General features: G+C 42.2%; 5 protein-coding genes across 6 annotated transcripts in view; 1 reads left to right on the forward strand and 4 right to left on the reverse strand.

The window, feature by feature from the left end:
- Positions 1-4205: 4205 nt before the first annotated feature.
- snap47 (synaptosome associated protein 47) lies at positions 4206-18031 on the reverse strand. Of its 2 annotated transcripts, none has more exons than XM_055228517.1 (5): positions 17782-18031; positions 16421-16927; positions 13336-13838; positions 12113-12237; positions 4206-6545 (listed from the first exon to the last, which is right to left on the reverse strand). In XM_055228517.1, exons 2-5 carry the CDS (start codon positions 16915-16917, stop codon positions 6399-6401), a joined length of 1272 nt encoding a protein of 423 aa, XP_055084492.1. In that variant the 5' UTR covers positions 16918-16927; positions 17782-18031; the 3' UTR covers positions 4206-6398. The 2 variants fall into 2 exon arrangements, with proteins under 2 accessions (XP_055084492.1, XP_033838410.1); XM_033982519.2 differs by having other exon boundaries at positions 5714-6545; positions 17930-18013.
- Positions 18032-18056: 25 nt separating this feature from the next.
- jmjd4 (jumonji domain containing 4) lies at positions 18057-22506 on the forward strand. Its single transcript, XM_033982457.2, has 6 exons — positions 18057-18724; positions 18801-18966; positions 19059-19184; positions 19858-20125; positions 20196-20342; positions 21250-22506. The coding sequence occupies exons 1-6, from the start codon at positions 18472-18474 to the stop codon at positions 21583-21585; spliced, it is 1296 nt and encodes a 431-aa protein (XP_033838348.1). The 5' UTR covers positions 18057-18471; the 3' UTR covers positions 21586-22506.
- A 1504-nt stretch (positions 22507-24010) lies between these two features.
- iba57 (iron-sulfur cluster assembly factor IBA57) lies at positions 24011-32929 on the reverse strand. The gene is given in 4 exon segments (XM_033983025.2): positions 24011-24646; positions 24649-24891; positions 29496-29824; positions 32536-32929. Coding segments are annotated over 4 exon segments (1050 nt in total). The 5' UTR covers positions 32862-32929; the 3' UTR covers positions 24011-24494.
- Positions 32930-40121: 7192 nt separating this feature from the next.
- gjc2 (gap junction protein gamma 2) lies at positions 40122-41363 on the reverse strand. The gene has a single exon (XM_033983024.2). The coding sequence runs from the start codon at positions 41361-41363 to the stop codon at positions 40122-40124; it is 1242 nt and encodes a 413-aa protein (XP_033838915.1).
- Positions 41364-70745: 29382 nt separating this feature from the next.
- Positions 70746-72089, reverse strand: part of LOC117385691 (7-alpha-hydroxycholest-4-en-3-one 12-alpha-hydroxylase-like) — a 2371-nt gene continuing 1027 nt past the window's right edge. Inside the window, exon 1 of the mRNA XM_033983000.2 lies at positions 70746-72089. This exon is cut by the window's right edge and continues 1027 nt beyond it. Coding sequence (XP_033838891.1) covers positions 71539-72089 — 551 coding nt within the window. The 3' untranslated portion in view covers positions 70746-71538.

The following is a 72089-nucleotide window of genomic DNA, read 5'->3' on the forward strand; positions in this document are numbered from 1 at the left end:
GGTTTAGTCCTGCTTTAGCCTTGGTTTAGTCCTGATTTAGCCCCGGCCTCCTGCTGGTCCCAGAGTCAGGTCTAAACATGGGGAATCAGCGTTTGAGTTTTGTGCAGCTAAAACCTTGAACAGTCTTCCTGAAGATGTGAGATAGGCCTCTTCTTTGACAATGTTTAAATTCAGGCTTAAATGATTCTGTTTAGCTGTGCATATGACTGAAAGGGTTTTATTCTGCCTCTTACTTTTTAATGTTAATTTTATGATGATTATTTATGTTTTGATATGTTGTATTGTGATTTGTGTTTTTCTTCTTCTGTGAAGCACTTTGAATTACTTTATATAAGGCTTGTGCCATACAAATAAACTTGCCTTGCCTTTGTGTTTTTACTGTTACATATCTGATTCCATTATACATTATTTTTCTTTTGGCTGCTCTTCTGTGGAAACTTTTTGTTTTGAATCTATGTAGGAAAAAGTACAATATATCACACTGACAGTGAAATTTACAGATTAAGACTTGTCTGTTTTCAGTTTTCAGGACATTCATTGACTCTGTCTGCGCCCGCACCAGCCTTTGAACGCCACAGCCTCTGAGCACCACAGCCTCTGAGCGCCACAGCCTTTGAAAGCCACAGCTTTGGTGCCAGGGCCAAGCAGGAGTTGACTGATTAACCATCACTGTAGACACGCTACTTAAAAGACGGCGCAAACCACAAACCCTGATCACGTAAACACTGTTTGAAGCCAAGGCCAGCAGAATCCCCCCTGTCTCCATACCATCCGCAGTTAGGCAGAGTCGGCTCTCATGTATCTGTGGTTGGACACCACTGCCGCCACTTCCTCCTTGTGCAAGGCTGCTTGAAAACCACGCCACTGTGAGCTGTTTCCTCAACTTTTTTTTTTCGTTTTTGAGCGACTGGAATTCACATAACCCTGTGGTTTTGCTGCCGGAGTTTGGGATTTCCATAATCTCAATGTTTATCACTTAAATCAACAAAAATAAGTCCGGTGGAAGCAGAGGCGTGCGTGCCATGTCAAAAGTAGACGCCTCCTTGGTGTGGGTTTTACCAGTGTGGCACAAGTTATGTTAGAATTACATAGCAATCCCATTCAAAGTAAACTTAAGCAACTGAGGTGTTTTTACATCAAAAGGGTGAAAAGATGCTGTAAATATGAGGAAGACATACACTGTATATATAAATGGACATAGCTAACCTGCTAGCCACCATCGACTTTCTATTGAAAAACAGTGTCGCCTCTCTCTGTAACTGCTGCTGTCAGACTCGTCATTTTGGTCTTAAAATGTTTGTATTAACCCGCTCTACATGATCCTGGGGTTTTTATTTCACTATTATGTCTGTAAATCAAGATATGAACATTAATAACAGACAAATCAGGCGCCTTCTTTCCCCGAGGTCACTCCCGCTACTGTTAGCAACAGGCTTTGGTTGCTATGATATTTGAGATCTGAATTCCAAATATGGAACTGGGCAACAGATTAGCCGCTATAACTGCTAGCCTTGATGAGATTCATTTGACTGGAGCCGAATACCGTGGGTGACATCACTCTCACTTAGTCCACTTCTTTATACAGATTATGAGGAACAGATTTTTTAAGTTTTCTACACGACGGCGGGTGCTCCTCCTGAACAGGAGAGAACCTTATGGTTTGGTTGCTTCAGTAACTGTTATGGCCATAACATCTGATCATTACCCGATTTCTGGAGTTAACAGATTATTCAAATGTCATGTAAACTGTTACAGGGAGAACAGTGACTCATTTGGTAGAGCCACTGATCGGTTCGAATCCTGCTCTCAATATAAACATCATAGTTGAGCAGTCAGATACACTCAGACAGATGAATACTGTCGTTGTGTCCTTGGGCAAGACACTTATTCACCTCACCCCCAGTGTCTGTGTACACTGGTGTATGAATGTGTCTGTGAATGTGTGTGTGAATTGGTGAGTGGTTCCTCGATGTAAAGTGCTTTGAGCCTCGAAGGTGAAAAGGTGCTGTATAAAAATGTGATAATTTGCATCTAATGTGATTTAAAACATTATTTTAAAATAAACTGCCTGGTCAAAAAAACAGTCGGCACCAAAAAAAGGTAACATTAATATTTGATTGGACCACCTTTAGCTTTGATTATCCACTGATTATCCACATTATCCACTGGCCAGGCAGTGTACATTTCCTAATGCAACAGTTATTCTAAAGATGAACTGATTTACAGACACCAGATGTTTTGATTATCTCAGTGACACAGCTAAAGCTTTTGTGTTTTTCATGCACATTTACCAGGTGTCTCATGAGGACGGTCACGTACTTGTGGCAGAGTTCTGTTCCTGTGCAATGTGGTGGTGTCGTTAAAGAGATGTTTATTGTTCTTTATTTTGTTTAACATTCCTAATAGGCGCCCCAATTTACCTTCTTTGTGATAAGCCCTGGCCCACACTGACTGAGGAAAAGAAAGTGGCCCACTTTAATCCACCAAGGCCCCTCCCACAACTCAATCAACACAAAAATACAGGTTTTGAGGTGTGCTTTATTTTCAACACACATTCACTTTTTACAATATCTGAGCAATGACCTCTGAATGATCTGGTCAAACTTCCTTATTTACTATCAGGGACTCACACAGGCCAAATAAATGGAATCATGTTTTATATTGACGTAACCAGAGTTGACAGGGAGGTTAGCTGATGCCAAAGGGCAAAGTGCCAAAACTGATGTAAATAGACCGCTTCAAAATACGCCAAGCACAACACAGTGACCACCAGCATGGGACAACTAGCATCCATTTCCAGTTAGCGCATTTTCATTAGCTTCTTTTTGCTTCTTGCTAACTACGGTGATTGGTATAACACATCTGCCTTACACCCATGTTATAATTTAAGCTTAAAATTTGGCTCCTTTTTACTCCTACAGACGAATGCTTTATTTCCTTTGCACTCAATAACTTTTGTTGGTTTTTGGATTTAATTGTCGGTAGATGCCAAGACGCTACTGATCCCACAGCTGAAGCGTTTGCCCATTATAATTTCAAAACATACAATAAAACTGTGGAAGCGTTACAAACCTTTTTCGAGTGATAATTTTTCTATAAAACACAGACCGAAGTGAGGCTGAGATGAAGCAGCAGATCTTGGTTCTTGCGTCAGACTGGGTGGGCAGAGCAGAGAACAAATGTGAAAGGTCCTGTGCGTTATTCAAGCTTTTGGAACTACTTTTTGTGTGACTTGGCATCATTTTTTTATTTTTTATTTCACATTCCTGAACTTAAAACAATGCATAATTAGCAGTTTTGCCACCTGCCGCCATATTAGTTCCAGCTGCTAATGTAAACAAATGTAAAGGCCTGCAATAACTGACCAAAAGTGGGACAAAACACTAAAACTCCAACAAAAAACACATTTCAAATAGAGTAGGTAAACTTGGCAGGGTCTGGACAGTGAAGAGGCAAGGGGCGGGGTCTGGAGGACTAGAGGGGAGAGTGAGGAGGCAGGAGGGATGGGGTCTGGAGGATTAAAGAGAAGAGTGAGGAGGTGGGGGGGCGGAGTCTGGAAGACTAAAAGGGAGAGTGAGGAGGCAGGGGGGCAGGGTCTGGAGGACTAAAGGGGAGAGTGAGGGGGCGGAGTCTAGAGGACTGAAGGGAAGAGTGAGAAAGCAGGGGTGGCGTGCCTGGACATGGAAGCAACAGTGTGATTTGTCTAACAGATATCCACGCTTCAAGCTAAATGGTCATGGTCACATTTTTATACAGCGCTTTACAACAAGGAACCATTGACACATTCATACACCAGTGTACACAGATGAGACAGACAGGGCGAGGTGGATTAAGTCTTGCCCAAGGACACAACATCATTTATCTACCAATGATGTTTAGGTTGACCCTGCAGCCAAGGGTTTGCAATCAGAAACACCTGACTTTAATTAGGACAGTACAGTGTGATGTCACATAGTGCTTGAAATCACAAAAGCCACTGGAGACAGCACACACTCAGATTTTGTTATTTTTAACCAGACAGCTGCAAATTTACATAGTTTGCACAAAAATGGCCCATAAGGGACTAGTAATTTGGAACAGTAGAGAATGTTATTAAAACATCAGATCTGCAGTTCAGATGCAAAAAAAAAAAAAAAAAAACTCACGCTAAAACAGCTCAGTAAATGTAAATAAGAAAAAAAAAAAAAAAAAAAAAAACAATATATAAACGCTATTTATTTATTTTATTTGTATGTACAGGCAAAAAACAGTGAAGTAAACAACCAAAACATCCAACACATAGATAAATGCAGTTAGCACGAGTTAATTTATCATTATAAGCATGTGGCACACGGTGAATGGCATCGCACATGAACAACATGAAAACCTTCTTTGGATGTGACTTGGTATCAAATGTAAGGTGCTGTAAGCCTAGAGACAATACACAAGGCTTGTATAGTATTTCCGCTTAACAGAATTTCAATATTTGACAGTATTGCAAAGTGAAATGTGGACAGGCAAACGATTCAGGTGACGACCCGGAAACAGTTATGAGACAGTATGATTGTTCCTTATTTACAGAACAGAAATGTATAAAAAATGCAATTTTGACAAATATTTGGGGGCTTGGGGCAAGAAACCTCACATGGACCCCTCCTCCAATACAAATGAATAGGAAGAGGGTCTAATTCTGAGCCCCTAAGACCCTGGGGCCTGGGACAACAGACCCCTTTGTCCCCCCTGTCGTCTCCCCTGCGAACACAAACCGTCAAATTCAACCCGATCAAAAGTGCACAGGTAATCTCTCCGGCTTTAGTCAAACCAAAAGCTTTTTTTTCTGATATTGAAATCAAATTAAATAAATATAAAAAGTTGAAAAAGGGATTTTTTTCTGTTTTAAATGTCAGCAGCATGTGCTCAGAGGGGCGCTCAGATCAGACCACAGCTTTATGAAATGATTACCTGGATGCTATTGTGACTTCATGATTGACTTGAACGAAAAACCTGGCGTATAAATGACAATATCGTGTCTATATATATTAATCATATAAAAAAGCAAGTGCATACAGAGTCCTCATTTCTGTTGTAATCATGATCCGAAGGCAGATTATCAGCCGTTGTCTCTGAACATGGAGGGAGATCCAAACAAATTTTGTTTATTCTAAGTCAGAGTACTGAGTTTAAGTTTAAATATATAAAACTATTTTTTTTAAAAAACAGCAAAAATTAAATAAACTTAGTCAATTTTTTTTTTATGTGATACTGGAACCTCAACCAAGACTTTTACAGGTTTTGGTCAATATTGCCCCCCTCTCCCAATAAGGCAGTTCATCTTTGACCCAGACAAAGAAATAGAATCATACCTAGTCTAATCAACCCATTAAGATGCAATATGTGACTGATACTGGGCCCTCCACCTGCTTCTCTCCATGTTAATTCAATGGCATTATCTGTGATATTCCACAGTATGACATTAAACTTATCTGTCTCGGTGGATATAAGCAGGTGATGTCCCGAGGCTGAGTTACAGATCAGAGCTGTACAAAGGTGACTTCGATTACAGTGAGAATGCATGTTTTCAAGATACTTTTGAGAAACAAAATATCTCTAATTGGAAAAATAAATAAATAAATGTTAAACGTTTAAAGTTTAAAGAACAACAACAACAACAACAGAATTAGCATTGTTGTTGAGCTTGCTCTTGAGTACATTTGCTTTGGTATCTCACATTTTAAAACTTAAAATAATGGCTTTGGAATGAGGCATTATTTTCCAGCTTTGGCCTCCCCATACTCAAATCAGGTGTAGCGCTCCATCTACTGGCAGTAGAGAGAATGACCCTGTGGAAAACAATCTTTTCTAATGATAAAAATGGCCGACATGTCGATGTAAGCACACAAAGGTGAGGAGCGCCATTTGATTTATGGACCCTGGACTGCACGGGGTCTCTACGTCTGATATAACAATACTGGGAAATTAGTTTTGTGAGGAAACAAGGCTATAACATTATTAAAAGCTCAATTTTGTGTTAATAATATGTATTAAGATCATACTCTCGAACATTTTAGGCAATGGGAAAACATCTGTTGAGACGAGCAGGCGGCAGACACTCCACCAGAAAATGTAGATAGTGCCCCTTTAATTATTATATTTTATTTTACTTACTTACTAAATAGACATGTGGTTGTTAAATTGTAGGCTTTAAGCAAGATCCAGAAATCTTTGCCTTTCTAACCCACAAAGTCCCTTAATCCTTCACATATGGACGAGTAAACACCTCTACACTAGGACAGCATATCCGGGGTTCGTTCAGAGCGTTTCCGGGTTTAGTTCAGAGAGTTTCCGGGCTTGGTTCAGAGAGTTTCCGGGCTTGGTTCAGAGAGTTTCTGGGTTTGTTTCAGAGAGTTTCTGGGCTTGGTTCAGAGCAGTCTCTTGATGCGGCTGGTGTGCTTGCCTATCTGCATGGTGGTCCTGTCTGCTGAGTTGGTCAGAACATCCAGGACCTCATCCTGCCTCTCCAGCTCCGTCTCCGCCTCCAGGACCAGACTTTTCAACTGCTGCAGCATCTGGCAAAATAAACAGTACACACTTGTGTTTACATTTGTGCTCTCTGACCCAATTAGACCCAGCAACCGCAACGCAACTGAACAAAATGTACACATTCTTGACAATTGAAAGCTTTGGCATCAGGCTCCCAGTTCAAATTACACATATAGTAAAGAACAGAAGATGGAACAATTAGAGTCTCCTCAAGTTGCTGTAATGAAAATATTTCTGTTCATATATAATATTTTAAGAAAATACAGATAGTGATTTTTGGCAGCCATTTTGATGATAGTTCTCGGTTAATATTAATTTTGTTTTGGCTTAAAATTTTGACTGTTGCCCTTAATTTACCTTATACGGGGTGATAACACTGATGAGCAAAGGGCATCTGAGGTTTAACAGGAAACAAAAGGTGTAGAGACAAAGGAGAAAATGAGAACAAACTGAGGCCCATCCATCCATTTTCTTCCTTTTACGTGGCCCCCAGACGCTTCCTCCAGCTTCCCCAGTGGGACCCCAAACCGAAAGATATTGTCCTTCTAACATGTCCTGGGTCTATCCTCGCGACCTCCTCCCCGTGGGACAAGAACATCTCTGCAGGGAGGCGTCCAGGAGGCATCTGGAACAGATCCCCAAGCCACCTCACCTGCTCTGCTCTGCGTGGAGGAGCAGTGGCTTTACTCTGAGCTCCTCTGACTGACTGACAAACTGAGGTCTAAATATATATAAAATGTTTTTAGCAAGTGGCATGAAAAACACCTAACTGAATTGATGCAAGATATAAGTCTAATCCCATACTGTGGAACATTCCAGGCAAAAACACATCAGTGGCTAGAATGTGAATCTGTAATTTGTATTTTTAACTTGGGGTCATCAACACAGAAATGTTCCAATTCTATACTTTTATTTTATTTATTTTTTTGGAAGATGGAGACAAAAGTTCAGAATCAAACTCTGACACAAATTGACCTAAATGAACCCAAGGCCAACAAACTGGAAATAATATTCTTTTTTCTGGCTCCATGGACTAGTTTGTTTTGTTTTTAAACAAAATCTTTTTGTTGTAGAATAAACATCAGTACAGGACTGGACACATGGACTCTCATTATAATAGTGTTGTCCAGTCCAGTCTGAGTATAAATGCTTCTATTGTAGGGAGTAATATACCTCTGACGATGCAGGCTAAGATAACAATGACTGCGCTGGCAGTGAATGCCTCAGTACAACACTGAAATGGAACGGCCAAAATGGTAAATGGCTTTTTCTACCTTCAAAGCTCTCAAAGCACTTAACACCATTTCTCTAACACTTTTAAATTCAGAAAAAAAAGTCCTCAAAACATTGCAAATAACAGGACACTGACGCCCATGAACAGATGCTGTCGCTCCCAAACTACTGTATATGTTATGGTTGATGGACTGCCCCAAATGTATTCTAATGTGCCAAACTGTAGCCGACCATCACGGCTTCAAAAATAATATTGTGTTCTGCTTCACACACACGTACGGTACACAGTATGGACGTGAGGTCAGCTGCAGCAGTCAGTGTTATGTTATGGTTTAATTTGCCCTGCGATGACGTCAACACACCTTCATGAATATTTTTAGCTTTTGCTTATAAATCAATCGCTAAAGAACTCCAAGAAAGTGGCTAACGCAAACATTTAGGCTGGAGGAAAAAATGTATAAAAACATGTTCTTATTTGCCAAGTTTAGTTTAAAGTTTAGGGCATAAATAAAACCTAAAAGTGCCTCGTCATCCATTGGAGTGACCCCGTTTGCACTGGTTAAAGGGAATGATACCAAACGTACTAGAGAGCTTGAAAAGTGAATATTTGCCAGAGCACTTAAGCCTCCACGGCGGTCTGTAGATGGTAATCTGGACATGAATTATATTAAGAGCAGGGCGTGTTCGCAGCTGTAGCATTAGGGCCCGACCAGACCACTTTGAAGTCAGGAGCCATTATCACGTCCTCACAGTGCGCCATTTATAAGCACAATAGACAAGGCAGAAACATGGCTGACTCAGTGTTGTCGTAGAGAAGAGTGTTTAAGATGTGAGGCAGTGACCCGAGGTGGCTCACATTAACATCATACCATTATCTGTGGAGATTTAATAAAACAGCTAATTAAATGTCAAAGGGTTACAAGAGATACAGGGCCCTTGCTAAGGCACTGGTTTTATGTTGCAATGGGAAAGAAGGAAACGGTGTGGTTCTCAAACTAGAGTATGAAAAATTGTTAAACACAGACTGTATAAAGATGAACTAAGTGAGTGTGACGTCACCCACAGCGTTTGGCTCCAGTCAAATGAAGCTCATTGAGGCTAGCAGTTATAGGGGCCAATTTGGGTTCCATATTTGGAATTCCAATCAAGAGTATCATAGAAACCAAAGAGCCAATCTGGAGCGAAAATATTGAAGACCCCTTCCCATCTGCACCACTGGGCAGATGGGAAGGGGCCTCGATGGAGCTGTAAATGCACCCATGAGCACTTACAGTTTGGAATGCAGCGGCTAGCAGGTTAGCTACGTCCATTTATATATGCAGTCTACAGTCTATTATAAAGCATGAGTACACTGACCAGAACTGAAGAAGCTTCTTGGAGGAGCAGCCAAACATCTTCACTTTTAAAGTTTTTGTCCAGTTACAGAATTGAATTTTTCTTGTGGCTTGGCTCAAACCTGGATGACTGAGGGACACAGACATGTTCTTTTATTGCCTCAAAACACACGTAAACATGAGTGAACTCACTTCTCCACAGATGTGACCTGTAATTTGACCCAATAGTTTTACCTGCTTGCCTCCATGGTGATAGACAGGCTGTATGTCATACCGTGGAAGAAGTATCACCATCTCCATGGAGAGAAACAGGTGACGCTCCACCAGGAAAGTTACAGAGTGTGACATTAAGATGACTGCTCCAACGACAAAACCTGCGGCTATCACTTTCACACCAAGCACCACTAAATAAAAGAGCTGGCTTTCTGAGTACCACCAGGTCTAAACCAGGTCTATAACAGACTATTTCCAGGTCTAATGTAGGACTAAACCAGGTCTATAACAGGACTTATTCCAGGTCTAATCTAGGACTAAACCAGATCTACACCAGGTCTATAACAAGACTATTCCAGGTCTAATTTAGGGATAAACCAGAGCTAAACCAGGTCTATACCAGGCCTATAACAGGACTATCAAGGTCTAATCTAAGGCTAAACCAGGTCTAAATCAGGTCTATAATGGGACTAATTTAGGGCTAACCTGATCTAAACCAGGCCTATAGCAGGACTATTCCTAATTTAGGGATAAACCAGGTCTACAATAGGATTATTCCGGGTCTAATTTAGGGATAAACCAGATCTAAACCAGGTCTATAAGAGGACTATTCCAGGTCTAATTTAGGGCTAAACCAGATCTAAACCAGGTCTACAACAGGACTATTCCAGGTCTAATGTAGGACTAAACCAGGTCTATTTTAGGGCTAATTTAGGGCTAATCCAGGTCTAACCAGGTCTAAACCAGGTCTATAACCAGGTCTAAACCAAGTCTAAACCAAGTCTAAACCAGGTCCTATAACAGGATTTTTCCAGGTCTAATCTAGGACTAAACCAAGACTAAAAATGGACATCATTTCCATTTTAGTTCTAAAGAAGGTTATAAATGTGCATAAAATGCACTGTAAATGAGACACGCCCACATTCTGAGGAGCTGTGCGAGTGCCACCTGAAGCTCACGTCCTAGAGTTTGAGAAACACTGTACTAAATCATTAGTGCTGCATAACATGCCACTGGCTTTACACTGCTCATCTCCACCACATCCACCCAAGTGCAGTGTAGTGAAACGGTGAATGGAAAGACACTGGTGAGTTTGTCCAAACAACTGACCAAGCCTCTTTTCCTGTCGTAAAATGTGCACGGCCTTCGGTTTGAGGTCTCACCAACATGTATTTAACAGAGACCGGATCAAATATAGTCAAGTCAAAATCATATTAACAGTTGGTTTGGGAAAAAATGATCAAAATACATGTTGCTAGAGCAGTGGTCAGACATGAGGCAGCTTATTTCCAATGTAAAAAGATTCAATAATAAATCAGATTTTTTCCACATTTACAATGCTTTTGGCGGCTCCGCCCATGTTTATGCACAAGTGCTCCCGGGAATCACTATTACCATTTATTTAGTGCATTATTTTATTACGGTTTTAAAGATGGTTTGGATGTTTGGACGATATTTGGACTTTTTAGGGTATCTGGTATCGGCCTTAAATCTGCAGCACAGGCTGATATTTTGCCAAGAAACAATAAAAGAAAAATTTTATCCACTTCATCCGATTCCTGATGGACACTGCCTTATACGTGTCTGACCAGAACTGAAGAAGCGGATGAGCTGCGAAACGTCTTCACTCTAAAATTTTTTGTCCAGTTACAGAATTAAATTTTTCTCTCACTATGGAGCGCACCTGGAGCGACTGAGAAATTACACAGACTGCTAAAATCCACAGCTTTATATTAACACTTTAATACAAAAACATCGCTGCACAAACATGACTACAGCTCTCTTATAGGTTTGTAATTTTTTTTTTAAATGGGCTCAGGGGGAGTTTGTACTAAGTTTATTTCATATCATGCGAGGAAAATAACCAAATCGGCCCCTGCTGTGGATTCTAAACAATCATGAAAAATCACATATCGCTCAATCTCTGCAAGTTATATAGACGGTTTTGGTCATATTGTGATTTGGTGTGTTATGTCGACCTCTCCTGTTGCAACTGACCTCATAATGTGTCTGGAGAGGACAATAACTTAACCCTTCTAAACCTGATGCCAGTTTGAACCCACTGAGGATCCACTCCGTTTTGAATATTATATTTAAGTATTATGACTATTACTACTATTACTATTACTACTACTACTGCTAATACTACTACTACTACTAGTACTACCACTAGTACTACTAGTACAAGTATTACTACTACTGCCACTAATAAACAGGTCACTGAAGCAGCAAAACATTTAAAATTCGCCTTGTCCAGAGTCGGTGTGCTCTGATACTATCCCATTGAGTGTTATTCACACCACACATTAACAAATAATAAAATACAAAACACTAAATAACATGTACATGTAATGTTTAAAGAAGCACTGACCTTTCTGTTTGGGAGACCTGTTCCTGCTCATCTCCATGAAGATGTTATTTCTTTAATTTGAATTTCAGTATGGCATTACTTCTACTGGCATTAAACTACTTCACTTTGGGTGAAAACATGCATTTTTATAAGAGGGCTTGCCTCTCCACTGATCTGACCTGTAACCTGTAAAAATGTATTCCAATTTTCATCCTTCCTATCGATCAGTTGTGTTCGTTTATTAAAACCAAATTTTAAAAAATCAGTATTAATATGCTGATAAACAATGCAGACTGTTAGTCGCCGGAGCTGTAGAGCTCTAGATTATAAACACCTGAGTATAGAACTGTTAAATACACATCCATTTTAAATGACACAAACTCTCATCAGAGTCGTACTGTCTCCACACCGCTCCCCTCCAAGTCTGTCCAGTAGGGGGCCACTGTGAGTCCCTGTGGCTCACCTGTTTGAGCTCCTGCGCCTCCTCCTGGCTCACACTTTGGTGCTGGACATGCACCTGCAGCTGGGACAGTCCTCCTCCAGCGGGGACCTCCCCAGGCAACTCCGAACCCTGGCCCCGGAGTGGACCTGGTGGGAAAGGCCAGAGGGCGAAGGGCAGTGGGTGAAGGGCACATGGCAAAGGGCACGGGTTGGGAGTTGTTCATGAGGAGAGCAGACCCCACCCTCACACACACGCATATGTTTCAGAGGAACAAATACAAATGTGCAAAAGAACATTTAGTTCAGCCACAGCTTTGCTCTGGAAAATATTGCTAATTTTGTTCTGCTGCCACACTCTGGACAAATGTATCAATGGCAGGCAGATGTAAACTTTAAGTGTATTAGTTCTAAAGTAGGTGTAGGTGTTTTTGTACAATAAATGTATAAGATCAACAATCACTTTATGTTCATGTGTAACAGACTATACATACAGACACTTTTCAGACTTTGATTTAAAAATTATTCTATCTTAAAAATGTAGCTCAAACTAAAATCTAAAAGTGTCCTTATAAAATGTTCAAATGTTTATGTAGATATTGATGGTTAAAAAAAAATATATAGATAAATGTATCATTGTTCTACCATACCACTGTATAACAGTAAGCTTCAGTGTATTTGGATCATAGACTGTATAAAGACGTAGACTGAGTGAGTGTAACGTCACCCACAGTGTTCGGCTCCAAATGAAGCTCATCGAGGTTAGCAGTTGTAGGACTAATTTGAAGCAACCAAAGAGCCAATCCAAAGTGAAGGTGTTGAAGGTAACGCCCCTTTCCACCATCACCATTGGTTTAGCAGGGGGCAGTCGCTTAGCAACACTGTGAATCAAACCTGTTGCTAACGCAAGCGGGAGTGACCTTGAGGAATGAAAACGCCGCATTGATCTGGTATTAATGTTCCTATCTTGAGTCACAGTCAAAATAGTGAAATAGGATCATGTAGAGCAGGTTAATATGAACGTATTTAGACCAAAATGACGAGTCTGACACCAGCAGTTACAGAGAGAGGGGACAGAGTTTGTCAATATAAAGCAAAATGGAGTCGATGGAGCAGGAAGCTCGCCAATGAGCAATTACTATTTGGAACATGGAGGCTAGCAGGTTAGCTACGAGCATTTATATATACAGTCTATGGTTTGGAGTTTAGTGCCTACAATGTACACATGTATTAATTTGAACACCTTACCTTGAAGCGCCCCCTGTGGGTCAGTTGGAGATGTGACAGGAGTTGCTTTGAACACGTTGTATTCAGGGCTAAATTCCACTTTCTTTTTATACTGCATTTCCAGCACCGCCATGGCTTCGGGCATCTTGGCCGACAGCAGCCTGAAGCAGATATCTGGCCTCCCAATGAACCTCTGTTTGATGCTGACCTCATAGGGGCTGTGCACTCGTATCTCGTCCACCTCACTGCGTTCGAAGCGGTGAAGCAGTGTGCAGTTTGTGTCTCGCACTTCCACAGACGACACTAGCACCAGGAGGCAGCCAGGTTTGAGGTCCGAATCCGCCCCCTTAGACACCACAGCAGGGATACTGCTGATGACCCTGTTCCGGACCGGGCCTCTGTTAGCCGCTGCAGCCGCTGTGGAAGCTGCCCTCGCTGCGTCCTCTGCCTTCGCCTCCTGCTGAAGCTTCCAGGGGAGTTTCCCAAAAGGCCACCATGACGGGGACTCCAGCTCAGACAGAAGTCTGGAACAGGACCAAAAATTCAAACCTGTTTATTGTGGAAAAACAATATCACATTATTCCATCAGTCCAAAACATGAACGAGGTGCTCCAAGTAACTTTTCTTGTATGGGCTCCTTGTCTCCATGGATAAGTTATTACTTTGCTTGGACTGTTCCATAATAATTTATTATTTATTTTATTCACAAACAGATGTTTTATTGACGAAAAATACTCAATCAATAAAACACTGTAAGCAGTCATGCCTCTCTTCTTCTTTCTTTCTTCGACTTTTAATGGTGGCTTGCATCCAGAAAGTCATATTACTGCCCCCTATTGACACTAAGAAAATTAAATCCTCACATTCAATACAGTTTTTATAAAAAAAATTAAAAAAATGAATGAAAGAATTTCTTCCATCTCTTCTGCAACCCCAGGTGTTCCCAGGCCAGCTCAGAGACATAGTCCCTCCAGCGTGTCCTGGGTCTTCCCTGGGGCCTCCTCCTGGCGGGCCATGCCCGGAACACCTCCCCAGGGATCCATTGAAGAGGCATCCAGAACAGATACCTTAGCCACAACAGCTGCTCCTCTCGATGTGGAGGAGCAGCAGCTCTACTCCGAGCTCCGCCCATTTCGGCCGCTTTTATCTGCAATCTTGTCCTTTTGGTCATTACCCAAAGCTCATAACCATAGATTGACCAGTGAATCGAGAGCTTTGCCGTTTGGCTCAGCTCCTTCTTCACCATAACACTCCGCTACAGCGACCGGACGCTGCACCGATCCGCCTGTCAGTCTCGTGCTCCATCCTTCCCTCTCTCATGAATAAGTTGGGAAATAATAATTCCCTCACTTGAGGGACTCACCACGCACCCAGAGAGGGCAAGCAACCATTTGCCGGTTGAGAACCAGAGGCCGTGTGATAGTCCTCCTCCTTGGCCTCCTCGAACTCCTCCCAACCTCGACTTTTGCCACGCTTGGCCGGCCAGTACTCGTCAGCTGCCTGAGGAGTCCAACAAGCCAAAAAGGCTTGATAGGACTCCTTCTTCAGCCTGACGGCATCCCTTTCTTCCAGTGTCCACCATCGGATTCGGGGGTTGCCGCCACGTCAAGCACCGCAGACCTTATGACCACAGCTACAAGTAGCTGCATCAATAATAGAGGCAGAGAACATGGCCCACTCAGAATCCATGTCTCCAACCTCCCCAGGATCTGGGAGAAGGTCTCCCAGAGGTGTGAGTTGAAAACCTCCCTGACAGAGGGCTCCGCCAGACATTCCCAACAGACCCTCAGAGTACACTTGGGTCTGCCAGGTCTGTCCGGCTTCCTCCTCCGCCAGCAGATCCAACTCACCACCAGATGGTGATCGGTTGACAGCTCTGCCCCTCTCTCAGCCGGAGGTCAGATGACACGACAACAAAGTTGATCATGCTCCTCCGACCTAGGGTGTCCTGGTGCTACGTGCACTAATGGACGCCCTTGTGCCTGAACATGGTGTTCGTCATGGACAAGCTGTCACTAGCACAGTCCAATAACAAAACACCACTCGGGTTCACATCAGGGAGGCTGTTCTTCCCAATTACGTCCCTCTAGATGTCATTGCAGTCTCCATGCAGTCAAAGACAAAAGTGCAAAATCAGTTATAACATAACTAACAAATTAAACATAATTCATAAATGTAAAATACATTGTCATTCTCATTGTGGGTAAACTGTCACAGTGGATCTTTACTTGTTGCCTATAACTGCTATTGCTGCTGTCACATGTTCCTGTATTTGCCAGTGTCTAACCTTGCTCTGCCACTGCCTCGATAGATGGCCACGTAAAAATACCCCACAATGTGCAAGAATAAATTAGCTGTGCACACAAACATATACAGTGTTCCAGTGTTGTGTTGGTTTGCAGTCAGCAGAAAACGTGTGTGTATCAGACATGATTACAAAGGCCATTAATCACACACTGAAGGCTCTGGTGTTCATGTGCTTTGATGCTGTCCTACTTGGTCCTGCTATTCTTATCACGCGGAACAAATTAAAAAATACAAAACAAGTAATGTGGTGAAGGTGCACTAACCTTTCTGTTTGGGGGAACTGTACCTGCTTGTCTCTATGGAGATGTTATTTCTTTATTTGGAATGTTCAGTATGGCATTAAACTACATAGCATTTATTTCATTTTGTTTTCTTTTTATTGCTTTAAATACCTTCACCACATGCATTTTTATGAGAGGACTTGCCTCTGAAATGATCTGACCTGTAACTTGATCTGGAAGCATCATCTCATCTCCACTGAGTTAACTTTAATGCTAATAACAAGCAGGTGCAACTCCAGCAGATGGTGCACTTTTCCGAAACCCAGCATACTGCATTCAAGGATTTTTAAAAATGTCCACAAAACAAATGTCTTTATTATTATAGAAACCCCTTTAAAAGGTATACGTAGGTCTTGAGAGTCGCGCAGAACTGCAAAGATCACTCATTCACTAGTGAAATCAAATATCTGCTCAAAAGTCAAATATAAAAGACAGCACGCTCCTCATACAGTCTCATTAGAGTAACTGTAATTTGTCATTCATTAATAACAAACTGTAAAATCATTTGAGTGACTTACTTATCAGCCACATCCAGGTCGGAGTCCATCTTCTCCAGTCCCTGCATCATGTTATCGAACTGTTCCCCCTGATGACTAAGAACCCTACCAGTGTCCTCCAGCCTTCTCTGGGCCCCCGCCATTAGATTAATCAGCTGTCTCCCTTTAGATGGCTGGCTCTCTGCTCCTCGTGTATCAGTGTTGGACGAAAGCAACCGCTCTCTCCAAAAATGCTCCAAAACATTGTACACTACCAGCCTGTTCGGTTTAAGCGAGCCAAACCAGTGCTTCACGTTGCCCTCCTCGAGTATGGTCAGGGTGCTGAAGATGAAACTAGAAGTCTCCATTTTGATTTCCATGATTCTGGAGAGTTGAAAGCTGGCAAGGCTTTCTTTACTCTGGTTAGAGATGAAACGTACCATGGTCCTCGTGAGTGATAATATACCACTTTCCCATCGCTTCTCAGTGTTCAGGTAATACGAGCTGGGCCAGCTGTGAATCGCAATGTCCTTACTCATCTTGGACCACCTATGAATATAAAAAGAAAAACAATACATTTGTAATCTTATATTTTTTTAAAGTATTTTAGTTTTTCAAAAAGTAGAAATGAAAACAAACAAAATTAAACTACCTAGAGAGAATTATAGTCTGATTTAGTCTAACAATAGGCAGATTTTGGCAACTGTAGTCAAGTCAAAATACAGTAAGAAACAAACAAACAAACAAAAAAATCTGAGAATGAAAATACATTTACGAAATGTTTATGCTATTTTAGATCACTATCTCTCCAGAGGATTATGTAATTTTGAAAATACAATTGCAAAGAATTCAGAGTTAAGATTCAGTTCAGATCAGTGCTGTGAATCAACAGAGACGTTCTGGTAAAATAAAAGACAACTATAACTAAAAACTATATGATGAATGATTGTGTTCATAAGGTTTACATTAAAAAATAAGGTTATAAGTTATATATTATGTCAGAAAATGCAACATAATGACAGTGAGTGATGAAATTAAAAGAATTTAGAGTAATGAGACATAAATATTGTTAATGGAAATACTGGGATAATAGGACTGGGCCCATTTCTTGGTACGGATGGAATTCCATTTAAAGATTTGCTTTTTGATCTTGATCAATACATGTAAATCATGGCATATTATCCACCCAAAATGTCACTTACATCCCTCTGGTTCTCAGGCCTTACGTTTACACAACAGTCTCAACTTTGTTTTTTTGTGTTTTTTTTTTTTTTTGTTTTTTTACTTGCTTGACCCACTTAGCTTTGTAGGAAGAAAACAACACAACACGCGATCTTAATTAACACTATTTTCTAACACACAGTTAAAAGTATTCAGACTATTCAGACCCAGATCAGACTCACTCCAGTGTAAAGCAGCCGATCAGACACACAGGAGCAGAACAGTTCAGTGATGATCTCCCGATTTTTCTAGCCGCATAACGCGTCTTAAAACGTCTTTCTAACACGTGTCGTTCATTTAATTACTATTGTTTTGAAGTTTCCGATTTACCCCTCAAAATTCAGCAAGAGAACATTATGTTTTATCGGTCCTCCAGCCTTTAGTTGTTCGCAAACTGTGCCCCACGATACGAGTGTTTATTACGGAAGTGACGTCAGGGCAGGGTCCGGTCATGTTTATGGTCCGACGGGGAACATCAGCTGCCAAATGGAAAAGACTCACTGCAGCGTTTCAACCATTTTAGCGTATTTTGTTTTACTGGAAGCTTTAAATGACCAAGAAGCATAATAGTATTGTCCGAAACGTAATTATAAAAACATTTCCACTTTCTTGCATGAAATCGCCTTCTACTTTGCGTAAAGGAGCCACATGAGCGCTACAATGGCTACATTTTTGATTGATTCTCATGTGGATTTGTTTTTGCACTAAAATTTAGAATTTATAAGGTCGCTGTTTAAATAGCATCGCTGCTTTGTGTGGCTTGAACATTATATTTGGTAAGAATGTGCTGACATATCAAAATCGCGTCTAATATCTAGTCCTGCTCTGGACACGGTGTTAGCTCCCAGGGCTAAGCTAACGTTGTTTACATCATGGACAGAGAGGCGTATCGAAACTGCTGCAGCCTCGTCAAAATCACTAGGCAGTCCTATGAACAGTTTTGGTCTTCACATTTCGTAGATTATATTGACAAAGACCTGAGCTATTCCAAATTTTTCCGTAAATATCTCCTCCCCAATCACCCGTGCATGTTTTCAAAAAGGTTTACTCAGGAGTGGAGGTGCAGGCAGCAGTGGGTGACAGAGGAGGGAAAGCCTAACTTCCAGAAACTGCTGCAAGAATTTGGTATTTACATTTTACGATTTATTTGCGTTTATTTAATGTGCACGTGCATAAAGCAGTCTTGTTCTTTGTCTTGCAGACCAGACTCCTGTGCCTGTAGCAAACTGCAATGCAAAAGAATACAATGCAAATCCCAAGCAAGCTATGCCTTTTAAAGAATTTATACAATATTGGAAGGAATACATTCAGAATGGACACTCTTCTCCAAAGGGATGCCTCTATCTCAAAGACTGGCACATGACAAGGTATAGATTTTACACCCAGTATCACCGTTAAATTACAGTTAATGCCTGTGTTCTTACATTTAATTAAGAATATCTGTGTTTAATTCCTATAGAGATTTTCCAGAACATAACATGTACACCACTCCTGTTTTCTTCTCCTCTGACTGGCTCAACGAATACTGGGATCACCTTGAAGCGGATGATTACAGATTTGTATACATGGGTCCTAAAGGCTCATGGTATGAAGATATTTTGTAATAATTTAATATTCAATTCAGTACAATGTTATTTCTATAGCACATTTTAAACAATATATCAGGGAGAAGAGTTGGGTTTTCAGTCTAGTCTTAAACTGTGTTAAAGACAGAGAGGATCTGACAGGCAGAGGGTGCTGTTTCATAGTCTGGGCACTGCCACAGAAAAGATTTTTTCATCTCATGTCTTGAGCCTGGCCTATAATAATTGTACATTTGACCGATATCTATGATCAGTGGAATTTTATAAAAGCATTAAAACATGTATAAAAACATCCACGTGAGTGTATGGACAAAGTGTTAATAATCAGACATGTAATATTGACAGCACACTGAGTCAGTTTGAGAAGAGAAAGGAAAAACAGGAATCCAACAGTTTGAAACAGTTTAGTAATTTACTTTTTACTTGTAGCTGGTTTGGACCAAGCTAGACACAGCAGAAGAGATTAGATAATATATTTGGTTGACACATTCAGAACTTTCAGATGGCCCTGAACTTGTTCAAGGTCATCTTCAAATGCTGTTCATTACAAATAAATGAATAACAAACAATAAAGCAATGATGTAAAGGGACATGGTGGATTATTAAATGAGGAATGCATTTTTTGTAGAAACTGGACACAGCAGGTTCAGTCTCATTATTATGTCTTCTCTCCAGGACCCCTTTCCATGCGGATGTGTTCCGCTCCTACAGTTGGTCTGCAAACATCTGCGGCAGAAAGAAATGGCTTCTGTATCCCCCGGGTCAAGAAGAGTTTTTAAGAGACACTCACGGGAACCTGTCATACGACGTAACCTCATCGGAACTGCAAGACAAAAGCCTGTACCCGCACTCTGAAGAAGCCTGTCAGCCTTTAGAGATAATTCAAGAGGCGGGGGAAATTATTTTTGTGCCGAGTGGCTGGCATCATCAAGTTTATAATCTGGTTAGTGACTTATCGGCACAGTTGTATATCTAACATTTCAAACTGATGTTTATAAGTTCTTCTGTTGCAGGAGGACACGATCTCGATCAATCATAACTGGTTAAACGGCTGTAATATTGACATCATGTGGCAGTTTCTTCAGAACGAACTGTCATCAGTGCAGAAAGAGATTGAAGAGTGGAGAGACACTATGGACTCATGGCATCAGCACTGTCAGGTACAGAAAATACGTGCTACTCTTTTACAAATGATGATATTTCAATAGTATCAGACAAAATGAGTAGTTTCACAGCAGAAAAACAGATCATATCTAGTTCTTATCGTGTTATCGAGCATAGGACTTGAAAAATTACAAACGCCGGAAAGCTTTAAACAGTCAAATTATACTTTATAAGAGCTAATAGTAGAGTCAGGTAGGATTAACCAAAATCATCTTGTTTTATTTTATTTATAGGTTTTCATAAATAGTAATATAAAACCTCTAAACTCCAGCCTAAAAGTACAACAAAATAATTATCTTTAAAAATATAATTAAAAAAATACAGAAAACGATCAATGAATAAAATAAATAAATACATGTACATGTATGCATCAACTCTCCCCAAGGTGTAACTGGAGGCACTGCTCCACCAAAATGAACTTGTTAATTCAGAATGTGTAAATATGGAAATACAATCATCAAGGACTTGAACTGAACAAAGTGCTTCACATAAAAGTAAAAAAAAACAACAACATATATTCAGATACATGACACACAGGAACAGAACAATAAAACACATGTATATCCTGTTAGTGTTAAATACCAGGGAGAAGAGATGGGTCTTCAGTCTAGTCTTAAACTGTGTTAATGACTGCGAGGATCTGACGGGCAGAGGGCGCTGTTCCATAGTCTGGGCAATGCCACAGAAAAGGCTCTGTCACCTGTGGTCTTGAGCCTGGCTCTAGGCACAGCAAACAGGATCTACATAACTAGAATTACCTAATGATAGTAATAATGATAATAATAATATTGTAATCTTTTAAACAAGGGAACAAAGGGATTTTTAGAAATTAATTATTGTCAATATCACCCCTTAGTTTAGTCAGGTAATCAGGTTGACCCTAATCATCTTCTTATTCTTCAGGTGATCATGAAGGCCTGTTCTGGGATAGACTACTCGGAGTTTGGCTCATTTCTTAAAATCATTGCCGACAGCCGTATAACCTTTTTGAATTCGTGCTCCTCTTCGAATTCCTCAGAATACCCCCGGCACCAGTCCGAAGCCCTCTGCAACCTTGGGTCTTACCACGCGGCCTTTGACCTACAGAGAGTGGCCCACACCATTGAAAGTCTCCTGTGTAACGAAGACTTTAAGAGGCTAGATCACTCCACCATGATCCTACAGCCTGACGCACTGTTACAGCAGATTAAAGACACCATACAGTCCACCAGTGGGCAGCACCTGCTTTATCAAGAGTGAAATGGCAGCAACTATTATGAACAATATCTACACTTGCTCTCAAAAGAGTGGTTATAGAGCTCAACAGTGCTCAGTCTCCTCTGGTTTTGGATGTGAATTTACTATCATTATTCCCATTATAAAAAATATAGATTCAAAGTTTAAAAACTCACAGGTGAATCAGCTATGGGGTAACAAACATAAAAAGCTTACATGTTTCAACTTAAATAATTTGAAATGTGTAAAGTAGAGGTGGGATATATTGAAAAGTAGATCTGGGTTTGGAGCTATTTAAAAGTGAGAATATTGATATAGTTTGTAAAGAAAAGTGACTGAAACATTTCTCATCTCCCAAATAAGGATTTAAAGTGATAATTCTGCACATTTGAGGTTCATTTTAGGCTCCATTCACATTTTTGTTCAATACTTGAACCTCAACCAAGACATTTACAGGCACATTTTATCCCATTCCTGATGCTTTATCAAAATATCATCTGAAAATCATTGTCAATGCTCCAAAAACATATCTAGGTATTATATTTTTGTGTATATCGCCTCCTATATGAAAGACAACTTCACAAACAAAAGATTAATGGAGAACAGGGCCAGAGCCAGAGATTTTTGGTTGGAGAAGCTAAGGGAGAGGGCTATGGTCAATGTGGGTGCTCACTTAACATGAGCCTTTTAACAATGGAGTGTATTAAAATTATTGTACGGATTTATTTTATGACTATTAAATGGGGAAAAATGTACTGAAACCAGATGTGGGTGTGCAAGTTTGAGATTCAGAAATGGTGAAGGGTCAGTGAGACTTTAGCTTGTTCAGCTTGGTGCTATTTGAACATCCTAGATTTAATTTGTGTTTGAATGAGAGCATTTGGCCAAGAGCGTTTGGCTGTGGTTGTTGCACTGGAAGGAAAATAAATAATTAAACTTTCTGGGTTTTTTTCCGTCTGTTGGTCTTTTCGATGTTTGTAGATTAACAAACATCAAAAGTAAAACACATAGAACATGAAGCACGATGTTCTTTCATTAAAAATACAAGTCAAGATCTCTGGCATTTTCCCATCTCAGCCTCACTTATAAAACTAATACTTTATTCTGTGCATTAAGCAGCAGCAGATATACCAAAGTAGTTGTAGAGTAGCAAAAGACAAAGTTCAAATCTGTCAACGTCTGGGTCTGGCCCAGAACAAAGAGAATAGCAGGGTCGTTTAGGGCTGAATAGGGTAGTTTCAGCTGAAACTGGGGACAATAGATGTTTACAGTTTCAGCGTAGTTAGCTCATCCCTTCAGATAGATATAAAGCAGTGGCCACCAGCAATCTGACCAGAACTGAAGAAGCAGCTTGGATGAGCAGCGAAACGTCTTCACTCTTACAACTATTTGTCCAGTTGAAAGATTTGAACTTCGTCTTTTGCTATGGATCAGACCTGGACGACTGAGGGTTTACACAGATATAGTTGTAGTGATAAATGTAAGTAGCCATTTAAAAAATCATGTCAGCAAAGGTCACCAGAACACAACACTAAAATCTCAGGGTGGCCTTGATTTAATTATATACAAAATACAAAGTCATCAAACCAGGGCTAACAGACAAAACCAGAAAACTAAATCAGGACTTGACCAGGACTACAACAGGATTAAACCAGGTCTACAACAGGACTAAACAAGGTCTATATCAGGTCTACATCAGGACTAAACCAGGTCTACAACAGGATTAAACCAGGTCTACAATAGGACTAAACCAGATCTACATTAGGACTATAACAGGACTAATCCAGGTCTACAACAGGACTAAACCAGGACTACAACAGGAGTAAACCAGGTCTATATCAGGTTTACATCAGGACTAAACCAGGTCTACATCAGGACTACAACAGGACTAAACCAGGTCTACATCAGGGCTACTTGGACCAATCAGGACAGAAGGGATTTCATCAACTCATTAAGACTTTGCTCTTTTGTACATTAATTTAAAGTGGTGATTTTAAAATGAGGTCAAACAAAAGTTCACCGTAACGCACACCACATTCACCTGCAGAATATCAGTTTAAAAATATAGACTTTGTCAATTTAAAACATTTCATTTATTTATTTCAGACACACATAATTGAACTCAAACAAATGTAACACACTTTCATTGAGGCCTCATGTTGATCAGTGGTTTCATTTCTAGAATGTGATGATAACATAACACTCTCAGATGGGGCGCTTTTTCCTATTGATTGCATTTTACCTAACCATGACACATCCAAAAGCTAAATATACAAATGATGAACCTGATCAGTTCTATTAGACTAGACCCAAGAACTCACTGTTACAACAAAAACCTGCATTCTGACAATATTCATATTAGCTGCAGCCACAGACTGCGTACAGAACATCACTTAAGAGACCGTCACCCACAGTGTTCAGTTCCAAATGAAGCTCATTGAGGCTAGCCAGTTATAGGGGGCCAATCTGGAGCCCAGCTCCTTATTTGGAATTCTGACCACAAGTATAAGAGCAGCCAAAGAGCCAATTTCCACCCGCACCACTGGTTTAGCAGGGACTGGACACTTAACAACACTGTCAATCAAACCTGTTGCTAACACTAGCAGGACCTTTGGGAAAGAAGGCGCTTGATTTGTAGTGAAATAAAAAACCCAGGATCATGTAGAGAGGGTTAATAAGAACATTTAAGACGAGTCTGGCCCTCTCTCTGTAATTGCTGCTGTCATAGTTTTTCAATGTGAAGTGAATTGGAGCCAAAAGCGCGCCCACGGTCACTTCCTACTTGGAAGGTGGTGGCTAGCAGGTTAGCTATATATACAGTCTGTGGCTGCACGTCATCTGTATACAATACTACTGACAATACAATAGGAAGTTGTGATGTAATGTGATGCTTTACATAACTGTCATTTTGTGAAAATCTTGAACAGTTTTAGTCAGTTGAGCTTTGCATCTTTGGGCCACCACTCTGGCACAGACACCTTTAGCGTCACTGTGTCATTGTCGCTCGTTTTCACCTCCAGCTCTTCTTTGGCGTGAGCTGTCCGAACTAGGCCTAGGCCCATATCCCCCAGCCCCGTTCGGTGCTCCCAGCTGGCTTCCCCCCCTGGGTGTGCAGTGGGGCTCCTTCCTTTAGGTTTTGGGCAGTAAATGGTGGGGACAGTCGAAATGGCATAAGTCTTTTGCGGATTACCCCCATGTGGTGCGTCCTAGCGGTGAGCTCCTGTCCGATGTAACAGCCCTTATTGAAGCTGATGCCGTTCATGAAGACCAGATTGGATTCTAGAGGTAACGCTGTGCCAGGGGGTAGGTCCCTCACTCCCTCTGCAGAACCTGCGACAAAAACTCATGTTTACTGTGCACACATTCGGCAGAGGGTCTGAGGGCAGAAAGGAACAAGGTTATAAGCGGTTGTTTGTAATGTATGTCGAGTAGAAGTATATAAATATAAATAAATAATTATTCATACAGGTCATTAAAATGTTCCTGCTGATCACAATATTTCTGATCTCGTGTTAAATCGATGATTCATTTCAGCTCAGAGAGGCAACTGCAGCTGTGACTCTGGGCACAATAGAAATACACTGAAATAAACTGAATTAAAGGAACCATATGCATGTTTCTGGAGGTGGCAAGTCACCTGCAGGACTCCAAAATAACCTTCTAAACAGTCTCCATGGAGATAGACAGGTTTTATGCCATACTGTGGAATATTATAGCCAAAGTAACCACATTTCCATGGAAACAAGCAGGTCCTCCTCCAGGCTGAGTAAGAGTCAGGTTTGTGGAGAGCCCTCAGAGTAAAGAGTAAAATGTTTCATCTTCAGGGCCAAGCTGTCTCCATGTCATCACAGAAATCTTTAGTTACAACATTTGTGATTTGACCTTTTGGATATTTTTATGTAACTTCCTTGTTTTAAAAGATATTTTCACAAACAATTAACATTATTACATACATTATCCCAAAGTCACCAGAGCGTTTAGATTATCCTCATGAAGCTGCAGAATGAGGCTGAGGTTTGTTTTAGGGCTATTTGAACAAACAGTCAAGAAGTAAAGCAACGTTATACAGAAATATGAACTGCTAAAAATATAAACTTCTGAAGAATATCTCTGACATGTTAATGCCATGAACCAACTCACTCAAGCAGGACTCAAGCAGGACTCAAGCAGGACTCAAGCAGGACTCAAGCAGGACTCAAGCAGGACTCAAGCAGGACTCAAGCAGGACTCAAGCAGGACTCAAGCAGGGACTCAAGCAGGACTCAAGCAGGACTCAACATGTGGAATCATAGTTTGAGTTTTGTGCAGCTAAAAGTCTTCCTGAAGATGTGAGACAGGCCTCTACTTAAACATGTTTAAATCCAGGCTCAAACAGTTCTGTTTAGCTGTGCATATGACTGAAAGGGTTTTATTCTGCCTCTTGTCTTTTAATGTTCATTTTATGATTGTTATTTATGTTTTGATTTGTTGTAATGTCTTTCTTATCCTGTAAAACCAAGCAAAGAATTACCGGTACTTTATTTGTATAGCACAGTTCATACACAAACCTGTCTTGTCTTGCCTTAAACTAACCCCAAAATACAGTGGCCTTAGTTTTTTTGAACGAGGCCAAAAACTGGCCCCTTATTCTCCTGGACCAGTGCAGTGGCTGCTCTTCCTACACTTTATTGGGAGTCAAACAGTTGCAGCTGGTTCAGATAATAAGAACAAGGTTTACACGGGTCAAACTCTTAGATACTATATTCTTCGCCTGAGATGGACCTGAGCCAAACCCTGATTCTAACTTTACTTTTCTCAGTTTTTACTGTGTTATAACAAGTCAAAAATATGTGACTGTTATCCGGTCCAGTACTTTTATTATTATTATTATTATTTGCCTGGATGTTTCAGAAATAACACAGAACATCACTGACATTCTGCTGGAAGTCTTGCTTGGATGGAGTGGATTTTTTACAATCAAAATGCATATGGGTCATCTTTTTTTTATTGCTAGATTCATTTTCCTGACCAAGGTTTAGCTTGTTTTTATCCCTGACAGTTGGTCTGCTCACTAGCGCCTCAGAGTGGTCACGTGATGTTGCTGTGACATGTGGGGTCAGCTGATTTTAACAGGTTTTGGCACTGTCCTGCCTGTCCAACTTGTTCAGTACAGTATCTCAGGTGTGTGAGAGTAAAAAAGCCCTTGTCCCAGTTGAACACATTCCCAGTCCCGTGGGCACATTTCCTTATAATAATAATAATAATACATTTTATTTATATAGCGCTTTTCAAGATACTCAAAGACACTTTACATAGAAGAACAAAACAAAATAATGTATTATTATTATTATTTCAATTGTTATTTATCCTGGATACGCCCCTAAGAAGACACACTGCAGATGGCGCTGTGATGGCTTGCCTCCACAAGTAGGAAGAAAGCGCAAAACCTGTTTACATCAGCTGACTGTCACAGCAACATTATGTGGCCACTCTGAGGCGCTAGTGAGCAGTCCAAACTGTCAGGGATGAAAAATATCTAAACCTTGGTCTGAAAACAGAACCTATTAAATAAATTAATGGAAATCCAGATGCCTGTCCCTCTGCCTGTCAGATCCTCTCAGTCTTTAACACAGTTTAAGACTACCGTAAATTTCGGACTACAGAGCGCACCTTGATATAAGCCGCACCAGCTAAATTTGAAGAGAAAATCAATTTTGTACATATATAAGCCGCACCTGAATAAAAGCCGCAGGTTTTCATATTGTAACATGAGATATTTACACAGAAAGACGGTGCACCGACACGCTTTTTTTTAAACTGTGCCTGAAAATTGGCACCAACACGACAACAACACGGGATGAACACATCTGCAGGTTTAGAAAATAAAGCTGCACCAACACGGAAAATCTGCTTTTATTTCCTCTGAAAACTTTTGTCGTCTTTTTACATTGACCAAGTTGGATTCATTGATGTCGATCTTACGTGCAGTGGCTCTATTTCAGGGGTCGGCAACTCGCGGCTCCGGAGCCGCATGCGCCTCTTTCCGCCTCATACTGCGGCTCTGCGTGGCTTGGGAACTAACACAGACACAGCTCAGTCCTGCGTAAAGAGCCCTGATTTTGAGACGTTGTGCGCACAGGGGTCAGGAGCAACTTTGGCCCGTCCCTAATGACACACTAATAAGCTCGTCCGTAGATGTATCATGAAAATCCTGCTGGAAATCGCCACAGAAATCTATTTGATGTAGTAGCAAGTATATTATCTGCTCTTGTCTCCGCGGTGACGTATCACGTTTAACACATCAGACACGACGCATTAAAGTAGAGCCACAAGCGAGTGAAAATGAGCCAAAACAAAAGTCTTTGGAGATCTTTTTAACAAAGGGGAAAAGGACAACTGAGGAGCCAGAAGAAGAGACTACGACCTCCAAGAAAAAGAAAGATAAATTTAACAGACAATGCCTACTTAAAATCTGGGTTTGTCGCTACAGGTGACTCTCACGCACAGAGTCCGCTCTGCGCAACATACGGGAAAAGCAAATAAGGCAATGAAACCTTCAAAACTGCTTTGGCACATGGAGAATAAGCACCTGGGATTAAACGATACGCTACGAGTTTTTTGTTGTTGTTTTTTTAAAGAAACTGCGGAGTAGAGTAGACATAATCACATAATCAGCGCGATGCATGATGCAGCGGTTTGGTGAGTTGTATTTTTTAATGCACTTAAGTTGTTTTTGCCATATTTATCTGCCACGTGTAGAAGGCTTGTCCGTGAAAGTAAAACCTACATTATTCCGTTACATTATTGTTATTATACAGTGTTATCTTCATTTTAGATGTCAAAAAGTATTTGCGGCTCCCAGTGTTTTATTTTATGTGGAAAGTGGGTCCAAATGGCTCTTTGCGTGTTAAAGGCCGACCCCTGCTCTGTTTCCTTTCTGTTTCTTTATCTTAAAAACTGCATCATATCCATTTCATGATGCGCAAAATGATCGTTCAAAATCAAAACTAGTGAATTCTTCAGAGCAGAATCTTTCCCCACGTCTGTCTCACTTTTACGTTTACAGCTAGAGAGCGCCCCCCAGGGGTCGTTATCCAGTAAAATTCCATATATAAGCCGCACTGCTGTAAAAGCCGCAGGGTTCAAAGCGTGGAAAAAAAGTAGCGGCTTATAATCCGAAATTTACGGTAGACTGAAAACCTACCTCTTCACCCTGGCATTTAACACTACACAGAATATACAGGTGTTAAATTAATTCTCATGTGGTTAAATAAATTTTTTTGTTCAGCTCTAAGAGGCAACTGCTGTTGTCGTGTCCAGATGAAGCTCATCGAGGCTAACAGTTATAGGGGCCAATTTGGAGCCAAGTTCCACATTTGGGTATTTGAGTATCATAGCAACCAAAGAGCCAATCCGGAGCGAGGATGATGAAGGTAACACCCCTTCCCCCTGGCACCACTGGTTTAGCAGGGAGCGGGCGCTTAGCAACAGGTTTGATTGACAGCGTTGCTAACACTAGCAGGAGCGACCACGGGGAAAGAAGGCGCCTGATTTGTCTGTTATTAATGTTCATATCTTGATTTACAGACACAATAGTGAAATAAAAATCACAGGATCATGTAGAGCGGGTTAACACGAACATTTTAAGACCAAAATGACGAGTCTGACAGTAGCAGTTACAGAGAGAGAGGAGGACACCGTTTTTACGTAGAAAGTGAATTGGAGCCAGAGTCGATGGAGCTAGAAGAGCACCCATGATCACTTCCTATGTGAGACTTGTCGGCTGGTAGGTAGCCATGTCCATTTATATATACAGTCTATGAATGCGCAAAAATATCAGTAGACTATACTGGCCATCAGTTTCTCTGGATTCTAAACAACTGGCCATGAAAAAAAAAGGTCAATCTCTAATTGAATCTAATCCATATAATCCAATTCTTCCTATAAGACCTCACCTATTGTGTATCTGTGCTTGTGATACTCGTGGACATCTCCTTTGTGACATGAAGCCATGACATTCTGGGGGTCGTCACGATTGTCCAGCACCAGCCTCCAGCCCATCTGCTCCGCTCTAGGGTCAGCTCCCATCACCACAGCCTTCTCTGGACGCAGGAGCTCGGGCTTACAGTGCCCAGGTAACACGGCCCAAACGGAGAGCTCAGGACACGGCTGGATGCTGACTTTACGGCGGATTTTATACACCTTCAAATGTCTCAAGACGGAGTCTGTAATAGTGCGGTCACACTCCAAGAGAACACCACACGGAGCATCTGCTTCTTTCTGACTGCCAAGAAATACAAACAGTTACATTAATTCAATTAAAGTTTGGAAAATATTTGAAGGACGAGCAAAACTGGATACTAGATAAAAATGTACTTTAATAATGTGGAGATAAACATTTACACTCACACCTGCTCCTGTTTTCAATGTTCTAAATGAAACTATGTACTTATTTTTGTTTGTATTTTACTGTATTTGAACAGAGCACTTATGAAAAAGAGTCTGGTGCTCTCATTGGGCTCTCCCTGTAGAAATAATTAAAAGAAAATAAATAAAATATTGATTATTTATAAAACAAACAAAAAATAAATATACAGATAGTATATCATTAAACTAAAAGTATCAGGGAATCAGGATTTAGGCCTGTCAAGATAACACACTCTGAAGTTCGATATATTCAGTAAATATAGATGACAAACATTAATACTGAAACTCATTTCTGCTACTGACACAAAAACCTAAGAGCAATTTAAACCACAAAAACTATTCTAAATCTGCAATATTGTTAAAAAACATGAGCTGCAAGAAATAAACAGCAGAATGAAACATTTTAGTCGTTAGTTTGAGTCTGTAATGAGTCAGACAATTTATGAGCTACAGCTTACATCTGATCATAGACAAGAAATAACCAAAAATATTGTTCTAACTTCACATATACACTCACCTAAAGGATTATTAGGAACACCTGTTCAATTTCTCCTTAATGCAATTATCTAATCAACCAATCACATGGCAGTTGCTTCAATGCATTTAGAGGTGTGGTCCTGGTCAAGACAATCTCCTGAACTCCAAACTGAATGTCAGAATGGGAAAGAAAGGTGATTTAAACAATTTTGAGCGTGGCATGGTTGTTGGTGCCAGACGGGCCGGTCTGAATATTTCACAATCTGCTCAGTTACTGGGATTTTCACGCACAAACATTTCTAGGGTTTACAAAGAATGGTGTGAAAAGGGAAAAACATCCAGTATGTGGCAGTCCTGTGGGCGAAAATGCCTTGTTGATGCTAGGTCAGAGGAGAATGGGCCGAGTGATTCAAGCTGATAGAAGAGCAACGTTGACTGAAATAACCACTCGTTACAACCGAGGAATGCAGCAAAGCATTTGTGAAGCCACAACATGCACAACCTTGAGGCGGATGGGCTACAGCAGCAGAAGACCCCACCGGGTACCACTCATCTCCACTACAAATAAGAAAAAGAGGCTACAATTTGCATGAGCTCACCAAAATTGGACAGTTGAAGACTGGAAAAATGTTGCCTGGTCTGATGAGTCTCGATTTCTGTTGAGACATTCAAATGGTAGAATTTGGCGTAAACAGAATGAGAACATGGATCCATCATGCCTTGTTACCACTGTGCAGGCTGCTGGTGGTGGTGTAATGGTGTGGGGGATGTTTTCTTGGCACACTTTAGGTCCCTTAGTGCCAATTGGGCATCATTTAAATGCCACGGGCTACCTGAACATTGTTTCTGACCATGTCCATCCCTTCATGACCACCATGTACCCATCCTCTGATGGCTACTTCCAGCAGGATAATACACCATGTCATAAAGCTCGAATCATTTCAAATTGTTTTTTCTTGAACATGACAATGAGTTCACTGTATGGCCCCCACAGTCACCAAATCTCAACCCGATAGAGCATCTTTGGGATGTGGTGGAACGGGAGCTTCGTGCCCTGGATGTGCATCCCACAAATCTCCATCAACTGCAAGATGCTATCCTATCAATATGGGCCAACATTTCTAAAGAATGCTTTCAGCACCTTGTTGAATCAATGTCACGTAGAATTAAGGCAGTTCTGAAGGCAAAAGGGGTTCAAACACCGTATTAGTATGGTGTTCCTAATAATCCTTCAGGTGAGTGTAGAACAATAAGTGGATACAGTGGTTATTGAGACAGGGCTATCTGGATTCAATATTTATTTTCTAATTTCAGTCAGGGGAGTAAGAACAGTAGATTCATGTTAAATAAGTCATAATATAATAAAATTCCTAACATGAAAATGCATCTGAAATGTTGTGATGCTTTTGATGTTGGTCACAGTGAGACCTAGATGGAGTTGTTATCGTCTTGTACAGTTTGTGAAACAGCAGGGGAAGCTTACAAATCTACTATCTGACAGCTTCTCCTGATAAGTCGGTCTCCCTGGCCTCCCTGGGATAGATAGTCCCAGCCCAGTAATGTGGTCCTGGAGAAAGCATTTAAACAGCCTGCAAAACATGTCTCAACATCATCACCTGACGCTTATGAAGGTACGAGGAGCAGCCAGCTGAACAAAAACACTGTCTGTCCAAAAGAAGCTGTTAAGTTAAGAAAAAGCACAGTTCTGTTATGATATTACTGCTTTTACAGAACAGGACCACACTAGTATTACCAATATTGTTACATTCAATTGCTCACACATAATGACATTTACGATGCTCTAGTCAAATGAAACCAAACAGGTTACATGCAGATCTGTCAAACGGTGTGCAGAATGTAAATTTCTGCACGAGACCGATAAGAACAGAGGCCACGCCCATAGGACCACCTCTGTGTTTATGATTAGCTCAAATCATTTTTTATTATTAAGTTAAAGTCAAATGACGTTTGAAATAACACACAGTACAGCTGAGGCTCATAACAGTCACACTGTCTCTGTCTCGGGATTATGAAACTGCAGGACTTAGCGGTAGATGACATGTGAAATACTTGTTCTAATTAAAGTATTACCTGTATAGCATGACGTCATACAGAGTCCGGCCCTGAACGTTTAACATGTGCGCGTACAGCACCGACCGCTCCGGCTCCTCCAGCACGCGCACGTCGTTAGTGATGATGCCCTGCAGAAACGGCCCGGTGTCCTGCCCGTGGAGGTGCACCAGGGCCCGGTGAGACAGCGGGTAGCACACGGACTGCCCCCGGCCGTGCGGGCACCGGGCCGTGTCCTCCGTGTAGCTCCTCTGCTCCCCCGGGCCGCTGGGGGGTGGAATTTTAGTGTAAAAAAGGAAACAGCGGCCGGAGAAAACAGAGCCTCTGATGAAGGACAACACACTCATGATTCAGCGTTTAAAATGAAGTAAAAAAGAGCTTTCACTGCACGACAGAAGCGCACGGATACGTCACTAACAGCGGCGCCATTTTGACATCCCACAATGCACCTCACGCAAACACGTGTGCGCCCGGTGACGTCATCAGATAACATAATCATAATAAAACTCAGAAAAAAATAAATAATAATAACATTATTATTATTATTATTATTATTATTATTATTATTATTATTATTATTATTATAAAAAACTCAGTAAATATTTATATCTGTGTGGTCTCCAGACAACTAACCTACAGGAACTCCACACATGTGTAGAACATATATCAATAACTTGTTTTAAATAAATAAAAACTAATTAATTAATTAAATTCAATTGTTTTTATTTTTGTCTCATCTCATTAACATTTTCATGTTTAAACTTCTTGGAATAAAATGTTGGAGAATCTACAGAAATAATATCATAAATAAATGAAATTGTCCCTCTGTGCTCTGAGGCTCATGGAAACTCTTATTTTGCTAAAAACAACAACAAAAAAAACAAAAAAACAAATCTGAATAATAAAATGCAAGTGACAGTTAGATTGGGGTCTAATTGTGAATGTATTTTTTCTGATTGGTTGATTTCTCTTAAGGGGCCGCCCCCCTTATCTTATATATGGGAGCAAAGGGGCTGATCTCATACCTGAAGAAGGTTAGAAAGATCGAAACTAATAAAAGTGAACCCAGAGAGACAGGGAGCGAGAGGCTTCTTAAACTAAATGAATGAAACCAAATATAATACATGTTTCGAAAACATTTATTCAATAAATAAAACAGTCTTCGTTCAAGGAAGGCACTTGTAGGACAAAGAGCACTAAAACTAAAATCACAGGCTGGATATGTGGATCTGAATGACCTCATGGAGCTGAGATGTGTGTGCAGTTTCTAGGTATGAAAGCTAAAGCATGCATCTGTCTATTCCTGTCAGAAAGTATACGGCCGAGTATGTTCTCCCTAATGTTATTAAAAACATGACTTATTTTTATGCATTTTAACAAAATGGATTAGTCTAACACTTTAAGATTTCTTTATATTGGCTTGTTGCTGCAGTAAAACACAGTTCCACAGTACGGAGCAACATTATATTTTTACATCAGTAGTTAGCAGTAGTAAAACTGCTTTCACTCAAAGCCTGTAAACCAGGCGTCACCGCGGAGACCCCCAACACCGCCAACGGCCACAGACTGTATGAAGCGGTGGACTGAGTGTGACATCACCACAGCATTCAGCTTCAAATGAAGCTCATCAAGGCTAACAGTTATAGGGGCCAATTTGGAGACGTGTTCCACATTTGGAATTCCGACCACGAGTATCATAGCAACCAAAGAGCCAATCTGAACAAGTGCTAAGCGCTAGTGGGAGTGACCTTGGGGAAAGAAGGCTCTTGATTGGTCTGTTATTAATGTTGATATCTTGATTTACAGACAAAATAGCTAAATAAAAACCCAGGATCATGTAGAGCGGGTTAATATGAACGTTTCAAGACCAAAATGACAAGTTTGACCGCAGCAGTTACAGGGAGAGAGTGAACTGGAGATGGAAGCACGCTCATGATCACTTCCTATTTGGAACGTGGCAACTAGCAGGTTAGTTATGTTTATTTCTATATACGTCTATGCCAACAATACAGAGCAACAGTCTCTTCATGTTCCCTCTGTAACATTCACTCAAAAGTTCAACTATGCATGAAGTGTGGCACCAAGGCCGACCCAACTCTTTTATGGTGATCATTTTGAGAATTGAACTATTTGATTTTTTGGGGCCGGTGCATGAAGATCTGGGCGGCAGTCGAAGGCAGGGGCCTCGACGACCGGATCTCTGGACATGGAGACTGGCTCTGGGGACATGGAATGTCACCTCGCTGGGGGGGAAGGAGCCGGAGCTTGTGCGGGAGGTTCAGCGTTACTGACTAGATATAGTCGGCCTCGCTTCCACGCACAGTTTGGGCTCTGGAACCCAACTTCTTGAGAGGGGCTGGACTCTCCATTTCTCTGGCGTTGCCCGCGGGGAGAGGCGGCGAGCTGGTGTGGGATTGCTCATTGCCCCACAGCTCAGCCACTGCGTGTTGGGGTTCACTCTGGTGAACGAGAGGGTCGCATCCCTGCGCCTTCAGGTTGGGGACAGGTCTCCTCACTGTTGGTCGGCCTACGGGCCAAACAGCAGTGCAGAGTACCCGGCCTTCTTGGAGTCCCTGGGAGGGGTACTAGACAGTGAACCGACTGGGGACTCCGTTGTTCTCCTGGGGGACTTCAACGCCCATGTGGGTAACGACAGTGACACCTGGAGAGGCGTGATTGGGAAGAACGGCCTCCCTGATCTGAACCCGAGTGGTGTTTTGTTATTGGACTTCTGTGATAGTCACAGTTTGTCCATAACGAAACACCATGTTCGAGCACAAGTGGTGTCCATCGGTGCACGTGGCACCAGGACACTCTAGGTCGGAGGTCGATGATCGACTTTGTTGTTCGTGTCATCTGATCTCCGACCGCGGCTAAGCTGTCAACCGATCACCACCTGGTGGTGAGTTGGATCCGCTGGCGGAGGAGGAAGCCGGACAGACCTGGCAGACCGAAGCGTATCGTAAGGGTCTGTTGGGAATGCCTGGCAGAGCCTTCTGTCAGAGGGGTCTTCAACTCACACCTCCAGGAGAACTTCTCTCTGATCCCGGGGGAGGTTGGAGACATGGACTCCGAGTGGGCCATGTTCTCCACCTCTATTGTCGATGCGGCCGCTCGTAGCTGTGGTCGTAAGGTCTGCGGTGCTTGTCGCGGTGGCAATCCCCGAAACCGGTGGTGGACACCGGAAGTAAGGGATGCTGTCAAGCTGAAGAAGGAGTCCTATAGAGCCTTGTTGGCTCGTGTGACTCCTGAGGCAGCCGATGAGTACAGGCGGGCCAAGCGTGCCGTGGCTCGTGCGGTTGCAGAGGCAAAAACTCGGGGTTGGGAGGAGTTCGGGGAGGCCATGGAGGAGGACTATCAGACGGCCTCAAAGAAATTCTGGTAAACCGTCAGACACCTCAGGAGGGGGAAGCAGTGCTTCACCAACACTGTTTACAGTGAGGGTGGAGAGCTGCTGACCTCGACTGGGGATGTTGTCGGGTGGTGGAAGGAATACTTTGAGGATCTCCTCAATCCCCCCATCATGTCTTCCGAGGAGGAAGCAGAGACTGGGGACCCGGAGGCGGACTCATCCATCACCCTGGCTGAAATTACCGAGGTGGTTAGCAAGCTCCTCGGTGGCAAGGCTCAGGGGGTGGATGAGATCCGTCCTGAGTACCTCAAGTCTCTGGATGTTGTGGGACTGTCTTGGCTGACACGTCTTTGCAACATCGTGTGGCAGTCGGGAACAGTACCACTGGAGTGGCAGACCGGGGTGGTGGTCCCTCTGTATAAGAAGGGGACCGGAGGGTGTGTTCCAATTACAGGGGAATTACACTCCTCAGCCTTCCCGGTAAGGTCTACTCCAGGGTACTGGAGAGGAGAATCTGACCGATGTCGAACCTCGGATTCAGGAGGAGCAGTGTGGTTTTCGTCCCAGTCGTGGAACACTGGACCAGCTTTATACTCTCCATCGGGTCCTCGAGGGTTCATGGGAGTTTGTCCAACCAGTCCACATGTGTTTTGTGGATTTGGAGAAGGCATTCGACCGTGTCCCTCGTGGTGTCCTTTGGGGGGTGCTCCGGCAGTATGGGGTCCGGGGCTCTTTGTTAAGGGCTGTCCGGTCCCTGTATGACCAGAGCAGGAGCTGTGTTCGCAGTAAGTCAGACCTGTTCCCGGTACATGTTGGACCCCGCCAGGGCTGCTCTTTGTCACCGGTTCTGTTCATTACATTTATGGACAGAATTTCTAGGTGCAGCCAGGGGCTGGAGGGGATCTGGTTCGGGAACCACAGGATCTCATCTCTGCTGTTTGCGGATGATGTTGTCCTGATGGCTTCATCTAGCCAGGAACTGCAGCAGGCACTGGGGCGGTTTGCAGCTGAGTGTGAAGTGGCTGGGATGAGAATCAGCTCCTCCAAATCCGAGGCCAATGGTTCTCGACCGGAAAAAAAGGTGGTTTGCCCTCTCCGGGTGGTGAGTCTTTGCCCCAAGTGGAGGAGTTCAAGTATCTCGGGGTCTTGTTCACGAGTGAGGAAAGGATGGAGCATAAGATTGACAGGCGGATCAGTGCAGCGTCTGCAGTGATGTGGTCGCTGTATTGGTCTGTTGTTGTGAAGAAGGAGCTGAGCCGGAAGGCGAAGCTCTCAATTTACCGGTCAATCTACGTTCCTACCCTCACCTATGGTCATGAGCTCTGGGTAATGACCGAAAGGACAAGATCGCGGATACAAGCGGCCGAAATGGGTTTCCTCCGCAGAGTGGCTGGCTGCACCCTTAGGGATAGGGTGAGGAGCTCAGTCACACGGGAGGAGCTCGGAGTAGAGCCGCTGCTCCTACACGTTGAGAGGAGCCAGCTGAGGTGGCTCGGGCATCTGCTCAGGATGCCTCCTGGACGCCTCCCTAGGGAGGTGTTCTGGGCATGTCCCACCGGGAGGAGGCCCCGGGGAAGACCCAGGACACGCTGGAGGGACTATGTCTCTCGGCTGGCCTGGGAACGCCTTGGGATCCCACCGGAGGAACTGGAGGACGTGTCTGGGGTGAGGGAAGTCTGGGAGTCCCTGCTGAGACTGCTGCCCCATGACCGGCTCTGGATAAGCGGAAGAAAATGGATGGATGGAACTATTTGATTTCATATTTATAGTGAATAAATAATATACAATTCTGAATAATTATAAATATGCTTGTTTGTTTACTTAATTTATTAAAATTTGGTGCAATATTAAGAGCACAATTAAACAAAAATTTGAGAAATGGAGAGTCCAACCCCTCTCAAGGACTTGGGTTCCAGAATCCAAGCTATGCATGGATGTTGAGGCCAATCGCTCAAAAGTCGCAAATCGCAAAAGTTCTGGGTCCTTCACACCCAGCGGAGGTGACATTCCATGTCTCCTAGAGCCAGTGCACCAACCAGGGACATCGTTTGTTCTCCTGGGGGACTTGGGTAACGACAGTGACACCTAGACGGGTGTGAGGAAGAACGACCTCCCTGATCTGAACCCAAGCTGTGCTAGTCACAGTTTGTCCATAATGAACAAACTGTGACTAACTGTGTCACAGTTAGTTACAGTTTGTCAAAATTTGTCACAGTTTGTTTTGTATGGATAAATTGTGACTAGCACAGCTTGATCTGAACCCAAGCTGTGCTAGTCACTGTTTGTCCATAATGAACACCATGTTCCAGCACAAGGGTGTCCATCAGTGCACACAGTGCTGCAGTGTTTCACCAAAACTGTTTACAGTGTGGGCGGAGAGCTGCTGACCTTGACTGGGTATGTGGTGGAAGGAATCCTTGGAGGATTTCCTCAATCCCACCGTTACGTCTTCCAAGGAGAAAGCAGTGACTGAGGACCCGGAGGCGGACTCATCCATCACCCTGGCTGAAGTCACTGAAGTGGTTGTCAAGGCACCTCAGTTGGTGACTAGGTTCCGGGGTTGGACGAGATCCATACCAAGTACCTCAAGTCTCTGGATGTTGTGGGGTTGGGGAAATCACAGGATCTCATCTCTGCTGTTTGCAGATGATGTTGTCCTGATGGCTTCATCAAGCCATGACCTGCAGAAGGCACTGGGGCAGTTTGAAACCGAATGTGAAGTGGCTGGGATGAGAATCAGCTCCTCCAAATCCGAGGGCATGATTCTCTAAGAACTGAAAATACCCTACTCGTCTTAAAGCCTCAGCACGTAACCTTTTAGCTAAACAACAGACTTAAATAAAAGTGATTTTTAAAATTGTTATTATTATTATTATCGGATGTTTTTATAGCACTGAAAAACTTGAGCAGCGCTTGCATCTCCACAAACCTGACTCTTATTTGGCCTTGTCCTGCTTGTTTCCAAGGAAATGTTCTTCCTTTAGCTATAATATTTCATGGGAATGTTCCAGAGGTGATGTGCTTCCTCCAGAAAATTGCTGCTTCAAGATTTGAACATCAGTCTGGACAGGTTTCGTATTATGGTTAAGTCGTAAAACTTCCAAAAAAAATCCTAACCTAAACTAAAAATTATTATAGAAACTTTAAAGTCAGTGGTTGAGAACAAGCCATTTGTTTGTCATCTAATTTCAAAAGCTTAAAAAATGTACATTTATATATTTGAAGAGTTCATTTGCGAAAACAGATAAGAGCCATTTGAAGCAGTGATTGGAGGCTGAAGAAGATGGAAATTGAGTTGTTTTTGCAGTTGAACTCTTCATCTAGAAACTTCATGATTTCAGCCTCTCCTCGTGTTGTTATTGTGTTGTTAGTAAAGGGTCATTACGTCACAATTCGTGCATTAGCTGTAGAGCATTGGGGAGCAGCTGATTGGGACTTTCTATTTCTGGCATTTTCTGACTTCTTTGTTTAACCAAATACATTTCAGGAAGAAAAATAGGAGTCATTATAAAACTGCTGTGGCAGCTAAATTTGCTAAGAATAGGAGCTAGTTTAAACATGTCAATCCACCCACACAGTCCCATATTCAATGTGCTGAAACCAGTGGTGGAAGAAGTACTCAGTTTTGTTACTTAAGTAAAAGTACAGAGCAACTAGATACTAAAGTAAAAGTAAGTGTCACATGAAAAAAAAAAAAATCTACTTAAATAAGTTTTAAAGTACCAGATTAAAAATGTAATTAAAGAGTAAAATGTAAAAGTACTTCACGCAGATTTTGAGTCTTATAAAGCTTCAAATGTAGTGATTTTGATAAAGATTTGAGCTGAATTTTCTTCAACAGAAACAACTGAATCGATTTTTTTTTTCTATTTGTTTTTACTCGTGTATTTTTGTTTGCTCAAATTCTGAACGTGTTAAAAATAAACCCTCTGCCTTTTCAGCAGGTCTCACACAATAATAAAAATACTTTTACTTTTCAGTTCTGTTAAAAAAAAAATGTGGTGGAGTAGAAAGTACAGATACTGCTCTCAAATGTACTGAAGTAAAAGTAAAAAGTACACACTGCAAAATGTATTTAAGTATAGTATAAATACCTACAATTTGTACTTGTACTTTTACCTTATTACGTTCCACCACTGGCTGAAACATGCCTACAACAAATACAGGTGCTGGTTCAGGTCAAAGTCTAAGTGACCTCCCAGAGACAGTTTGTTTTAAATATAATTTTTTGAAGTTATTTCACCGACTAAATCCACTAAATCCATACTGATGTCTTTCCATTTTTCCCAGCTGTCTTGTCTGCTAATTTAGGCCTTGCTCCTTGCTTCTCCATATTGACACGGTTTTGCTCTGCGATCGTCCCTCCAGACACAGGACTGCTGGACCCTGATGTTTGCTGTGTATTTTTGGTCTGATAAGTTTGAAACGCCATGTCAAGCTGCTCCTGAGCCACTCGCAAATGCCGATGGAGGCTTGTCAAATCAGACGGTATGTTTTCATCTGGACTCCCGCAGTGCTGTTCTTGGGCAGAGTTAGCCATGTTTTGCTCGTGTGGAATGATGCTGTTAGGAATCTGTCCAGGTTTGTCTGACTTAATGACGAGGTTGTATCCTGGAGGAGCTGAGGTGATGTTTCGGGAGAACGGGTAGCGGTACGGAGTTAAGGTTCCTCGACTTTTCCGATGGCGTATGGAATCTCGGAACGCGCCAATTGCTATGTGTAGCATCTCGCACACGTTCAGGATGAGACAAAGGCAGCTTACAATATACATGATAAGAAGGAAGATGGTTTTTTCAGTAGGTCGTGAGATAAAGCAGTCAACGCGGTGTGGGCATGGGATCCTGTTGCAAACATATGAAGGACTAACTTTGAAGCCATAAAGGAGGTACTGTCCAGCTAAAAATGCAACCTCAAAAACAGCTCTTGACGTGAGCTGAAGGATGTAAATTCTCATAAGGCCTTCTTGAACAATCCTCCGGCGGCCATCATACTTGGCTTGCACTTTGCCAGTTGTAGACTCAGGCCTCAAGTCTTTCATCTCAAGGGCATCCTCAAAAATCATTGGTTCGGCCTCACTGTCAACGTGTTCCTCCATAACCTCCTCTATATGTTCATCATCTCTCCATCTTGAATGGGGAGGTATCTTCTTACGCTGCTCTGTTCTTTGCCTTTTGCGGCGTTCTTCTTCCGAGGTCCGAGCGATCTTGTGAATAGCGTATCCCATGTACATGACGGATGGCGTAGAGATCATAATAATTTGGAAAACCCAGAAGCGGACGTGGGAGAGGGGGGCAAAGGCGTCATAGCAAACGTTGTCACAGCCCGGTTGTTTGGTGTTGCAGGTGAATTTGGTTTGTTCATCGGAATATATAGACTCGCCACCCACTGCAGTCAAGACTATACGAAAGATTATCAGCACGGTAAGCCAGACCTTCCCCACAAAGGTGGAGTGGTTGTGGATTTCTTCCAGGAGACGAGTGAGGAAACTCCAGCTCATCTTGCTCCAGGAATTTTTATAACAAGGATCTGAAAAAGTAGAAAAATGAATCCAAGCCCATTTTTGTTAAATTCAAAAAGCGAGGCGTTTATAGTCCACACCTACCAGAAGCTTAGGTGAGTTACATCACTGCAGGGAAAGCTGTCACGTACGATGCCCTCATGAGCTCTTGTTTACTTCTGCTTATGTTTCTGACAAGTTGGCATCTGCAAAGACAAAAAATACAAAATATACTGAATTCTCGCAGGCCTTCATTTATTTAGCTACTTATAAGTTTCAAATATCGGAAACATTATTCAAAATATGATATAACTTCCCAAAACGGTGGATAAAAGCTAGAAAGAAAGAAATAGAGATTACTAGGTCCTCAGCCTAATATTCCACGAACACACTTGGGTCATCATCACATGGCTGGTCCTCATGGGTCAGAGAGTTGTAAAGGAAACAACAGGACAATAGTAACCAAACAATGATGTACTGTGGAGACATGACATGGCTGTGGTCACTAAACTAATCTAATCTCACAGCCCACAGATAATCTGGTTTATATTTGATCTAATTCCTCATGACTGAATTTACAGTGTTTTATTGTCATTTGATAAACGTGACTTTGACATGTTTTTGATTCGGCCTCATAATGTGTGGATACTCTGACCAACACGTTTAAGTTATGACGTTTGGTGAAGATGAAAGATCGTCTTGGATTTTTATTGTTTTACTTTTTATACCATAGACTTTAGTACAGCTACTTAAAGAACGAGATAGCTAGATAGATAGAAAGATATAGGTGAAATCAGAAATTTTCTGCGCAATCAAGCCTTGAATGCAGGACAATGAGCCACATTGCTCAACATCTTTGAGGAAGCTAATGATGCTAATGATGAGGGAACACCATTAAAGTATGCATTAGCCATGTTTTAATTCATGCCTTTTAAGTCAGAATATTAATCATAACATCACATTTCACAGTTTGCACAATGCTCCGAGTTACATAATGATTCAAGTGAATGTCTTGTCCCAAACCTCGTGGTGTCGGTGCTTGTGTGACTGAAAAGCCCATTGTGAGAGACGCTGAGCACCAGAGGAACCTGCTGCCTGACTCATGGCATCATGGTCTGATCAGCTGTGTGCCAATGTCAGGGCCTGTGTAATGAGGCTGCGCTGGCGTCTCGCTCTCACAGCACAGATACGGCTGCTCCAGGCTGATCTCATGGACAAGAGTAAGACAGGCGAGTGTTCCCCAGCCAATGATGTGTCATCAGAGGGAACACAGTACCAGAGGTTTGTTGAACTAAAGCAACAACTATGAGACTCCAATCATGTCTGTTTATCTTGCAATATATTCTCTGCTGACACCAAGTCCATATGATGCCTGGGTAATTATTCCACGGGTATGATATGCTGTGCTGTAAGACCGCATAAAACAAGTAATAACAGGGACCCAATAGGGATAAGGTTAGGAGCACAGACTGTGTAATAAAGTGGACTGAGTGTGACATCACCCACAGCGTTCGGCTCCAGTCAAATGAAGCTCATCGAGGCTAGCAGTTATAGGGACCAATTTGGAGCCAGGTTCCAACTGCGAGTATCGTGGCAGCCAGGGACCATTAGAAATGCTGTCAATCAAACCTGCTGATCAGGGAAAGAATGTGCCTGATTTGTCTGTTAATAATGTTCATATTTTGATTTACGAACACATTCACCAAAATGACGAGTTTGACTACAGCAGTTACAGAGAGAAGGGCCACAGTTTTTCAGTGTAAAGTGAGTTAGAGCCAAAGTCGAAGGAGCTGGAAGTGCAGCCATGATCACTTCCTATTTGGAACGCAGCGGCTAGCACGTTAGCTATGTCCATTTATATATACAATCTATGGTGAGGATTAGGGTTTGCAGAAACACCTCAGTTCCACTAGTAACATGCACATTTTTAGATGGGCTTCAGATGACATCACTTTCTACAGTCCGATAATATTTGATACAGATGGAACAGCTAAAATGAATATTGTTAAAATATAAATCTTTGTTGTAATACAGTGAGGTCTTGGGTCTAGTCACTAATAAAAAGTAATCAGGTTCAACATTAAATGCAACAGCTCAAAATGGACAGAGGTTTTAAGGGTACGTGTGTTCAACAACAACTTGACACCATTGGAATAGAGACCAAAAACGAATTGTATATATGCATTTTTAATATTGTTATTATTAATTTTTTTTTTTTGTTTGTTTTTAGAGGTAGCAAGCAGAGGAAACCAATACAAGCATAGAAAACATGCAAACTCCACACAGAACTCATACACATATTTATCATGGACCAACTTAGAAACGCCGTACAAATTATTATTGCTTTGTTTCAGATGACATCACAACATTCTACAGGCCAATAATATTTACTACAGATGGAGGACAGGTAAAATTAATATGGGTAAAATGTTGATTATTGATGTAATATGGCGAGTGACTGGGTCTAATCACTAATAAAAATTTTCAGGGTAAAATAACCTCACAAAATAGCACTAAATCTATGTTTTTAATTTTGTGTAGAAACAAACCCTCAAAACACTCTATAATAATGTATGAACTGAGTGTGAGGAATTGCAAACATCCAAAGAACATTCTGAAATACAGTTAACAACTATTTTTTGGTAGAAATATAAAAGTAAAAGCCTTCATGCCAAAATGAAGAGTTAAATCTCTCCCATTATAATGATACTATACTTGATTCACTCTCACTGCTACACAAATCTTTGAAGAAACTACACATCTGCTCCTTCATCCAAACCAAAACTTTAAACATCTTACCTACACCTTCTTCATTAATTCAGTATCTCTATCCATCCATGTGTCCTCCAGTCCAACCCATCACCCGTCACCTCCATCGCACACTTCCTTGTTTGTTTCGGGTTTTTTTCCCCACTCTCTGATAAGCAGCGGTCTCTCCGATGTGTACGACGGCTCACATTCTGATTCAAATCTGTCGTTTCCTGCCCCAGTCGTGTACCATCAGAGTTGTAGGAGGGTAAAGAAAACTTCCTCTAGCCACAAATGACCCTGATCTCAGAGTTCAGACTTGAGCAGCGAGCAGTGAACTGAAGACTGGGGGAGCATGTGGATAAAAGTACACCCCCCTCCTCTTACAGTCATGTGTGCTGTTAGAGACATACACTGGCATGAAGTGTGGAGAGTATGGCCAGAAGCAACAGCCTATAACATTTACATGATTCAAGCTTTAAAGAGGGAGTATGTTATTGAACCCTGATATAACCCTGTTCAAACACTGTTCCTTCATTATTGTCTTACTCAAAGTTGGATTTATTCTGCCGCTTCTCTTTTAAATTGCATTTTATGATGGTTAGTTATGTTTTGATTTGTTTGTTTTGAGATTTTAATGTCTTTTTTGTTCTGTAGAGCACTTTGAATTAATTTGTGTGCCAATTGTGTTAGAATATTTATTTCAAACCATTTCTTCACATAATAACAGTACAGACAGAAATGCATGGTGTGAAAAGGGGATGGAGCCAAAGCTTTTTTGTGCTGTACAAATTAACTTAAACATGCCTATTTTCAGGGACACCACCAGACATTTTTGGTTGGAGGAGCTATGGGGGTGCTAAGTTCTTCTTTGGATGCAAGCACATCTCCACCTCCTCCATTTTTGAGTCGCTATGTTAAACCAGTTTAAATGTAGTTAGCACCTAATAGTAGTGTAGTAGTGAATTATAAAACATACATGGAATTCGTTTTTATTGTAGTCATTTTGTAGACTTTGTGATCGCCATTGACCTGTCTGTTTCAGTACTTGACAGACTGGTTGTGCCAAAATGGAGGATCAAAACATTACAGAGACAGTTTGCTTGTATTTTTGAATGAATCATTTTATCCATTGCATTAATTTTACTTTTACATTAATTGTTCATTAATGTGAATTGTCCCTATCAAATAAATAAATAAATAAATAAAAATAAATACTTGAAGTGTGCATGTACAGATGAATGTTTGATGCCTATTAACCATTGCAAACCAAATTCACCCAAGTTAAAGTCACTTACCCCTGCCCCCTGCCCTGTTTTTACCCCCCATCCCCGCCCACTGCTCTGTACGTACCCTCCTATCCCCACCCACTACTCTGTACTTACCCCATATCCACACCCACTGCTCAGTACTTCCCCCCACCCACCGCTATGCAATTAACCTCGCCCCACTGCACTGTACTTACCTCCTATCCCTGCCCACTGCTCTTTACTTACCTCCTGTCCCCGCCCACTGCTTTCTACTTACCTCCTATCCCCACTCACTCCTCTGTACCTACTTCTGAGTCTGGGGCAAACGTGTAGGATTCAAAATGTTTGCTTTGCCATTATTCAACAGTTAAATGAAAGTTTTCTGCTTGCTGTGGTGAAATGCTAGTATGAAGAGGTGAGTTCTATTAGTTCTGTGCAGTTTGATCAGTGAACTTGTGACTATCATAAAGTCCTTTTGGTTCAATATTGTGGTATACAATGAACAAAGGTGAAAGATAAAGGTGAATGGCCTTTAAAACATGGAGGAGTTTGGCAGCTGAATAAAGGGAAGGACTATGCATAAAAGAAACAACACAACGTTTGGACACTTTTGAGAATGAAACATAAGGTTAAATCATTTAGAGTAGGACTTTTTAAAGAAGACTTGATTTGAACTAATTATGAAAAGACTGCATAAAGAAGTGGACTGAGTGAGTGTGACATCACTCACAGCGTCGGGCTCTAGTCAATGAAAGCCTCATCAAAGCTAGCAGTTATAGGGACCCAGTGCCATATCTGGAATTCTAATCACAAGTGTCATAGCAACCAAAGAGCCAATCCAGAGCGGGGCTGCTGAAGGTGATGCCACTTCCTGCCTGCACCATTGGTTTAGCAGAAAGCGAGCACTTAGCAACACTTTCAATCAAACCTGTTGCTAACATTAGCAGAGTGACCTCAGGGAAAGAAGACACCTGATTAGTCTGTTATTTATGCGCAATATCTGATTTATAGACACAATAGTGAAATAAAAACCCAGGATCATGTAGAGCGGGTTAATACAAAACATTTTAAGACCAAATTGACCAGTCTGACAGCAGCAGTTACAGAGAGAAGGGACACAGTTTTTCAGTAGAAGTGAATTGGAGTCAATGAAGCCAGCACCCACATGCTCACCTCCTGTTTGTAACGCTAGCGTTAGCTTTGTCCATTTATATATACAATCTGTAGTTCACACTGCTCATTTTTCTACCCACAACTTTGAGCAAGAGCTTTAGAGTGTCACCTCTTGTTGTCAAAATATTACAAAAATCAGATACTAATTGACCTTAATGAACCTTTCCTGAATATGTTTACAATAATGTTGAGCTGTATCTTTCACAAGTATAAAACATAGAGTAGTATACACCACTATTTACCACTATGAACCTACTGGACACTGAGGGATTACACACATATAACAAACATGGGAATTCTTATTTTTATTATCATTGTGGTATCAGAATCGATATTGAGTCTATTCCTTAGTATCGAAATCAAGTCAAAACTAATTTTTTGTATCGTGACAACACTAAACTCTAGAGACTATTTAATTGATACTTTGCAGCTGAAGTCCTCAACATTTCCTGGGGGTGTGATGCTAACTGTAGGCACTACTCTGTCTGAGGCTCTGTTAGACTTTATTTTAACACAATGTGACCATAAAGAGCTGACTTATCTGAAATACAACAGGCAAGCCGATCTGCACTGTTAAACAAGTCCCTCTCAAATAACATTACAGTCACAAGCTAGCTAGCATTGGCCAACAGTGACCAACTCTCACTTTTTTGTGTAAAATTTAACTCCTGAGTGCTCGGATTGATTACAGGCTCCTGAGAATGTGCGGTTTAAATCCATTTTGTATTTTTCACAATATTTTAAAACTTGTTTTGCTCTGTTTGCAACTGGGTCCATTGTGTCTGCATAGCAACTTCTGTACATTCCGCCATACACACACAGCCCCAATGTGATGTCACAGTAAAGTATCAATATAGAACTTATCAGAATAGGATACACACTGAACCTTTAAGTAAACAAAGAGTTTTTGTCTGCCATACATTAAATGCAGCGTCACTGTCAGTTACATAACTCAGACTTTAAGGACAGGGGTGTCACTTAGATAGAAACCAGGGGGCCACAGAGTAGATCCGTTTGTCCAACAGATGCACTCAATCTTCTCTCTGTCATAATATTTAACAGTGCGGCTCAGGCATGTGTCCAGATCACAGCCGTGGACAGGTAAGGACAGATCCCTTCCACTTTAATACTTACAGATACAGGTTTGATACTGTGATGTAATCTACTGAGGTATGGTAATAAGAAGAGGCCTTTCCAATATGTCAAACCAGGAGCCAGGGCCTGCTACAACTGATATGAAATCTGAGTTCTATTGAAATGTGTTGTGGTGCACACACAGAAAAGGGCAGCATGTGTGTCTGCAAACTGGAGAGAGTCATTGGCCCTGAAGAACACTGTCCCGTGGGCAGGCCTGTCTCGATAATCACTATATCCACAAATCGTTCTATATATGAAAAATGGAACAATATTTTTTCAAGGTCAACATTTATTGTGTTACTTTTTCTGTGCACTGCTCAGAAGTTTTTTGCTATTTTGTCAATTTAAGCTGTAAAAGTTTGAATTTATAACATGACTTATTACGGGAATCAAAGACAACAAACAGATTAATTGGTCCCATCTAAAATTCATGTCATAAATAAATGCTCCATCACATAAGGAAACTGGTGCTGTCAGGTCAGGCCATAGACTGTATATACAAATGGACATAGCTAACCTGTTAGCCACTGCATTCCAAACAGGAAGTGATCATGGTCGCACTTTCGGGCTCCATCGGCTCCAATTCACTTTCTACAGAAAAACTGTCACCCCTCTTTCTGTAACTACTGTTGTCAGACTAGTCATTTTGGTCTTAAAATGTTCATATTAACCTGCGTATTAAGATATGAACATTAATAACAGACAAATCAGGCGCCTTCTTTCCTCGAGGTCGCTCCCACTAGTGTTAGCAACAGTTTTGATTGATAGCATTGCCAAGTGCTTGCACCGCTGGTTTGTAGGCGCTTAAAAGACCTTCAACAGCCTCGCTCTAGATTGATTCTTTGGTTGCTATGATACTCGGAATTCCACATATGGAACTGGGCTCCAAAGTGCTGTCCTATAATTCCACATGGGTCTAGTTCATTTGGACCAATTTGCAAATTTCTTGAATGGAAATCTTGTGGCGTAAAATTTCAAATGTGAGAGTTAAAAAAAAGGGGGTTCTGCCCACAATGGCTGACTTCCTGTAGGGTTTAGGGTGGGGTCTATGATATAATTTTTTACTTGACTTGACAGTTCTATGCTTGTATCAAATGTCATTTGTCTACAATGAAAAAGGTCTCTCATTGCCGTAATGTATTTTGATTTTTGAGCTGGCGCTATTGAGTCATTTGAAAGATACATTTTTTTGCACATGGAAATACAAAATTGTTCGTCATTTTTGAATTCTAGGCCATAGTTGGATTAGTGTAGAGCATTCTATTTATTCTACAACAAAGTTCAGTACACTGAACCTCATGCATTTCAATGACCATTTCTTATGTTACCATGGTAACATGGTTGCAGATAGAGGTATGTTCTCATTGGCTTTTTATTCAGCTCATTGTCACAAGTCAACAAGTCGATTGTATTCTATGAATTTTTTTTAATATGAAATTTGAAGATGGTACTAGAGAGCCATTTGTGAAAGACCGCCTTGATTTACATATCATTGCATTCAGGTCAGAAAAGTGCTCACGCTATATTAGCTTTTTCCCAACAAAAAATGTGTAAAAAGAGAAATATTTTTTGAAATATTCCAAAAATTGTGATTTAGTAGAAAATTCACCATTACCCACACCTGAAGTCATATTTAAAATGCAACTGATAATCTTTATTTGCACATGGATTTAGTGGGTTTTGGCCAAATTTGAAGTGTTTGTGATGAAAATGTGCGAGGATCAAACCCATTGGTTATTGGGTCAAACCCGTTCCCGGGGTCCCCAATATGGCCGACTTCCTGTACACTTTAGGGCGAGGACATAATATAATTTTTGTCATGTCCTGACATCTTCTATTTTTTGATGCATGTTTCAGATTTTTACATTGAACTTTTTTCGTGTCGGGCTCCCATTAGCTCAATGAAAATCAAAGTTTGAGGGGGCGCTATTGTCTTTTTATTTTTTCTCGGGGTCTTCAGTGACATTTAGAGCTCATTGAGTTCTAATTTTTGATACCACTCACTGCCATGTTGGGGCATGTTTACTATTTGATTTTGTCATGTCCTGACATGTTCTATTTTTTGATGTGAGTTTCAGATTTTCAACTTTTTTTTCGTGTCGGGCTCCCATTGGCCCAATGAAAAGTTTGAGTCTTTTTATTTTAATAATAATAATAATAATAATAATAATAATAATAATATAACATACTTCTGTTAGAATCAGCTGTATGGGCCTAAAGGTCTATGGGCCCACACAATGCACCCATAAGCTCCGCCTATGTGTGGCACAGAGGAGATGTAGCAGTAAATACAGAGCACTAAGGCACGCTGCTGGAGAAAGCCATTTGGGCTTTAGACGTGCTGAGCCTAAGGGCCGAATAAGCACGTGTCCACAAGATGCCCCTCACTTTTCAAAATGTTCAGATGAAATCGTCACAAATGGGGACTATCTGATTTCATCTGTAAAGGCTGAAATACTCTGTCATATACTGTAATGATCCAGTTTGACACTTTGTGCTTATTTTAGTCTGACATGTGCATCATGATATGAAGCATCATGTTTATATAGCTCTTTCATTGCTCTGTACCAGTCTCTTTGTTTGGATCTCCTTTCACTATACCATGAACAGATTTGGTGAGTGTTGTGCTGTGTCTCTGTGTCCTCAGACATTTAGGGCGGTCCTTGCTGTGGGTAACTGGGCTTTACAATGATAAATAGTGATTGGAGCCCAGAGACATTCCCTTGTAAAATGCAGTCTGACATTCCTCTGGTGGCAAGGACTGGCATTCTGAGATCACCAAATACCAGTATTTAATATTCATAATATTCATTATGTTGGGATTATTTTGAGATATTATTCTCATGCTACTCGGACATGTAAAATAAAGAGGCAACAGTACTCTCTAAAAAACATATTTAACACTGGTTTGGGTTAATTACACTTACATATGATCATGATCATGGGGGACCCGGGTTCGAATCCCCACCCAAGGGTGCAATGAGCAATTACCAACAGCCAGTGTGGGCCCTCAGGTAAGACTCTTCAAGCTACTACCTACCTCATACAATGATGAGTGCCAATGAAACTTATGAGATGCCGGCTCAGATGTTGCCCAGCCAGGTCAGAGGGGAGTTAATATCCACTCCCTAACTGGAGATTGGGTACAAAGCCCCAATAAGTATCTGATCGAGGCAGTATTTGACCTGAAAGAATATATATATATATATATATATATATATATATATATATATATATATATATATATATATATATATATATATATATATGACAGGCCAGGACAACTGACAGGCCTCACCTGTTCATAGTGGTATTTTAGTTTAACTATCAGTAGAAAGTTGAAATTTTCAGAGTCTCTGCTTTGGAATTTTTAGCCCGCTTAGATTTACTGAACGCTCATTGTGATATCCACAAGCAGAAAGGGCTTTCTGCACAGGTTGTTCACATTCACAAAAAAAACAGAACATGTAATCTGAACGTGGAAGGAAAGGTGTAATCATGCCTTACACAGCTGCTGTGTCTGAAAAGATTCAGAGGATTTTCAGAAAACCCAGTCTATTTTAAACCTACAAACATTTTAAGACAGAAACTGGTTCACCCAAAGGACAAAAAAGTGGTCTACTCCATTCAGTGTAGTGAAGAGTGCAGTGAGCATTATACTGGAGAAACTAAACAGCCACTCCAGAAGAGAATGTAGTAACACCGTCGCGAGCGCTCCTTAGGACCCCAGTCTGCTGTACATCTCCATCTCAAAGCCACTAACCACTCCTACGAAGATAGCAAGCTACAGATCTAAGCCAAAGAAAAGCTTTGAGAGGGGAGTTAAAGAAGCTTTTTTTGTTAGGAAAGACAATCCATCTTTGAATAGCAATGGGAGCCTTAGGCATCATCTCCTATTTATAACTCCATCATCAGACCTAAATCTAAACAAAGAAAACAATAGTGCTAAACAGTCTAGTCAGCTCCTCCCTTCATTTAGATATAAGTCAGTGTCCAGCGGTAATCTGACCAGAACTGAAGAAGCGGCTTGGATAAGCAGCCAAATGTCTTCACTCTACAACTTTTTGACCAGTTACAGAAGAAAATTTTTCTTTGACTCTGGATCAGACCTGGACGACTGAGGGACATGCAGATGCAGTATTCTATTGTATAGCACTTTTATCAATAATGGTTTTGGTTCACTCTGTAAAGCACTTTGAGCCAGCCGAGAGAGCTCCTTTTTTATCACAACAGTCCAATACAGCGACCGCATCACTGCAGATGCTGCACCAATCCAATTGTCAAAATCACATTCCATTCTTCCCTCACTCATAAACAAGACCCTGAGATACTTGAACTCCACCACTTGGGGGCAAGCCACCTTTTTCCGGTCAAGAACCTTGGCCTCAGATTTAGATGAGTTGTTTCGCATCCCAGCCACTTCACACTCAGCTGCAAATTGCCCCAGTCCTGGCCCGATGAAGCCACCAGGACAACATCATCTGCAGACAGCAGAGATGAGATCCTGTGGTTCCCAAACCGCAGCCCCTCTGGCCTCTGGCTGCGCTTAGAAAGTCTGTCTATAAATACAATGGACAGAACTGCTCACAAAGGCAGCCCTGGCGTGGAGTCCAACATGCACCAAAAACTTACCGCCGGCAATGGGGACACCATGGTTGAATGCCTTCTTCAGATCCACAAAACACATGTGGACTGGTTGGGCAAACTCTCCTTAAACAGAGAGACCACCTGCCAGTCCATCAGTAATGTCCCCCGACCGCCACTTGATGTTGCAGAGACGTGTCAGCCATGACAGCCTTGTCCACCGCCAGAGCCTTGCCACTGAGGAGCTTGCCAACCACCTCAGTGAATTCAGCCAGGGTGATGGATGAGTCTGCCTCTGGGTCCCCAGTCTCTGCTTCTCCTCAGTGGATGTGATGGTGGGATTTAAGAGATCCTCAAAGTATTCCTTCCACAGTCCGACAACATCCCCAGTCAAGTTCAGCAGCTCTCCACCTGCAGTGTAAACAGTGTTGGTGAAGCACTGTTTCCCCCTCCTGAGTTGTCACAAACAGTTTGCGAGAATCTCTTTGAGGCTATCCGATAGTCCTACTACATGGCCTCCCTTGAACTCCTCCCAAACCCGAGTCTTTGCCCCTGCAACCACACAAGCCACGGCCTGCTTCGCCCACTGGCAGTCGTCAACTGTCTCAAGAGTCCCGCAAGCCAGCAAGCCTCAATAGGACTTCTTCAGCCTGACCACATTCTTTACTTCTGAAATCCACTACTGGGGTTCAGGGGTTGCTGCCGCGACAAGCACCACAGACCATACAACCACAGCTATGAGCAGCCAATATAGGAGGAGAACATGGCCCACTCAGAATCCATGTCGCCAGCCTCCCATGGGGTCTGGGAGAAGCTCTCTTGGAGGTGCAGGTTGAAGACCCCTCTGACAGAAGTCTCTGCCAGATGTTCCAACAGACCCTCAAAGTATTCTTGAGTCTACCAGTTTTTTTGGCCTCCTGCTCCGCCAGCGGATCCAACTCACCACCAGGTGGTGATCAGTTGATGCCCGAATGTCCAAGACACGCGGCCGGAGGTCAGATGACACGACAATAGTTAATCATCGGCCTCCAACCTAGGGTGTCCTGGTGCTATGTGCACTGATGGACACCTTTGTGCTCAGACATAGTGTTCGTTATGGACAAACTGTGGCTAGCAAAGAAATCCAATAACTGAACACCGCACAGTTCAGATCATGGAGGCTATTCTTCCCATGTGGGTGTTGAAGTCCCCCAGTAGGTGCGCTGACTAGTACCCCTTCCAGGGACTCCAAGAAGGCCGGGTAGTCTGCACTGCTGTTTGGTCTGTAAGCCAACTCAACAATGAGACCTGTCCCCAAGCCGAAGGCGCAGGGACGCGACCCTCTCGTTCACCAGGGTGAACTCCAACATGTGGAGGCTGAGCTGTGGGGCAATAAGCAAGCCCACACCAGCTCGCTGTCCCTCCAACCATTTCCATTTCTCCACAGTGTTTTTTATGCTAAGTATTTATTTTTGGGCCTGTGACACGGAGGTAGTTTGTCACGTGATCTCAGCCATACACCAGAGCATGCTATCTTAAGCTAAGCTAACATGCCCAGTCAGTGTACCTACTGCATTCAGGATGTTATGCTGTTACTGCTGTAAGTCTGTAACTGTTGACTTTTAAGCTCTGTAAACTGTAAAATATTCAAAACATACTATCTACAATATAAAGTTTTTTGTATTAATGTTTTCACCAGGGCTCTTCATATTGCACCTTAAATAAACGATGAAACAGGATATCTTTCTCTGTCATTAAAAGAGTGCAAAATATGTTGTAATATCTTAATAATACTAAGATAATACAAAAGACAAGAGCCATTTAGAATGTGAATAAGTGTGTACTGCATTCTATTTGAAATGCATTGAACTGTTTCATGTCATTGTTGGATTTTAGGAGGTCGATGGCGGCTCCAGGGGTTTGAGCTGTTGAAGTGATGCAACAGAGAGCCAAACATCTCAACAGCTCTCCTTATCTGCCACTAATGTCACGGTGGCCAGATTTTGCATGGCCATGTTATTGTACTGAACAAAGTTGATGTAAGCAGACTGGAGGGGGCCTGTGGTTGTCTGCGTTTATGTAAGAGATCAAGCCAGGACCACGTGGCTCTGCGGGACCAGACTGAGACAACATGCGGCTTGTGTTTTAGGCCTGAGCCGCCATCATTAAAGCCCTGTTAAGAGTGTGGCGGTTGGGGGGCCTGTCCGCTAGGCTGCCTCAGAGTTGTGTCAGTCCCATCTCATTTGTTCATGTTTCCTCCCAGTTCCTTCCACTAGTCTATCCTACCCCCGGGCCCAGTGCGTCCCGTGCCAGTTTGACTAACGCTGCACTCCACTGAAGCGTCTGAGATGAGAAAAGGCCTAAAGCAGGATGCCGACAACTTCATCAGCTCCCCGTCTCTCTCACATGTGAGCAAAGCAACTTGCAAACCAGAGACGTGACACTAGCCATGTAATACTCCGCAAACGCACATTTTTGGAATTATATTTTGAAACAGGTTAGCATAAAGCACCCTTTTACACTGTGCTGATCACATAAAAGGCCTCATTCACCTGGACTGACTTCTCCTCCCTCTGACCCCTCCCCCTCTCTGACCCCTCTTCTCTCTGACCTCTCCACCCTCTGACCTTCCACATGGCTGCAGTAACAGGTTTGATCGGCTGTTGTCAGCTGAAAGGTTGTTTAAGATGAATGCACAAGTCTAGTTTTTGTTTACAGCGTTAGCCATATATGAAATTTAAAAAATGGACATCATAATATATATATATCATAACCATAAAAATAAATTAATATTCATAATCATAATAAATACATAAACAAATACATAAAAAAAAATAATATTCCTAACATGCAACTCCTTGCCCTGCTAGGCCTCACTATTAGTAAGTGTTAACTAATATAAGGGGATGTTCTGGAGCCGACCTGAGGGAGGCAGCAGACTAATCCTGGGTCATGCGGTGGAGGTCTGTGATCTTCAGACTGCAGATGCCTTAGTGCCACTGCTCTTCTGGTCACTGAACTGGTAACTCTGGCACCATTTTTCCTTGACCTGTAGTGTGAAAATAAAAGCTGCAGATAAGAGTGCTTAGATTATGACACTGGAGGTGCTGTAAGATAAAGGATAAAGTACTGTCAAGGTCAGCTCTACTCTAAATTAACATGCATAAAAAACCCAGTTAAAGCCTAGGCTTCATGCCCTGGCTTTAAGTCAGGAGTCCCCTACCTGTACCTCATGATCTAACAGTACTTATGATTCAAAGTTGATTTCTCACAAGCCTATTTCCATTGTAAATATATACTTCAGACGCAAAGCTTGTTCCTGTAAAATTTGTGTTTTAGTTGATTTTACCTTTTTGTTTTTGTTTTAAACCTTGCAAGGTACCATTTGTTTCACTATTTTTAGTCCCCTTTTGTTTAGTTTACCCTTGTTCATTAAATTGATTATAATAGTGCCCTGAAGGGGGAGTGACTTAGAGAGGGGGGGCATCAAAAACTAAACTGACTGGTACTGGGTGGGTTTGGGCTGGTCTAGACTGGGTTTGAACAGGTTTGGAATGGGTTCCGCCACATGTCTTGGACACTCAGGTGAAAAGAGGGGAAGAGCTGTCCACTGATCACCACCTGGTGATGAGTTGGATTTGCTGGCGGAGGAGGAAGCCAGAGAGACTTGGCAGACCCAAGCGTACTGTGGGGGTCTGTTGGGTCTTGCGGAGTCCTTGGAAGTTTTTACTCACACCTCTAGAGCTTCTCCCAGATCCCAGAGGGCTAGGGACATTGAGTCTGACTCAACAATGGTCTTTGCCTCTATTGTCGATGTGGCCGCTGATAGCTACCGCACCAAATCTGGTGGTGAACCCTAGAAGTAAGGCGTGCCATCGGGCTGAATAAGGAGTCCTGTCAAGTCTTGTTGGCCTGTGGGACTCCTGAGGCACCTGACGGGTACTGGTACAGGCCAAGTGTGCTGCAACTCTTGCAGTTGCAGAGGCAAAAGCTCGGTGTTGGGAGGAGTTCAGGGAATCCATGGAGGAGGACTATTGGTCGGCTTCAAAGAAATTCTATCAAACCGTCCTACATGTCAGGCGGGAGAAGCAGTGCTTCACCAACACTGTTTACAGTGTTCAAGAGTCTTGCTCCTGAGTGAGGGAAGGATGGAGTGTGAGACTGACAGTTGGATAAGTGCAACGTCTGCAGTGATGTGGTCACTGTATCGGACTGTTGTGATGAAGAAAGAGTCCAAAGGCAAAGCTCTCCATTTACCGATCAATCTATTCCTACCCTCAGCTATGCTCATGAGCTTTTGGTAATGACCGAAAGGACAAGATTGCAGATAAAAGTGGTCAAAATGAGTTTCCTCTGCAGGATGGTTAGGCGCTTAGGGAGGAGTTTGGATTAAAGCTGCTGCTCCTTAGTGTGGAGAGAAGTGTCTGTTCCGGATGCCTCCTAGATGCCTCCCTGGAGAGGTGTTCATGTCCCATTGGGAAGACCCAGGACATGCTGGAGGGACTATGGCTCTTGGTTAGCCAGGGAATGCCTTGGGGTCCCACCAGAGGAGCTCAAGGAACTGTCTGGGGTGAGGGAAGTCTGGGATTCCCTGCTTAGACTGCTGGCCCATGAACCCAACTTTAATATTTCTAAACATTGTATAATTTTTTTTTTTTTAACTAGTTGAAATAACCCCTCCCCAAACCGCCACCTTAACGTGTTGGAGGAGTTTGATCCTGGGAGCTATGTTGTCAGGGGCTTCATGCCCCTGGTAGTGTCACCCATGGCAAACAGGTCCTGGGAGATGGGTCTGACTAAGAGCGGTTCATAAGTCCCCATGAAGAGAGAAACAACAAGGCCAGTTACGTCGCCCAGACTGGCGTTACCGTGGCCCTGGAGCCAGGCCTGGAGTGGGTGCTCGACAACGAGCGCCTGGTGGCCGGGCCTTTTCCCACAGGGCCCGGCTGGGCCCAGCCCGAAGGGGCGACGTGGGGCCGTCCTCCTGTGGACCCACCACCTGCGGGAGGAGCCATGAGGGGCGGGTGCAGAGAGATCCGGGCGACAGTCGAAGGCGGGGGCCTCGACGACCGGATCTCCATACATGGAGACTAGTTCTGGGTACATGGAATGTCACCTCGCTGGGGGGGAAGGAGCCTGAGCTTGTGCGGGAGGTTGAGCGTTACTGGCTAGATATAGTTGGCCTCACCTCCACACACAGCTTGGGCTCTGGAACCCAACTCCTTGACAGAGGTTGGACACTCCATTTCTCTGGTGTTGCCCGTGAGGAGCGGCGAAGAGCTGGTGTGGGCTTGCTCATTGCCCCACAGCTCAGCCGCCACGTGTTGGAGTTCACCCCTGTGAACGAGAGGGTTGCGTCCCTGCGCCTTCAGGTCGGGAACAGGTCAACTGATCACCACCTAGTGGTGAGTTGGATCCGCTGGCGGAGGAGGAAGCCGGACAGAAATGGCAGGCCCAAGCGTATCGTGAGGGTCTGCTGAGAACGTCTGGCTGAGCCCTCTGTCAGAGGGGTCTTCAACTCACACCTCCGGGAGAGCTTCTCTCTCTCTCCCGGGAGGCTGGGGACATGGACTCTGAGTGGGCCATGTTCTCCACCTCTATTGTCGATGCGGCTGCTCATAGCTGTGGTCGTAAGGTCTGCGGTGCAGCGGCAATCCCGAACCCGGTGGTGGACACTGGAAGTAAGGGATGCTGTCTGGCTGAAGAATGAAGATGGAGTCCTATCGAGTCTTGTTGGCTTGTGGGACTCCTGAGGCAGCTGATGAGTACCGGCAGGCCAAGCGTGCCATTGCTCAAGCAGTCACAGAGGCAAAAACTCGGGGTTGGGAGGTGTTCAGGGAGGCCAAGGAGGGGGACTATCGGACAGCCTCAAAGAGATTCTGGCAAACTGTCCGACACCTCAGGAGGGGGAAGCAGTGCTACACCAACATTGTTTACGGTGCGGGTGGAGAGCTGCTGATCTCGACTGGGGATGTTGTCAAAGGAATACTTTGAGGATCTCCTCAATCCCACCATCACGTCTTCCGAGGAGGAAGCAGAGACTGGGGACCCAGTGGCGAACTCGTTCATCACCCTGGCTGAAGTCACCGAAGTTTTTGGCAAGCTACTTGGAGGCACGAGATCCGTCCTGAATACCTCAAGTCTCTGAATGTTGTGGGGCTGTCTTGGTTGACACGTCTCTGCAACATCGGGTGGCGGTCAGGGACAGTACCTGTGGAATGGCAGACCAGGGTGGTGGTGGGGACCGGAGGGTGTGTTCCAGTTATAGGGGAATCACACTCCTCAGCCTTCCCGGTAAGGTCTATTCCAGGGTACTGGAGAGAAGAATCCGACCAATAGTCGAACCATGGGTTCAGGAGGAGCAGTGTGGTTTTCGTCCTGGTAGCAGAACACTGTACCAGCTCTATACTCTTCATCGAGTCCTTGAGGGTTCATGGCAGTTTGCCCAACCAGTCCACATGTGTTTTGTGGATCTGGAGAAGGTGTCGTAACGGTGGGTGTAGCGGACCAAAGAGTGCAGACTCGGGGCAGATTTATGGTGTTTATTTACAGATTGTGAAATAATATTACAGAAACGAGGGTTGATCTGGTGGTGAGCAGGAAGCCAGGTGCGTGCCAGGATCCAGGAGTGGAGCATAAAGTGCAGCGGAGACAACGATGTGGGGAGCACCAGGGTAGGAGAGTGCAAACCAGGGTCCAGTAACGTGGAGTGCAGAGAAAAGCCAAGGCAGTACCAGGGCTGGGAAGCAGGGTAGAAGCAGGGTTGGAGCAGGGACGGTCCAGCAAGCAGGGTGAAGACACGTGTAGGATCCGGCACCGAACAGGGTGTAGATACGCAGATAATCCAGCACAGAACAGGGTGAAGAAACGCAGATGATCTTGCATAGAACAGGTTGAAGAAACGCAGACGATCTCGCCCTGAGTGTCTGGTCCTGGCTCCACTTCTGCTCCGCAGCAGGTGGAGGTAATTGCGCAGATGCGCTCCAGGTGCGCGCGGGAGGAGCCAGGAACTCCGCCCAGTGCCAGGCTCAGACAGGTGAGGGGGAGAGCACACAGAGAGACAGAAAATACAGGATCATGACAGAAGGCATTCGACCGTGTCCCTCGTGGTGTCCTTTGGGGGGTGCTCTGGGAGTATGGGGTCCGGGGCTCTTTGCTAAGGGCTGTCTGGTCCTTATATAACTGGAGCAGGAGCTGTGTTCGCATTGCCGGCAGTAAGTCAGACCTGTTCCCAGTGCATGTTGGACTCCGCCAGGGCTGCCCTTTGTCACCGGTTCTGTTCATTATATTTATGGACAGAATTTGTAGGCACAGCCAGGGGCCGGAGGGGGTCTGGTTCGGGAACCACAGGATTTCATCTCTGCTGTTTGCAGATGATGTTGTCCTGATGGCTTCTTTGAGCCAGGACCTGCAGCGGGCACTGGGGCGGTTTTCAGCCGAGTGTGAAGCGGCTGGGATAAGAATCAGCTCCTCCAAATCCGAGGCCATGGTTCTCGACCGGAAAAAGGTGGTTTGCGCTCTCCGGGTGGGTGGTGAGTCTCTGCCTCAAGTGGAGGAGTTCAAGTATCTCGGGGTCTTGTTCACGAGTGAGGGAAGGATGGAGCGTGAGATTGACAGGTGGATCAGTGCAGTGTCTGCAGTGATGATGAAGAACCAGTTGAGGTGGCTCGGGCATCTCCTCAGGATGCCTCCTGGACGCCTCCGTAGGGAGGTGTTTTGGGCATGTCCCACCGGGAGGAGGCTTCATTATACAAATTTTGTGAGTTTAGATTTGAATAAATATATATTATTGCACTTCAGCAACCATTTGTTTAATAAGTCAGTACTGTGTTGTGGAATTTCTAATTAGCCGATTAGTTGTCTTGAATCAAAAAGTCTGGTTTATTGAACCAATTGTGCACAATCGTCAAAGAGCTGTTGTCCCTTGCAGTGTCGTCTCACCCTCAGCTCACACATGAACATACATACAGTGTATTTATACCATCAAAACAATAGTACCAGTCTAGTCTAGTCCAGGTAGCTCGAGGCCGCTAGAGGCATTTTCTCGTAGGAATGCAAGGACTAACAAACAAGACATAACAACAGATGGTATTACGAAGGTTAGGTGAAAAAGATCCATAATACAAATAAAGATTTATGATAAAGAAAGCCATAACTTTTTCTGGCATTGACACCACTCCACTGAATAGTTTTTTTGTTATCAGGTCAATAACCCCGAATAACCCTCTTCAGCCTTCAGAGAAAACAAGACAACAACATTGTCAACAGTCTAGATGATGGCACGGAGCAAAAGCAAAAAACATTTTTTGCTGGTCTGACTTACTAGCCAAAATCAAAATCTGAATATATGGTGTGTTTTTTTTTTGTTTTTTTTTTTGTTTTTGTTTTTTTGTCTCCCTGCACTATGTGGATGTTTATGTCAAACTGTACTGCTCTAACTGTATATTTATGAAAGATGCACAATTTGTGTACGCTTAAGTCCTTTTTATATATATAGTACATAATGAATATGTATAATCTAATTTCTGCTGATGTCTTTTGACGGGGGAAATTTGCTGTTACTGTATGGAAAGAATTCAAATCTGGACGGGATTATTTTTTATTTTACTTTTACTATTATTATTATTATTATTATTATTATTATTATTATTATTATTACTACATTGTATTGTTTTTTATATGTTTATTTTGTATTTAATTTGTCATTATTATTATTATTGTTAATTTTATTAATTAATTAATTAATTTCATTTTATTTTTTGTCTATATGCCCATCGGGGTGGCGGGTGGGAAAAAAGAAGGGGGAAAAGGTAATCAGATTCTAATCTGTATATTTGGACCTGAGACTGATACTTTAATAAAAATTTGATCACAAAAAAAAAAAAAAACAGTCTAGATGATGGCATTATGTGGAAGTGCACACAAACCGGTGAGAAATGAGTTGAAGTTGTGTGTTGTGGAAGTGGCCACCAGAAAAAAGTAGCATAGTTCTTTCTTAACTGCTTGCAAATATTTGAAAAAGGCTAAATGCTAGACTTGGGCCAATAGCACAAGGATGAACACTCTCTGGATCATGGCAACAAGTAAATTATTGCTGCTGCCTTAACAGTAACAACAACATTCTTGTGGTTATTCAAACAAAAGTGTGCAAATAGTTTTCACTGGCTTTTAACGCGACCGAAGTAGGTCTCTTGTATTGTTTTGCATTTGTTATGTTCTATTTTATTTTTGTATGTTTTGATTTATGAGATTGCATTTTATATTGTACAGCACTTTGGGCAGCTGTGGTTGTTTTTAAATGTATTTTATAAATAAATTTAACTTGACTTGCAAATGTGCCTTTTCAGTAGTAGTATTTTAGATGTTTACTATGCCAGGTTTAAATATAACACAATTTCAACTATTTTCTCACCAGTTTGTGTGCATTTCTACATGATGCCATCATGTTGACTACTGACAATGTTCGTTTCTTGTTTCAGTTTTCTCTGAAGGGCCAAGAGGGTTATTCTGAGTTATTGACCTGATAAAAGATGATTCAGTGCAGTGGTGTCAATGCCAGAAACAGTGGTGACTTACTAACAAGTTGTCAACAAGTTGTTGAAGTTCAATGATGTCCATATTTATTAAAATCTAAACTCCAAATTTTGAATCTACTATACTGAATTAACAAAGTGAAGAGTTGTGTAATAAAGTGACCTAGACTTCCTCCAGTGAGCACACATCCCCGATCAGATAAATTTAGTGGAAAGACAACGCAATTCATTTTGGTCAACAAAGTTCTGTTTGTGCCCTTTGTCTACAATGTGCTGGTCAACAACACGGGAGTTTAAAAGAGCACAAAAACATAACGTTTAAGATGGCAGTAATGATTTAATCAGTGTTCAGTGGGTTACCCCAGTGAGTGCTTTTAGACACATTTATGAGTTCACTTGGATGGTTAAAATTAGCCCCACAGACCTATGCTGTGAAGGTTTTTGAGTATCCTTTCTTTCTTACTACTTTCTCCTAACTGATGTTGGATTGACCAAGCTTACATTAAAGCCATAGACCACATGTGTCAAACTCAAGGCCAAATGTGGCCCTCCACATCATTTTATGTGGCCCTCAACAGGGTAAATTAAAAGGTATGATGTTCTTGAAATGTCATTTTATCAGGAGATACGCAGTTATACATCCATATTTTTTACATCCAGGCAAATGCATATGCAATATTTGTAATTTGAATAAGTAATAAATACAGAAACTGTTAATTAACAAGTTAAAAAAGTAGTACATCTGGCCCTTTGAGGGCAGCCATTTTGCTAATGTGGCCCTCGGTGAAAATGTGTTTGACACCTCTGCCATAGACTGTCTAAAGAAGTGGACTAAGTGAGTGTGACGTAAACCATAGCGCACAGTCAAATAAAGCTCATCGAGGCTAGAAAAGTTATAGGGTGAATTTAGAGACATATTGCATATTTGGAATTCTGATCTCACCAGTATCGTAGCAACCAAAGAGCCAATCTGGAGAGAGGCTGTTGAAGGTAACACCCCTCCTGGTTTAGCCGGGAGTGGGCTCTTAGCAATGCTGTCAATCAAACCTGTTGCTAACGCTAGCAGGAGGGACCTCAAGGAAAGAAGGCGCCTGATCTGTCTGTCATTAATGTTCATATGGTCATTTTCAAACACAACAGTGAAATAAAAAAACAAAAAACAAAACAGGATCATATAGAGCTGGGTTAATATGAACATTTTAAGGGCAAAATGACGAGGCTGACAGCAGCAGTCACAGAGAGGGGTGACAATTTTCCATGTAAAGTGAAATGGAGTCAGTGGAGCCATAAGTGTGTCGATGCTCACGTCATAGCTAACCTGATCTTCTTAAGTATGGTGGGAGGTGGCTGAAGGTGTCATAATCCTGCTGGTGCTGTCACCTTTTGTTACCCCTCCCTGTCTGTGGGTCACGTGTTCTCGTTTTGACCTTATGCCCGTTTTACTAAAACTGGATATTTTTGCTTCTGACAGACCGCCTCCCGGACCAGCTCTGCTCTCTCCACTGCTCCACTCTGCCGGTAACGTCCACTTCATCTCCTACCACGCACTGCTCTCTCCGCCTCTGTCTCCTGGACCCACCTCCGACCCTGCTCCTGCCCGCGTCGTCGGCTCCGCCGTACCGCCCGCTCCGTTCCTGGATCCTGCCCTGTACTCTGGCCCTGTTCCCCGCCGGATCTATTTCTGTGGTTGAACTTAAATTCACATATTGTAAATAAACACTGTTCATCTTCCCCCAAGTCTTGCCCTCTTGGTCCTACCTCTGCCGAGCGTTATAATAGAAGGTGGGATCCAGGATTGGTCAGGTTCGGAAACAGTCCTCCAATCACAGCCAAGGGCTCCAACAGCCATGATTATGGGGAAAGTAAAAGATTCAGGAAAGCACACAAGAAGCATAATGGATACACACAAACAACTAACACAACTTAAGGCCTAGGACCGTAACAATTTTGACCACACGGGTGTTGAGATCTTGTATGGAGCCCCAGATCGAGGGAGATTATCAGTGGTCTTGTATGTCTTCCATTTTCTAATAATTGCTCCCACAGTTGATTTCTTCACACCAAGCTGCTTACCTATTGCAGATTTAGTCTACAGTTTTGTTTCTGATGTCCTTTGACAGCTCTTTGGTCTTGGCCATAGTGGAGTTTGGAGTTTGACTGTTGCTGAGGTTGTGGACAGGTGTCTTTTATACTGATAATGAGTTCAAACAGGTGCCATTAATACAGGTAATGAGTGGAGGGCAGAGGAGCCTCTTAAAGAAGAAGTTAAAGGTCTGTGAGAGCCAGAAATCTTGCTTGTTTGTAGATGACCAAACACTTATTTTACCAAGGAATTTAACAATTAATTAATTAGAAATTCTACAATGTGAGTTCCTAGATTCTTTCCCCCCATTCTGTCTCTCATAGCTGAAGTGTACCTGTGATAAAAAGTGTACCTCTCATCTTTTCAAGTGGGAGAACTTGCACACTTGGTGGCAGACTAAATACTTTTTTGCCCCAATGTATATGTACAGTCTATGATTGGCATACAGACAGTCTGGTGCCATGTCTGATTTCAACAGCTGCACCCTTCGAAGAGCCTGACCGACGAAGTGTGCTCCTCCGTGTGGCCTCCATGGACCGCAAAGGCCATGCTGAAATGGGGCAGGCCTACACCATGGAGCATATGTCAACCACTGTCTGTGCGCTTACGTTACGTCGCCTAGAAACCGTGATGGCTGCCTTTTATTCAAATTTTAACAGTTTCATGTAAGACTGTTGTAGGTTAGGTACACCAGTACTTACATTTAAAAGTGTGTTCCGTAGCGGTCACAGACTCCATTTTCTTCTGTAGAAGCATACTGCATGATGGGATATGAAATGGGACAGGGCTTGTCGGGCTGGAAGTGACGTAAGTACCCCTCAAATGCAGCATAAAAAATGTGCAGCCATTGAATTGGGACATGGCATTGGACTGTTGGCACACAATGCCAAGCCATTCGATGTTTGTGACCTCATAAGCTTGGCTAAAATCAAGGCAGTGTGGAGAGACGTAAGTCAAGTGTCAGAGGCCCAGAAAGTTGAAAAAACAAATACCCAAGAGGTACAGCTAGATGCCCGACCTGAAGCACTGGAAAATACCAAACAAAGGCTCCAGGCCTTGGCCAGCCGCCCAAAAGAGGTGGAAAGGCATATAGGAGGCAAATGGCAAGCCACTTGCACAAGTGACCATCAAATGTGAACAAGACCCTGGCAATAAACAGCTATGCCCTGTCAGTAATCAAATGCCCAGCAGGCATCATAAACTGGCCAAAGCAGGAGATATAGACTGCAGATGTTAAGACACAAAAGCTCTTGACCATTCATGGAAGGGTCCATCACAAAATCAGCACCCTGAGAATGTACGTGAGCTCTAAGGAAGGAGCCCGAGAAGTAGTGAGTGTGAACCCCTGTCCAGGATGAAACATCCCTGATTCATAAGTACATCAAGGACTCAGCGATCAGTGGTGCCCATGGTCATAGGAGCACTCGGGGCAGTGATCCCCCAAACTGGAGGAGTCTCTACAGCAGATCCCAGGAAAAGACATCAGACCTTTTAGGCCAGAAAAGTGCAGGGACAGCGATGATACTGTAGACCCCTGAAGCTCCCAGGACCCGACTGTGGAAAAAGATTATATATATATATATATATATATATATATATATATATATATATATATATATATATATATATATATATATATATATATATATATATATATATATATATATATATATTACCCACAAAGGTTAAAATATAATAAGGGTTTTCTGGCTTTTATCATTTAGGGTAATTGTAGTATTCACCCAGTGCTTTGCTGCTTTGACTTGCTTTGCAAATAATATAAAAGACTCAGTATCAGCCATTTTATTACTTCTCTAATGTTTACATTCAAACATAGGATTGGAATGTTATTTAACCGTTTGAAGCTGAAACTGCTTTTTATATCAAAAGCCTCTAATTCTGAGATGGTTGTGTAAAGTCTGCTGCTCACTATGAGCCTAATAGAAGGTTGGCAAAGTTCTGGTTTAGTCTTGCTTTAATCCTGATTCAGATCTGGTAATCAGTGCTCCTATTTAGTCCTAGTTCAGTCCTTCATGTACTCTTTTTGAACAGTTTAAAAACTCAGATGGCGCTTGGACTCATGTCTGCTGTGCTCTGTGCTCTTCATGTCCAGTGCACAGACACAGTGGACCTGGCCTCTCTGTGTGTGTATATGTGTGTGTGTGCTGAGAGACTAATGTGTGTATGTGCTGAGAGAGAGAGAGAGAGAGAGAGAGAGGGGGGGGGGGGGGGGGGGGGGATCGGAGAAGGTGCAGCGGCTCACAAAGTTGGGGGTTATTGATCCTGTGTTTTTCACTGTTACACGTGACCTATATATATGTCACTTATTACCTTTCTCTCATATCTTCTTCTACTTCTTCTTCTTCTTCTTCTTCTTCTTCTTCTTCTTCTTATTATTATTATTATTATTATTATTATTATATTTTTACTTATTTTTGGTAGTATTTATTTATTCACTTTTATCATCCCCCCTTTTTCTTTTCTTTTTTTTTTTTTTCCTCTGGATACAATGGCAGGAGAGGGGTGGGTAAGGGGAGAAAAAAAAGAAGTTGCATTGTATTGTTATAAACATGTTTTATTTTGCTATATATTAGTTCCTTTATGTGCACAAAAAAGCAATAAATACATTTTTAATAAAGAATGAAGGGGTGGTTGGGATTTGGAGGTTAGCGGACAGGGGCATTCACGAGGGCATTTTGCAACATCTCAAATGCATGCATGGCTCTCCTCTGACCACACAAAAGACTACCCTTCATTTAGAAGGTGGAAAAGGGGGGAAGCCCTTCACAAATCTCTGATAATATGAGACTAGATGCAGGAAACTCTTAAGATCTGAGACACAAGTGGGAACGGGTCAGTCGTATTTGCACTGCCCCACTGCCATGGGGCTCACTCTGCCCTCCTCTGTCTTGTGGCCAAGAAGAGAGACTTCACATCTCATGAAACAGCATTTATAGTGGTGGAGTCCAGCTGCCATAATCCACACCAGGACTCCTCTGAAGGAACACAATGCAGACATAAAAGAGTCTCAAAAATGTCGTCCAGGTAAACCATGCACTCTCGACTGAGAAGACCAGCCACAACTTTGTCCATTAGTCTCTAAAAGGTTGCAGGAGCATTGCAAAGGCCGAAAGGGAAAACTTTAAACTGCTGCAGTCCTTTTGAGGTGGTGAAGGCACCTTTGGACAGGCATCTGGAGCAAGGAGGACCTGCCAGTAACTGCTGCACAGGTCTAGAGAAGAAGAACAACAACAGGCTAAAATAATGCTCTATGGTTTGAGGGCATTGAGTGATACACTGGTTTGGTTTGTTGTCAATTCTGCAGTCTGGGGCCCTCTGGGTATCAAGGCCAAGTATACAGTCCTCCAAATCTGCGACCTGCACCAGACATCATACGTCATTTCCCACCCATAGCACTCTCACTGACCATGGTGGCCCACTCATCAGTCACAATTTGCATTTGGACAGAAGTAGGAGTATTAGAGATGGCGTCAGTGAGGAGCTGCAGGAACCAGTATCCAGTAGTGCAGAGCAGCTCACATTTCCTACTGTTATGGGCACGCATCTCCCATCTCTTGTATGGCAAGAACAACAGGTTCTGTTTGACCCTAAGAGAGCCCTGGCCCCACATTGTCCCATTTATGTGGAGCGCAGCTTGTTTCCTGCACTCATCTAACCCTAGAGCAGTCCCAGGCCATGGTCCTGGCTATCCACAGCTCAAGCAGAACACTTGATATCAAAGACTGGGTCTTGGTTTCTTCTCTAGTGAGTTGGCATGCACGAGTTGAATGAGCTCACTCAGCTCGAAGGTCTCTGATGGTTTGGCCTCTGCAATACTAGTCATATTTAGTGTTGTATGCTGCATGTGGGTCTGGATAATGAGCTGAGTGAATGTTAATGGAGTTTTGTGCAAAGTGACTAAGATTGTAATATTGTATGGTTGGAAAATTGTATTTAAGAGCTGATCATTGTTTAATGTAAATTTTATTGTTGTATTTTTGATCCCCGTGACCCTGACCCGTGGGACTACGGATGGAAATTAGCCGTATGGCTACAATCCGGCGTGTTTACATTCGTGTTTTTGTCATGTATTTTCATTAACATGCACTGTCCCAATCAAATAAACAAATAAATAAAATAAAATAGATAAGTTTAATAATCAAGCTGTAAAAATGGCAATTGATTTTTGATCCAATATGGCCGACTTCCTGGTCATCATAAGGCAGTGCTTCAATTCGTTTTTGAGTGTTGTCATTGCTCCAAATTTTGTGAGCTTCTCTCTAATAGGGGTCCACTTCTAGGTGGCCCTGTTGAGTCAGTGGGCCTTGATTGATTGTTTTATACCCCCATGTGAGACTTTTTGCTGAGGGGGGTTAAAACTGCAATCATCAATCACAAAACAAAGAAAGAATAATACCCCTCACCATAAGAGGGCCAGTAATGGAATTTCTATTTATTTTTCTTTTAAACTGTAAAACCTAGAGTCATGTGACTTTGTCATATTGTGCCCCATCACAAATAAGCCCTCTGTGAATTCTCTCATAAGTCCAGGACAAATAGATTTTCAATTCTTTTTGTTTTTAATACAATTTTAAGAGGGCACTAGAGAGGCATTTTGCTAGATAGTGCCTTGACTTGACCATGACCATCTAAAGTCATATTCAAAATATAATGGGTTTAGTGTCTCTTTCCAAATTTGAAATGTTTGTGATGAAAATTGTGCAAGGACATGTCAAAGTTAGAGCTCATAGAGTGTTAATTTTCTATACCGGTCACTGGCATGTCGGATCATGTTTACTACTAGATTTTTGCCATTGTCCGGGTTTTAATTAGTCCCTCAGCGGGACATTGTCCTCGGCTGGGGCCTAAAAAAAGGTGTCAACTTTGAACTAAACACAAAATATCAGGTCATTACTATGACTTGAGCTGAAGCCAGACTGGTTATTAATGGAGGGATCAGAATTATGTGACAAAGAATCAACAGTTTTGCATAACAGCAATGTTTTCAGTCAAAGTGTTTAGGTAAGATGATTTGGAATTATGAAAACAGAAACAGGTTTTTTAATGAAATGGCTACCAATCTGCTGCTGATTTGGTGGTCCTGGCTTCAGGCTGGACTTTGCCAGGACAAAACCAGAGATTACTCATGCTTTTGACCCTGACACTCTTAAAAGGGGCATCTTTATCACTAACATCTTTAAATGTTTTTATGATATTAACAAAGACATTTGAAACTATAACATCATCATTTCACATTTTTTCTCATTGTAAACCCCAAGGTTGATCCAAAATAAAAACAATAAAAAATGACTCAAACCTGAACTGCAGGAAAAGAAAGATTACTCAAACATGAATGAATCGATAAAAAAAAAAAAAAATAGTGTGAGTAGGATACTGGTGAATGAACAAATGTTATTACATGTTAGAAAAGTTTATTTTACATAATAGGCTATGTCCCCTTTAATTTCTACTTCTGCTGATTACATGGACAAAAACAGCTCAGTGGTTCTTGGCTGGATTGTAAATGTTCAGCTCAGTGATTAGAAAGAGTACGCGATGATGAGCAAACCAAAATCAGGATGCACTTCCTATGCAATGAACAAGGGGCAGTTTTTTCAACTTAAAACCATGCTGAGGCTTCATGGATTACACTGTGCTGATGTATATATGCATAAGGTGAATTTATCAAAACACTTATATATTTTTGTATTTACAAGGCCTGTCTTATATTCTGGATACAGCATGACTGGATTCATTGTAAAAGAGCCAAATTGCATTTCACTATATAACTGCCTCATGCTCCTTACCACATTAGAACAAGCTAAAAAAAATTAAAAATAAACACATGAAATTGAGCTTAACAAAATTTGAGTTTTTCTCAATCATAAATCTTCCTTCTAAGTCAGTTTAGCAGTTTTCAGACACTATCACCATTGTTTCCCATATTTTATACTGCGTGTACAGTACACAGCACACTGACAAAAGAGAACACATAATGCAGTACCTACATAATGCTGCTCTTACCAGTTAACAGGATCTTTCCAGAAGTTTGTTCCTGTCACTTATTTGCAAAAATCTTCTTTGTTCTTCTCTGCTCAGCATTCACACAATGGACCATTTTTCTCACTACCAAGTACAGACAGGACACCAAGCAGGGAACATCCTGACTCCAAAGGCCCTATTGTTTTCCATCTATTTAGATTGCCATGTCCATGGAATGGGAATGAATACATATAATTCCCATTTTATAAACTGCAGGTATTAGTTATAAAAACTTACTACATTCACATTATGTTACAAAACATACTATTTATTTATACTAGGAAATAAACTTTTCCATTTTAATTCTGAGCTAAATCTCAATATTATTGACATTGTCTTTTAACAGTGTAATCCCTCAGTTGTTCTGGTACGTTCATAGCAAAATAATTAAATTAGTTCAACTGGAATGTTTTTTACATGGAAAAACTAAGCGAATAGCTTTAACTGAATGTTTGCTTCATTTTTTTTTAGATAAAAATTAAAAGGTACATACAAAATAACATTAAGGCCTGAACTGCCACTTCTCCTGGCTGTAGTACTGTACATAAGTACATGTAAACTTTTAATAATCTGTGTTTCACATAAATGTACAGTAAAAGTGGGCCAGTCAAGCAGCAGGGCATGAGTTGGTTTCATCTTTGTATTTACAACCCCTATCTTCACAGAATACAAAGGTTGTGTTCAAGGCTGAATGGCAGCATTTGAAACCTGGGTGTATAGCGAGGGCATGCTTGTTACACTGACACATTCACTGTTCAGACTTTGGCTGTATAAGCATAATGTCACAAGAGGATATACTCTTTAAAGCTAGCTCCATAAACCAGCCACACCACCCCATTCAGAAACAGAAGGTGAACCAGAAAGGCTTTATTGACAGTGTTGGTGAACAAAGTTTCACAAACTAGGAATGTACTTTGGCAATTTGACTGAAACATGTAACATTATAATAATAATTTAATAACTGAAGAACTGTCACTGTACTGAACAAGGCTTTAAGAATTAGATTTTAGATGAATAGTTCGACATAAACATAGTGGCTGGAGATCATGTCAGTATGACAGCTCATGAATATCAAACCTATCATGCATGATACAATGCTGATGCATAGACTGGTGGAACATGCTAGACCTTTGCTTAGCAAAACCCAGCCTACTGCCACAGTAGGCTTAGGTAAGGTCATTTTTTTTATATAATTTTATGTCCAAAAATCAGTATCAGATTTAAAAAGAAGAACCAGGCCTTGTATGAAAAGACAAAATCAATGGAAACTCGGCGGTCTAATGTCTACTGCCAGAAAATGTACATGTAATAGTACTACACATAATTTTTGATAATACAAGGATGTTTTTAGACATTTGTTCTAGGTAATTAGTTCGTCATTAAAAGTTGATCCATTGGGCAGAATCTACAAGGATAAACCAGAAGTGTTGGATCACAGGGCAAATACAACATGTACAACCATGAAATTAATATGCAACATAAGCACACATGAGTTTAAGTTAGCTAATCAGCTGCAATGCAGAAATGTGTTGCTATTAGCAATTGTCTTACTGGATAAACTACTATTACACCATACTTTATGTGAATCAAACGCTACTGAAAAAATACCAAAAGGTAGGACTTTGTGTAAAGCTTATATGTTGCATTTAGTACCTAAACTTGTAACGAAACTTGACCTCTCTGTCTGGATGCATGGTTCCAAATCCCCACCGTCTGTAGTCGATTTGTGGTATCTTCTCATCTGGATTAATCAGCTCAAAGTCGAAGTAGACCAGCATGAGGAAAATAAACTGCTTGAGCTCATTGGTGGCAAAGAAGCGACCAGGGCACATGGACACCCCTGATCCCCAAGGCATGGTGTAGTACTTGACTCTCTTCCCTCTTTTGTAGAAATCTGTTTTCTTGGTACCTTCTGGAGTGAGGAACCGGTCGTACTTGAAGGTGTATGGGTCAGGGTGGATTTCAGGGTCAACGTGAATAGCAACGTAGGGAAAAACAGACATGCGGTCTCCTTTGCGGATGAAAAACTCACGACCATCAGCCATTTTCAGGGTCATATCTTGAAGGACAGACCTAGTGAGAATCGGTGCTGCCACAAGACGAAGAGTTTCTTCAACAGCACTGTCCAGAACTGGTGTTTTCATGAGCATTTCATAGGTCAGGTTGACTGGAGGACCATCAGGGCAGACCTCTTGTC

This window comes from Periophthalmus magnuspinnatus, chromosome 17 (genome assembly GCF_009829125.3).
Source record: "Periophthalmus magnuspinnatus isolate fPerMag1 chromosome 17, fPerMag1.2.pri, whole genome shotgun sequence".
Lineage (NCBI taxonomy): Eukaryota > Metazoa > Chordata > Actinopteri > Gobiiformes > Gobiidae > Periophthalmus > Periophthalmus magnuspinnatus.

Bases quoted from the DNA above. Each gene is read 5' to 3' on its own strand.
- jmjd4 (XM_033982457.2), top strand. From the start codon at position 18,472: ATGGACAGAGAGGCGTATCGAAACTGCTGCAGCCTCGTCAAAATCACT. The intron at 19,185-19,857 runs GTATGAAGATAT...TCTTCTCTCCAG, and splicing joins ATGGGTCCTAAAGGCTCATG to GACCCCTTTCCATGCGGATG. The intron at 20,343-21,249 runs GTACAGAAAATA...CTTATTCTTCAG, and splicing joins CATGGCATCAGCACTGTCAG to GTGATCATGAAGGCCTGTTC.
- snap47 (XM_055228517.1), bottom strand. From the start codon at position 16,917: ATGAGTAAGGACATTGCGATTCACAGCTGGCCCAGCTCGTATTACCTG. The intron at 13,839-16,420 runs GTAAGTCACTCA...GTCCTGTTCCAG, and splicing joins GACCTGGATGTGGCTGATAA to ACTTCTGTCTGAGCTGGAGT. The intron at 6,546-12,112 runs GTGAGCCACAGG...TTATTTTGCCAG, and splicing joins AGGCGCAGGAGCTCAAACAG to ATGCTGCAGCAGTTGAAAAG.
- gjc2 (XM_033983024.2), bottom strand. From the start codon at position 41,363: ATGAGCTGGAGTTTCCTCACTCGTCTCCTGGAAGAAATCCACAACCAC.